Source organism: Orcinus orca, chromosome 10 (assembly GCF_937001465.1).
Source record: "Orcinus orca chromosome 10, mOrcOrc1.1, whole genome shotgun sequence".
NCBI lineage: Eukaryota > Metazoa > Chordata > Mammalia > Artiodactyla > Delphinidae > Orcinus > Orcinus orca.
The window spans coordinates 87,087,112-87,159,200 of NC_064568.1; the positions used below are offsets into that span (position 1 = coordinate 87,087,112).

The 72,089-nt window shown below is 38.0% G+C and overlaps 1 long non-coding RNA gene across 1 annotated transcript; it reads left to right on the forward strand.

Annotated features, from left to right (window-relative positions):
* The first annotated feature begins 9,018 nt into the window (after positions 1–9,018).
* LOC125965691 (uncharacterized) lies at positions 9,019–47,214 on the forward strand. The gene is made up of 3 exons (XR_007479923.1): positions 9,019–9,110; positions 40,390–40,578; positions 47,194–47,214. It is a non-coding gene; the product is annotated as an uncharacterized LOC125965691 (long non-coding RNA).
* The last annotated feature ends 24,875 nt before the right edge of the window (positions 47,215–72,089 follow it).

Consider the following 72,089-nt stretch of genomic DNA (forward strand, 5'->3'; position numbering starts at 1 on the left):
GTCTTCAAAAAAAGCTCTCCTGCTTACACTTTGAAAGGATGGATTGATCAGAGCAAGGGCATATAGTGAGAGAGGCCAGGAAGAGACTATCACAATGGTCTCAATTAGAAATTATGGTGGTTTGGCCTAGGCAGTGACAGTGTAAATGGAAAGAAGTGACAAGATTCTGGAGATGTTTAGATGGTAGACTTAAATCCCCAGAATTTACCTTCAAGACATTGAAGGTAGTCTAATGGGACAGGGAGACGTATGAACAATTAATTTAAAAGTAGAGTGACGTACAAGTGAGAACAATATAATCATAGATGTGTGTGTTGTTAATTTGCGTAATATCTCCTAATACCTCTTGGCTATGAATTGAAGAAAGCTCAAAGTGAATTGCAAATAGTAGGAAATCTAGGGTTTTGTCCCTGCTAAAGAAGGAAAAGGAGAATGAAAAGAAAACTTGCATTTATTGAACTCCTATTAAGTACAGTCACTGGTCAGTGTTCTCAAAACAATCTCAATTTAAGTTTCATACTCCTGCGAAGAAAGTCTTTTTATTCACACCTGACAGATGATAAAACCGACACAGAAAAGTCAAGAGTGTAAATTACAGCTACTTGGTGGCCCAGCTGGGATTAAAGCCCCACATCTGATTTTGAATATGAATTATTTCCCTATCCCTCATGGTCTCAAATTCTCATAAGGAGCGTTTGAAAGAGCAACAGAGTTGAGGTGGGATATACAACAGCATTTTCCGAAATTTGGTACACATTATACCAGTGCTAAATAAGCAAATTTTCAATGGTAAAAGAATTGATAAATGTTTTTAAACTTTTTAACTTGTTACTTTAAATATATTAGACAAAATATACCTAGTATCAAGCTCATGATTCTGAAAATATTATTGTTTAAGATGAAGTTGATGCATTTAAGGTAAACAAGTTGAATCAATCAAAAGAAAAATATTAATCATAATTATAGTGATATTGTTGACCTGGAACAATAGATTACCAGATAGTTCTCTGGCAAAGATGGTTTTTTTCCCAGAATCAGCAGAGAACTGCAATTTGGGTTCTGCAACCGTGGTGAGCCACTTACAAGTGCCCCATGGCAAGCAAAGCAGAATGTTTCATAGAGAGGAAAAGGATAGGAGGGCTGTAGCAAACCAGGAGTCTATGGCTGTTCATTGGCTGCGTCTTTATCAGGGAAGGAGAGAAGTCTCATCACAGGCATGAGAGCGCCCCTTCTGGTCTCTTGACTCTATTTGATGGAGTTTTCTGTTAAGTTTTTATATGTTGATAGGACAAAAATTCTGAGGGTGGTAGGTCATACAAAGGGCTACACTAATTAGGATTAATCCACTAAAATGTGCTTTCGTTGGAATCTACTTCCAAAATACTGTGAAGAACCCATTACATTTTTTTTTTTTTTTTTTTTGCGGTACGCGGGCCTGTCACTGTTGTGGCCTCTCCCGTTGTGGAGCACAGGCTCCGGACGTGCAGGCTCAGCGGCCATGGCTCACGGGCCCAGCCGCTCCGTGGCATGTGGGATCTTCCTGGACCAGGGCACGAACCTGTGTCCCCTGCATCGGCAGGCGGACTCTCAACCACTGCGCCACCAGGGAATCCCTACATATTTTTTTTTTTATTGTCTCCCAAAGATGTGACCCTTGGAGGGGAAGGGGAAATAATTTCTCTTTTCTTTGTGAGACAGAACTAGTAAGCTGCACTGCAACCTGGCATTTGGTTTCCATCTAGATCCCCTTCAATACTACAAATGCTTCAATGATTTTAATCTCCCTTGCCCTTGACCAGGAACTGTCACAGTTATGAAACTCAGAAACCTTTGGAAAGGAAGGCTCATGCTTCCTTTGGTTCGTCACAAAGGGCAGTCTTTATGTCTGAAGTCCCATAAGGAGGACACCAAGGCTGTTCTTAGACCAAGAGGCTCCAAGACAAACACAGCCTTGGCCACTTCCCTGGACCTTTGGCTTTTGCCAGATGCTTGGGTCATAAGTGATCAAGAGAGTTCACTTCCAAAGGGTGTTTGGAGAACACAATAATCAGTGACAGTTTCATATCTTAGCATTTCTACTTAATTTTTCCTTAAAACACTCAGGGATTCATGGTAGCATATCAAATTACTTGATACGTATCAAATTACCTGAGGCTTTTCTTCAGGGGAAGGGCTTGGGGAGCCAGAAGGGATGGGTTCCTGGGACAAATTCTGGACACCATACAGCTGCCAGGAGGAACAGCTGGCTCCTAGAATGTGCTGTGGAGCAGACCGTTAGGGTTGTTGAAGCCTGGACCTTGGCAGAAGTCGGATTGGGGCCCCAGGTCCAGTGGCTGCCCCTGGGGACTTTGGCCTCTAGCTTCGTGGAAGGCTGTAGATTTGCTGTCTGCACATGCGCAGTTCACCCCCGCATCTGGCCTGAGGACCCGATCGCCTGTGCACAGAATTTGGGCCAGAGACGGTTCCCTGTCATCTGGTCAAGTCCCTTGGGTGAAGTGCCACAACACTGGGACTCTGAGTGGTGTGAAGCAGGGCATGGAAGAGGACTGGGGTTTGGGTGATAGGTGGTGTGAACCAGACTCCTTACGCTGAGTTCGAGATAGGGCCTTGGGCACCCAGGGCACCCAGGTGTTTCTCACACCATGGAGCTCTTGAGATCCTCCTCCTGGGTCTGGCTTCCTCTGGGAGAAATGGTCAAAGAGGCAGGGCCTCCGACCGGATTCCTGTGTTCTCAGGGCCACCCCTGATGCTCAGTACATCTCAGCCCATCCTCTCCCTGCCCCTCCATCAGTGCTGCACGGGCACGGGCGTGTACACACGCACACACATATTTGGTATGTTATCTAGATCACGTGGGGATTGCACCCAGTGATGTTCTTCATAGGCTTGTAGAACACAGAGCCCTACCATACCCTCTGTAAGACAGTCGGAATCTATATTGGCATGAGATGTCAAATAATAGATGTGGCTAATAAAACAGTTGAAGGAGAATGCCAGAAATTAACCAATATTTGCAATAAGGTGGTGGAAAATCAAATCAAATGCCACCAAAGATATATGGAACCACACGCTCCTATTGTATTGTTTATAAGCAAAGAATAACTCTTTGGGAAAACACCCTTAGGCTTTCCAGAGATTTCAGAAAACCACTTGGTAAATTGCCACTTCATATATTAATTGGTTCCAAGGTTAGCTAAAAGAGTTAATTGAATATCTGTACTTGTTAATCTCAGGACTCATTCAGAAAGTACAGGAATACTACAAAACAGATTGGTTTTCTGTTGTTTTAGCAGTCAGCCTTCCTACTGCTCTTCCTTGTCAAATATCTATTTATTCAGTGTGGCCTATGTTGAGAATGGCTTTTAGAAATAGAGAAGTAAAATATGACCTAAGACAAATAGAATGTTAACTGCAAGAGTAATTTAGGTCAGAGTAACAGAAAGAATTTATTGCTAAGTCAAATATTAGGTAATATCCTGAAAGACATTTATCTCAAGTGCCCAATAGTCTACCTCATTTTAACAGTGACATAAAGCCCAATAAATCCAGGTGAAGTTGTTAGGTTATTCATTTCTTAGTACCTGTGCTCGTTACCTTTTCTCTCTAGTGGCTGTAAATCCTTGAAACAAGATTCATTGATCTATTCATTAATTCATTCCACAACATTATTGAACACCTATCTTTATTTATAATTTTTATGTAAGTTTTTAATGCAATAAAACTTACATATATAAAGGTACACAGATCATAAAATATGACTCAGTGAATTATCATAAAATAAATATACTCATGGACTCACCATGACCCAACTCAGGAAACAGAAAATTTTCAGCATCTCCAAATCCCCTTTGTGCATACTGCTAATCACTATCTCCTCCCAAAGGTAACTATTATCTTGACCTCTCACCTGTTTTAGACTATGTACACATGGAATCATCCTGCATATATTTTTTCTGTGTCTGGATTCTCATTCAATGTTATTTTTGGAGATTTATGTAAGTTGTATAAAACATTATGTCACTGGTTTTTATTACTGTGTTATTCCATTGTCAGGATAAACCACAGTGAATTCAGCCATTCTACAGGGAATATTCCCATTTTGGGGATATTAAGAATAATGTTACTTTGAACATTCTTACATATGTGTGCTTGGTGCACATATCTATGTGTTTCTTTTGAGTTTATTCACCTTTTAAGAGTCTATTGTCTGTTCTCTTAACTTTTCTGTAAATTCTTATATTCTCCTATGCCTGATTATTTTTGATTGAGAGCTAAGCATTGTATATGGAAATGCATAGAAATAATTTGAGGCTCTCTTCCTCCAGAGATGATTTACTTTTGCTTCAGACAGGCAGCTCTGCTGTTGACTCATCACAGTAACTCAATCAGAATGAGATGATTTGTAACTGGGCTTAAGACCTTATGAAAGCTATTTATTTTCAGTTCACTCATTCCTGGGATACAGTCTTGCTGCTTTTCAGCCCCAAACTGGGGAGGTTTACCTGGCCTTCTTGTTCTTGGGAAGCCATGATTTCAAATGTCTGTCACTAGTCTCCCCAGAAGTGGTGACAACTCTGATAGATTCCCAGACACTCAGCTACTTTGGAAATCAGTCATCACTCCTAACCCACCCCAACTCAGGCAAATGCTCTTTCAAATGCTGGGCTCACCTCCTTGGATTTCCTATTTTTCTGTATCCTAGACCCTGAAAATTATCATTGTCTAAGTCCTCCAGTGCATTCAAACATGAAAAAAAATTGTGTTTCTTTATCTACTTGTTCCCTGAGGGACATTAGGACCAAAGCAGATTAGCCTGCCTTTGCCAGAAGCCCACCTCCTTGAGTGCTTTTTTAAAATGCAGGCTCTGTGTAAGAGGTTGCAGACACAAAGTTTAATAAGAAACAATTCCTTCCCTCAAGCAACTCTCAATGTTCTAGGAGAGACAGAAATATAGAAAACAAACCAAAACCTTACACTACCATGTGATTAGGGCTATAATAGAAGTAAGGATTAGGGACAACAGTGACATGAAGAAGCAATAATTAACTCTGTGTTGTGTGTCAGAAAGGTCTTTGCAGACTAGGAAATTCTTGGGCTCAGAATTTTAAAAAGAAAAGGTGTTTTCTTATCAGGCAGTGTGGAATAAATGGAAGATATCCAGAAAGAGTGCTTTGTAAGTCAACCAGAAAGTAACCCTTGAGTTGAGATTTAGAGTAAGTAGGACTTTTCCTGTGGATCAGGAAAGGAATGAGGGTAGCGCATGTAGGGCCTAGGGAAAATAACACACCAAGTCTAGGCTGATATCCAGGTCTCTCCTTCATCCTCCCTCCTTCCTTTCCGGTGAGTATTTTCTACCTGTGAGAACATTGAGAGGGGGTTGCCACAAGACTCCCTCATCCATCTTAGGAGGTGTTCCCAAACATTTCATTTTCTCTGTAGTCTCTTACAATCTTTAAGTTCCTGGAACTAAAGCCAGGAGGAAATCCAAAGCATGCCTATTTCTACCAGACCTAGCATCTTTGTCTTCTCTGAAGGCTAGATTCATAAACACAACTGGTTTGGCTTTTAAAATGATTGTCAGTTCAGCAACAACAAGAACCCCCAAACAAACAAAATATAAAATGTGAAAGTCAGACCTAGGAATATAAGCAGAAAACCCAGAGCACACCAGGACAGGATTTTGGCCATCTGCTTCATATAAGCTTCGTATAAGCTTCTAAACTATGCTGTGTGATTGGACTAGATCTTTATAAACATCTGGTTCAACCTTTACAATAGTCAGTTTTTCTCTTTTGGCTTGACTTATTTTTACTGAACCTGGCCTTCTTAATGGGCTCATCAGTTTAGCTTGCAGACATAGCCTATGTATATTATTTTTTTTCAGACTACGTGGTAGAATTCAGGAGCTCGTTTATGGGAAACAGACTGATAACCCAGAGCTTGAGACAGGGCTTTTTTCTGCTTATATCTATGGATTTTTACTTCAGCTGTCCTGGAATCTTGCTTGAGACAATAGAGGGAGGGTTCCCAAGAAGTTGTTATGTCTTGTATTATTGTGGGAATAAGGACTTCATTAAAACAGATTAGTCAAAGAAAATATACAGACAGTGATGCCAGGCAAAACAATTTGTTATTTTAGCAGTCTGTTCATATCAGAAATCTTCTGTGTAAACTAGGATAGAAATCTGGTTCTTATGTGCTCTTTCCTTTCCTCTTACATTGGTTCTGTTCTGCTTTTTGGTTCCTTCTCCAGGGAAGAACCACTCTCAGTCATATTTACTAATGTCAGGGCTCTTAACAAGTCATAGAATTTAGTTATATCTTCAGAATACTCTTTAGTACAGTTGGTCTTATGTGGAATTCATTCAAAACATTGTTAATTATCACACGGGCCAAAATTGCCTTCTGTTCATCTGTAGCTGCAGACTTTTGGGAGGTTGTTGTTGTTGGGCCTTTTTGTTTGTTTGGTTTTTGGCAGTAGTAATATGACCTCTGGGAGAAGGCATGAGAGTGAACTTAGGGTTTCAGGCTAGGACAAAACAGGAGGAGTTGACAGGTTGCAGTAGATGGCTGTTTTGCTATCTTTGCAAGTTTATCCTCCCATAAGATTATATTCTCTTTTGATGCATTATTTTCTAAGTCTAAAGAACATTTGTTTTTCCATTTTTAGTTTGCTAACTCAGGGAATTATTATACTCCTACACCATTCTCGAGAAAATCATACCTAAACTTCTTTCATGGTTGAAAACTTTGCTCTCTCTTCCACAAGATAAGTCCAGTAATGTTTTTCCATGGCTTGTCAGCGAAAAAATGTATCACAAAGTAACATAGCATATACAACTATATAGCTAAGGGGCTATGTCTTATTTTCTTTTTATATGCAGCATCTAGGTAGAGCTTAAGGTAGATCAAGTGAAGAGGGAACCAGTGTTTATTGGGGGCCATCTCTGGCCTATGTACTTCACCTAAGGTATGCTAGTTAAAACTGACAGTTACCCTTGTGAAGAAAGTGTTCTCAACAGTTTAAAGCTGAGAACAGAGTCTGACATGTGACACGCAAGCAACAAAACTTTGCTGTTAAGTGTTGGTGGAAAAGAGTTTCATGACCTGAAGTTTTTGTTCAATTGTCTAAGATAAGTCATTAAGCATTTTTATATCTTGGAGACACTACTTTCCTGAGATTTGGCAGAATTTTCAAAGCTGGAAAAGCATAGGAAACTTGATTTTTTGACTATATTGATTATCTTAGTAAAGAAAAAAGAGAAAAGTTATTGCTTCTTTAATTTCAAAACTGAATATCCACTTTAGGAATGTGACTGAATGTGTCTTATCAAACTCATTGAACATTTTAGCTACTTTAGATCTTGAAGTTATTTTGGGCAAATAAGCATATGTGTTCTCCAATATCAGTGTAATGAATTAAAATTGAAATATTTTATATTTCTGTCTTTTATTATTTCATGATTTTACTGTATCAGAACATTTGCTTATATTTTACTTTGGGGAAGTTGGGGGTTTAAGATGGTGTATGCTTCAATCTGAACTTTAGGTCCCTACAATTTTGGAAGCAGAATCTATCACTATTCATCAGTGTAACTGGTTCTCTTGTTATTTTATGCCCATTCCCAAGCATGTAGGCCAAGGATTCTTTTGATTGTGCTGTCTTCAAATGCTCTGTAGAGGAGGAATTCACAGACCTATGTTTGAAGGGCCATTAAAGTAATGGGAAAGGAGCAATGTTCTTTAGGTATCTACTTGTGCCAGGAGTAGGGTTGCCAGATTTAGCAAATGAAAACACAGGAAATCTAGTTAAATTTGAACTTCAGATTAACAAATATTGTATGGGACAAACATATTTAAAAATATTCGTTGTTTATTTGGCAACCTTAGGCAGTGTGCTAGACACTTTAAAAATTTTACTTATTTTAATTCTAATATCACTCCTCTGGAAAAAAGTAGTGTATCACTCCGTTACAGATAAGAAAACTGAGTCTTGCATAGCATGTATGAAGGCTCCCACTAATAACATTGCAGCTGGGATTTTGAAGCCCAGATGTGTCTGATTCCAATGTCTACTCGCTTTTCCCTACCTCATGTTGATACCTCATGCTATTTCCATTCATTTCAAAAGGGCTAGCAAAACTCTTTAAAAAATACCCTAAAAATAGCAACAAGAACTCTGCTTCCCTGAAAAAGCCAATATTGTTTCATTCTTTCACTTAGATATTACCGTTCTGAATTCCTAAGAGAAAGAATGGATGCATTAAAAATTCAAGATATAATAAGTCATCACAACACCTACCTTAAATAGTGTTTAAGAACTTGACCCTTAACTCTTTATCCTTCATCTGAACAAAAGCAATCTTCATATAGAGCTTGATCAGATCCTCTCCTTTGTGTGAATGTTTTGATGATTTGATCCTCAGGGTTTTATACTAAGACTTGATCTTTAAATTTTCATAGAGGATCTATACTCTGCATGTTAAGGGAGAAATCAAAAAGCAGTGAATGGAAGATAGATAAATATTCAGAGAATAGAAAAGCTAATGCCCATTCTTAGCTCTATTAATCTTTAATTTGCTTCTTTAATAGTGAGAGGTGCTATCAATATTACAGGATCTGGAAGTGAATACAAAAGTGATTATTCAGGGCTTCCCTGGTGGCGCAGTGGTTGAGAGTCTGCTGATGCAGGGGACACGGGTTCGTGCCCCGGTCTGGGAAGATCCCACATGCCGTGGAGCGGCTGGGCCCGTGAGCCATGGCCGCTGAGCCTGCGCGTCCGGAGCCTGTGCTCCGCAATGGGAGAGGCCACAACAGTGAGAGGCCCACGTACCGGAAAAAAAAAAAAAAAAAAAAAAAAAAGTGATTATTCAAAATTAAGGTGCTTAGTTAACGTATAATATTCTGTTGTTCTCCACTGTGACATGGGTGTGTGTGTGGTAGAATACTTTAGGTAGTAATAAGTTCTTATTTTGCTTGAGATAAAGTTTGTGATAGATCAACCCTGGATTGTTTCAGCAAATACAAGAAGTTAACACCTGGATGGATGCAGAATGCCAATGAAGAAAATTCCATTATACCATCAGCTCTGGCTTCCTGGATGACCCAGGGTATGAAGCTTTTTTTTCTACCTACTTATTCCAAATAATAGCTATTCTTTCACTGAGAACACTATACTTTGACATCTGTTTTCAGTATGCTTCTGTTTGTTCCAGTGTCTCGTATATGCTCTGCAGATCTTCAGTCTGACCTGGGTTGGCACTATCTATCCTCTTGAAGTTCTTGCTGTAAAATTAAATTTGGGGGTCTCTTTCTTTCAACCTTATGAGCTTTCTCCACATCTTCTTTCATAATTCATTTGTTTTACATGAACCTCTTTTATTTGTCTTACGAGTAATTAAACTTATTATTTAAAACTTTGTGTTGGATGGGATAAACGTCCTGAACATACTCTTATAAGGAACAGCCACTAGTCCATATCTCTTAAAATATTTTCTTGCACTGAATCAGGATTGCTTTTACTGGAACAACATCTGACATTTTAATCTTTTGGTTCCCTTTCTTGTTTTATTTTTAGACATTTGAAACATCTGTTCACTTTGGGGAGGTATTTTTAATAATTATTTCCACAAATGTTTGTTAAGCATGTTTCCACAATTTCATTTATAACTAAAAGTCAATCCAAAAAACTTGTAATTGAAAGTAATTTCATGCTTTCAGAAAAGTTGCTAACATAATAATACAAGGAGCCCCTGAACGTCAGGTACTTACTTAGATTCATCAGTTCTTTTAGTTCTTCTCCCACTACTTATGTGTGTGTGTGTGTGTGTGTGTGTGTGTGCATATGCATGTGTGTTTCTATCTATCATCTATTTATTTAAAATTTCAGTGTACGTGTGTATGGAGGGGGATTTCCAAACAAGAAGCAATGCTCCAATACCAGCTGAGTGTCCTACAATTCAGTTCAATTCTGACACTATGTACCTCCAAATACTGCCAGATTCCAAAGGTTAAGGGCTTAGTTCTGTAAGACTGTCCCCCCCTCCCACCACTTCAGGTGCCAGATGAAAGTCCATTATCACCTGTGCTTCTGAGGATCTGCTTGCTATAGACCAGCAGTTCCAATGATTCCCTCCTTGGGTTCAGTTAATTTGCTAGGGTGACTTACAGAACTCAGAGAAAACATTTTACTTACCAGTTTATTATAGAAGGATATAACTCAGGAACAGCCAGATGGAACAGATACATAGGGCAAGGTATGGTCAAAGGGCACAGAGCTTCCATGCTCTCTGAGAGTGGCACTCTCCCCAAATCTCCAAGTGTTCATCCACCTGGAAGTTCTCTGAATTCTGTCCTTTGGGTTTTTATGGAGACTTCATTACAGAGGCATGATTGAATCACTGGCTATTGAAGGTTGAACTCAATCTCCATCCCCTCCCCCCTCCCAGGAGGTCTGGTTTTGGTGGGGGTGGGTGTGGGACTGAAAGTTTTAACTCTCTATAATCACATATTGGCTCCCCCAGTAACCAGCTCCCCTGTATAAGCTACCCAAAGTCACCTGTTGACATAATAAAATATACCTTACTCTCCTGTTCCCTTAGGAAATCCAGGTGTTTTAGGAGCTCTTGTGCCAGAAATGGAGATGAAGACCAAATATATATTTCTTACTATACATTGCAATATGACACTATTTTCATTGTCATCTACCTTTGCTTTTTCCATTTTACTGAGAATGGGAAAAAGTTTTGTTTTTTTTAAAGAAATAACCTGCAATGTTATGCTTTCTCCTATTTTTTCATAATTCCACTTTTGCTCTTCTTCAGTCTTTCACTGACCACATGTTGTTATTCTTTTTTACTCACCTTAAACATGCATGAGAAAATAGCTTTCTAGAATTAGTGTATGCCAATAAAGAGTATGTAGTCATGCTTTGTTCCACTCTGTGTTGGTCAAACTGTACAATAGACCAAGTTGTATAACTTCATCTAATCCTTAGCTTCCAGAAGGCTTCCATCAAGTGAGGTTCTCTAAATTTTAAGTTGGATTATTTCATTCCATTGTTGGGATTTCTGAACATTGATGCAATAAAGGACCTGTAATACTATAATTCTTAGTGCACTATGCTACTACAGCTCTTCCTGTTCTACTCCCATTAGAGCACTTTGTCTTGGGAGATGACACTTTTCAGAATGAAATATACCACTGTTGACCTCCCAAATTTCTTACCTAATTGTTTTTCTGAGCATTGATGTTTCCAAATCAAAAAAGAAAGGGATTGATGATGTAGGGACTCTGGCTGCCACAAAAAATAACAGTCATGCATTTTTTAGGGACAGAGTTTAATGTTTTGGTGGGTACCTTCCTAAGAATGTGATGAAGAGTTATTTCTATCTACTTCCAGATGAACTGGCTTTTTCTGTTTGTGGTGACATAGCATGGATGCTGCATTCATTGACCTTTCAATACATTTTCAGAACCTTTGAATTTAGTGACAATAAATCCAAAATTCACAGAGAGTTGACTCTTAGTTCTACTTAACAACATGAGAATGGAAATAGTGCTGCTATTTCTGGGTTGAACCATTCATGGCTCATAATATTTTAAGTGCTTTAAATTACTGACCAGGTAATATATATTATTTTAATAGTTATATTCAAGGCACAGTTTATTTGCTCTGGCTCTAATCTAAAATTCATTTAGATCGTGTTAAGGACAAGACATTCAGTAGACGTTACTATGTGATAGACTCTATGCATTCATTCTCTTATTCATTTATTTTGAAGGATTGAAGAGCATAGATTTTAAGAGAATCAACTTTGGATTTTAAACATAAGGTTAACTTTAAATCCTGGGTCTACTTTTTGTTTGTTTGTTTTTTTGCGGTACGTGGGCCTCTCACTGTTGGGGCCTCTCCCGTTGCGGAGCACACGCTCCGGACGCGCAGGCTCAGCGGCCATGGCTCACGGGCCCAGCCGCTCCGCGGCATGTGGGATCTTCCCGGACTGGGTACGAACCCGTATCGCCTGCATTGGCAGGCGGACTCTCAACCACTGCGCCACCAGGGAAGCCCCTGGATATACTTTTTTTTTTTTTTTTTCTGGGTCTACTTTTGATGGTTTTGTCACCATTGACAGGATTTTAACTTTCCTAGGTCCCATTTGCACGCTCTAAATGAGGAGTACTACCTCTTTCAAAAGTAGCTATGAGGATTGAAATGATATTGAAATATAAATTCTATGGCATTGTGTGTGGCTTTTCAAATCAGTGCTCCACATATGGAAGTTATTGTTGTTTTTATATAATATAGTTTTTGTTCCTGGGAAAAGCCCCACTATTTGTCTGTGCAGCAGAGCTAGATGGCAGTTTACTGATGGCAACTACCTCCGATAGCTGGTAATGTCTCTGTAGCATGCAAACCTCATTTATGAAGGGACATCAAAAAAGGATGATGAGCCATCTTGTTTTACAGTAAGTTACTTTTGCAGGTGATTGTACGGATCTGAATGAAAGATATTATATATTCCTGGCCTGGGTAACACATATTAATAAGTAATAGTGTAAAAAGTTTATAAACAGAAAACTCAATGAAATAGAGTTGGGAGAGCTCTCATATCCTCATGGTAGCAGAGCCCAGCAGAAACAAGACTCGTTTTTCCCATCAAGGACTCAGACAATGAAAAGCCATGGACTGTTTGTTTACTATACTCCTTTCAACTTCCTTTACTTCTCTATAAAAGCATTTTTCTTTCCTTGCAGTGTGGGGATTTGCATGTGGATCGCATGGCAGACCCCGAATTGCAGTTCTCTGTCAATCCTCAATAAACCCATCTTTGCTGGGGAAATATCTGGCAGTCTATTTATTTCAGGTCAGTAGTAGAACACTGGCTGTATTTATCCTGGTGCACTCTACTTCGTGACAGCAGGGCCACACCACCTTGAATTGTCCCAGTCTGTAGGGTTAATTCCCACGTTACATGGCAATATTTTTTTTTTTTTTTTTTTTTTTTTTGTGGTACGTGGGCCTCTCACTGTTGTGGCCTCTCTCGTTGCGGAGCACAGGTTCCGGACGCGCAGGCTCAGCAGCCATGGCTCACGGGCCTAGCCGCTCTGCGGCATGTGGGATCCTCCCGGACCGGGGCACGAACCTGTGTCCCCTGCATCGGCAGGCGGACTCTCAACCACTGCGCCACCAGGGAAGCCCACATGGCAATAATTTTAACAATTTTATTAACCTCCACTGTAGGGTGCAACATAAAGTTACCTTTTATAGCTGCTGCAGTTCCAACTTGGGCTCCAGGCTTACTTTGTGCCCAGGGTCACATAACTGGGTTTTTATCTTTACAACTCTGCCTCTGCGCTTCTCTTGGTGATGCTAGCAAATCCAGTTTCCAAAAGGAAGTCAGTGCTATTGGCATGTGTGCTCGCATTTTTTAATCTGCTCTTGTATTCCTGAACTTTGATGTCTCTACCTGTACACGCCTCCTGCATTGGTAGCTACATGGCTTTATGTGAGACTTCCTGATTCTCACTGCATTCCATAGCCTCTGGTTAACATAGTACTTCCTGCCAGAGTGGGCTTCCTCTCAGCATCTGTAGTGAGAATATCTGTTTATAATTTTTCTTCTCCAGTGGGCTGGGCCAGTCCCAGGTCCTGGCTTTTCTCAGACCTCCTCATGCTGTGACACTTAACTGGGCTATATTTAGCCAAGTTCCAAGCTGTGACTAATCCATTTTTAGTATTCAGACAATGGAAAATGGTTCTAAGGTTATTGTAGATTATACTGAGGACAAAGTATTTATTCCTATTCAGCTGGTATATTTGAGAGAAGCACAATGCTTATTTTGCTTAAATACTGTTCCATATGAAATTTTATTTTCTTGAGGGGAGTAAGAAAATCATTTCATTTATTTGTTTCTTCATGTTCACAATGGAAAGCCAGATTAAATCCTGTAATACAAATAAATAAAACCTGTTTAATGGCATGTCAGCTTGAACAATGACATGGCAAATGTGAAATTAAATTTTAATGCATTTTTGAAATATGAGGAAAAGATAACCATACAAAAAGTTATGAGGCCAGAAAGCATTAACCATTTTTATAAAAATATTAATAATTTACCATTAAGAAAAGGTGAAATGAAAAATCGTTGGAAATATTTTGAAGCAAACATCTTAAATATGCTAGTGATTTGTAAGTAGACTGTCAAACAGAGTCTTGCAGTTTTATTTGAAAATATATTCTATTTTTAGAGGCAGTTTGTACTGGATATTTTTTAAGAATGATATAATTTGGTAAGAGTAAATACTTTTATATTTCGGGCAATAAATGACATTCGTTTTAAAAGCCTAAAGGTCTGCACATTTATGTCCTCTCTCCAATCTTCACTGTAAGGAGACTGAAATATGATCACTGATGTGTTTATTTTCCTAGACAGAACATGTAGCAGGACAAGAAGGACACTCAAATGCTTCATAAACAAATAAATACGGTGTCCATTTTGTTACTTGAAATGCATCCATGCCATGTGTCTGTGATCACTCAGAGTCCCATTCTTGCTGGGAGTGGAGAGAGGGAGACTGCCATGCTGTGCAGGATTTTTGAAAACCTTGACTGTGTAAATGCTTTTAGACAGTTACCACACAAGCCCAATAATCACTTTGTAAGAGGAGTTCTAAATTACGTGCCTTCAGAGTGAAATAAATTTTGTCCCTGGAATTTGATAGTGCTTAACAAAGGCCCTCTTTTCAATGATACCAGATGGAATACCATATTTCAAGGGTAAACTCTTGAAAAAACTTCAAAATTGCTATATTATTTCTTTTAATCTGAATAGGCAAATAAATTAGGTTTATTTCCAGTTTTAGTTTTAGGAGGCTGACTCATTTGCTGTGGTTATGGAGTTACATGTCTTACTTTTAAAAAACTGTATCATGCTTTCTTGGACTCCTCAAACCCTTATATTTTTCTTGCACAAAAAATAACAATTTGTGGCAGCCACTTCCAGCCAGGTTAGAGTAACTGGTATCACTCAGGCTTGTCTTTCTGCCATAAACATCTAGAAAATTGAGCAAAATATCTGAACCAGCTATTGGCAGATACTGGACACCAGGCAGTTCTGTTTGAGGAGGTTGAGATGGGGCAGAGTATTGAAGAGGAGAGAGCTTTGCAGACAAGATGTTCCAGGATACCTCACTACACATCTGCAGACTGAAACTTTACAAAACCGTGCAAAAAAACAAGTACTAGGAAGGAATAAGTTGAAACATTCCTAAGACTTACACAGGGCTAGAAGAGCCTTGAGTTCCAACTAGCCAGAGTGGAGACATCTCACTGAACACTTCGGGCATTCACTAGAGACAACGGAGGGTTACACCCTGCACACAGGGCCAAAATATCCCTAGAGTAAAGGTTACTTTTACCTTATTCTAACTGATCTTAAAAACTGACTGCCAACACAATGGCCGTCATCAAAAAATCTACAGACAATAAATGCTGGAAAGGGTGTGGAGAAAAGGGAACCCTCTTGCACTGTTGGTGGGAATGTAAATTGATACAGCCACTATGGAGAACAGTATGGAGGTTTCTTAAAAGACTAAAAATAGAACTACCATACAGTAGTTTGGTATCAACTATCATACCATATGGTATCATTACCATACCCAGCAATCCCACTACTAGGCATATATCCCGAGAAAACCATAATTCAAAAAGAGTCATGTACCACAACGTTCATTGCAGCTCTATTCACAATAGCGAGGATATGGAAGCAACCTAAGTGTCCATCCACAGATGAATGGATAGAGAAGGTATGGCACATATATACAATGGAATATTACTCAGCCATAAAAAGAAACGAAATTGAGATATTTGTAGTGAGATGGATGGACTTAGAGTCTGTCATATAGAGTGAAGTAAGTCAGAAAGAGCAAAACAAATACCGTATGCTAACACATATATATGAAATCTAAAAAAAAAAAAAAAAGGTTATGAAGAACCTAGGGGTAAGACAGGAATAAAGACACAGACCAATAGAGAATGGACTTGAGGACATGGGGAGGGGGAATGGTAAGCTGGGACGAAGTGAGAGAGTGACATGGACTTACATGTACTACCAAATGTAAAATAGATAGCTAGTGGGAAGCAGCTGCATAGCACAGGAGATCAGCTCAGTGCTTTGTGACCACCTAGAGGGTTGGGATAAGGAGGGTGGGAGGGAGGGAGACGCAAGAGGGAAGAGATATGGGAACATATGTATATGTATAACTGATTCACTTTGTTATAAAGCAGAAACTAACACACCATTGTAAAGCAATTATACGGTATTTGTCTTTCTCTTTCTGACTTACTTCACTCTGTATGACAGGTCCATTCACCTCATTACAAATAGAGCAATTTCGTTTCTTTTTATGGCTGAGTAATATTCCATTGTATATATGTACCACATCTTCTTTATCCATTCATCTGTCAATGGACACTTAGGTTGTTTCCATCTCCTGGCTATTGTAAATAGAGCTGCAATGAACATTTTAGTATATGACTCTTTTTGAATTATGGTTTTCTCAGGGTATATACCGAGTAGTGGGATTGCTGGGTCATATGGTAGTTCTATTTGTAGTTTTTTAAGGAACCTCCATACTGTTCTCCATAGTGGCTGTACCAATTCACATTCCCACCAGCAGTGCAAGAGTGTTCCTTTTCTCCACACCCTCTCCAGCATTTATTGTTTCTAGATGTTTTGATGATGGCCATTCTGACTGGTGTGAGATGATATCTCATTGTAGTTTTGATTTGCATTTCTCTAATGATTAATGATGTTGAGCATTCTTTCATGTGTTTGTTGGCAGTCTGTATATCTTCTTTGGAGAAATGTGTATTTAGGTCTTCTGCCCATTTTTGGATTGGGTTGTTTGTTTTTTTGACATTGAGCTGCATGAGCTGCTTGTAAATTTTGGATTAATCCTTTCTCAGTTGCTACATTTGCAAATATTTTCTCCCATTCTGAGGGTTGTCTTTTGGTCTTGTTTATGGTTTCCTTTGCTGTGCAAAAGCTTTGAAGTTTCATTAGGTCCCATTTGTTTATTTTTGTTTTTATTTCCATTACTCTAGGAGGTGGGTCAAAAAGGATCTTGCTGTGATTTATGTCATAGAGTGTTCTGCCTATGTTTTCCTCTAAGCGTTTGATAGTTTCTGGCCTTACATTTAGGTCTTTAATGCATTTTGAGCTTATTTTTGTGTATAGTATTAGGGAGTGATCTAATCTCATACTTTTACATGTACCTGTCCAGTTTTCCCAGCACCATTTATTGAAGAGACTGTCCTTTCTCCACTGTACATTCCTGCCTCCTTTATCAAAGATAAGGTGACCATATGTGCGTGGGTTTACCTCTGGGCTTTCTGTCCTGTTCCATTGATCTATCTTTCTGTTTCTGTGCCACTACCATACTGTCTTGATTACTGTAGCTTTGTAGTATAGTCTGAAGTCAGGGAGCCTGATTCCTTCAGCTCCATTTTTCGTTCTCAAGGTTGCTTTGGCTATTCGGTGTCTTTTGTGTTTCCATACAAAATGTGAAATTATTTGTTCTAGTTCTGTGAAAAATGCCATTGGTAGTTTGATAGGGATTGCATTGAATCTGTAGATTGCTTTGGGTAGTAGAGTCATTTTCCCAATGTTGATTCTTCCAATCCAAGAACATGATATATCTATCTATTTGTATCATGTTTAATTTCTTTCATCAGTGTCTTATAATTTTCTGCATATAGTTCCTTTGTCTCCTTAGGTAGGTTTATTCCTAGATATTTTATTCGTTTTGTTGCAATGGTAAATGGGAGTATTTTCTTGATTTCACCTTCAGATTTTTCATCATTAGTGTATAGGAATGCCAGAGATTTCTGTGCATTAATTTTGTATCCTGCTACTTTACCAAATTCATTGATTAGCTCTAGTAGTTTTCTGGTAGCATCTTTAGGATTCTCTATGTATAGTATCATGTCATCTGCAAACAGTGACAGCTTTACTTCTTCTTTTCCGATTTGGCTTCCTTTTATTTCCTTTTCTTCTCTGATTGCTGTGGCTAAAACTTCCAAAACTATGTTGAATAAGAGTGGTGAGAGTGGGCAACCTTGTCTTGTTCCTGATCTTACTGGAAATGCTTTCAGTTTTTCACCATGGAGGACGATGTTGGCTGTGGGTTTGTCATATATGGCCTTTATTATGTTGAGGAAAGTTCCCTCTATGCCTACTTTCTGCAGGGTTTTATCATAAATGGGTGTTGAATTTTTTTGAAAGCTTTCTCTGCATCTATTGAGATGATCATATTGTTTTTCTCCTTCAGTTTGTTAATATGGTGTATCACGTTGATTGATTTGTGTATATTGAAGAATCCTTGCATTCCTGGAATAAACCCCATTTGATCATGGTGTATGATCCGTTTAATGTGCTGTTGGATTCTGTTTGCTAGTATTTTGTTGAGGATTTTTGCATCTATGTTCATCAGTGATATTGGCCTGTAGTTTTCTTTCTTTGGGACATCCTTGTCTGGTTTTGGTATCAGGGTGATGGTGGCCTCATAGAATCAGTTTGGTAGTGTTCCTCACTCTGCTATATTTTGGAAGAGTTTGAGAAGGATAGGTATTAGCTCTTCTCTAAAAGTTTGATCGAATTCGCCTGTGAAGCCATCTGGTCCTGGGCTTTTGTTTGCTGGAAGACTTTTAATCACAGTTTCAATTTCAGTGCTTGTGATTGGTCTGTTCATATTTTCTATTTCTTCCTGATTCAGTCTTGGCAGGTTGTGCATTTCTAAGAATTTGTCCATTTCATCCAGGTTGTCCATTTTATTGGCTTAGAGTTGCTTGTAGTAATCTCTCATGATCTTCTGTATTTCTGCAGTGTCAGTTGTTACTTCTCTTTTTTCATTTCTAATTCTATTGATTTGAGTTCTCCCTTTTTCTCTTAATGAGTCTGGCTAATGGTGTATCAATTTTGTTTATCTTCTCAAAGAACCAGCTTTTAGTTTTATTGATCTTTCCTATAGTTTTCTTCATTTCTTTTTCATTTATTTCTGATCTCACCTTTATGATTTCTTTCCTTCTGTTAATTTTGGGTTTTTTTTGTTCTTCTTTCTCTAATTGCTTTAGGTGCAAGGTTAGGTTGTTTATTAGAGATGTTTCCTGTTTCTTAAGGTTGGACTGTATTGCTATAAACTTCCCTCTTAGAACGGCTTTTGCTGCATCCCATAGGTGTTGGGTCGTCGTGTCTCCATTGTCATTTGTTTCTAGGTATTTTTTGATTTCCTCTTTGATTTCTTCAGTGATCACTTCGTTATTAAGTAGTGTATTGTTTAGCCTCCATGTGTTTGTATTTTTTACAGATCTTTTCCTGTAATTGGTATCTAGTCTCATAGCACTGTGGTTGGAAAGATACTTGATACAATTTCAATTTTCTTAAATTTACCATGGCTTGATTTGTGACCCAAGATATGATCTGTCCTGGAGAATGTTCCATGAGCACTTGAGAATAATGTGTATTCTGTTGTTTTTGGATGGAATGTCCTATAAATATCCATTAAGTCCATCTTGTTTAATGTATCATTTAAAGCTTGTGTTTCCTTACTTATTTTCATTTTGGATGATCTGTCCAATGGTGAAAGTGGGGTGTTAAAGTCCCCTACTATGAATGTGTTACTGTCGATTTCCCCTTTTATGGCTCTTAGTATTTGCCTTATGTATTGAGGTGCTCCTATGTTGGGTGCATAAATATTTACAATCGTTATATCTTCTTCTTGGTTCGATCCCTTGATCATTATGTAGTGTCCTTCTTTGTCTCTTCTAATAGTCTTTATTTTAAAGTCCATTTTGTCTGATATGAGAATTGCTACTCCAGGTTTCTTTTGATTTCCATTTGCATGGAATATCTTTTTCCATCCCCTCACTTGCAGTCTGTATGTGTCCCTAGGTCTGAAGTGGATCTCTTGTAGACAGCATATATATGGGTCTTGTTTTTGTATCCATTCAGCCAGTCTATGTCTTTTGGGTGGAGCATTTAATCCATTTACATTTAAGGTAATTATCGATATGTATGTTCCTATTCCCATTTTCTTAATTGTTTTGGGTTCGTTATTGTAGGTATTTTCCTTTTCTTGTGTTTCTTGCCCAGAGAAGTTCCTTTAGCATTTGTTGTAAAGCTGGTTTGGTGGTGCTGAACTCTCTCAGCTTTTGCTTGTCTGTAAAGGTTTTAATTTCTCCATCAAATCTGAATGAGATCCTTGCTGGGTAGAGTAATCTTGGTTACAGGTTTTTCTCTTTCATCACTTTAAATATGTCCTGCCAGTCCCTTCTGGCTTGCAGAGTTTCTGCTGAAAGATCAGCTGTTGACCTTATGGGGATTCCCTTTTGTGTTATTTGTTGTTTTTCCCTTGCTGCTTTTAATATTTTTTTTTGTATTTACTTTTTGACAGTTTGATTAATATGTGTCTTGGCGTATTTCTCCTTGGATTTATCCTGTATGGCACTCTCTGTGCTTCCTGGACTTGATTAACTATTTCCTTTCCCATATTAGGGAAGTTTTCAGCTATAATCACTTCAAATATTTTCTCAGTCCGTTCCTTTTTCTGTTCTTCTTCTGGAACCCCTATAATTCGAATGTTGGTGCGTTTAATGTTGTCCCAGAGGTCTCTGAGACTGTCCTCAGCTCTTTTCATTCTTTTTTCTTTATTCTGCTCTGCAGTAGTTATTTCCACTATTTTATCTTCCAGGTCACATATCCATTCTTTTGCCTCAATTATTCTGCTATTGATCCCATCTAGAGTATTTTTCATTTCATTTATTGTGTTGTTCATCGTTTCTTGTTTCATCTTTAGTTCTTCTAGGTCTTTGTTAAATGTTTCTTGCATTCTATTCTATTTCCAAGATTTTGGATCATCTTTACTATCATTTTTCTAAATTCTTTTTCAGGTAGACTGCCTATTTCCTCTTCATTTGTTAGGTCTGGTGGGTTTTTATCTTGCTCCTTCAACTGCTGTGTGTTTCTCTGTCTTCTCATTTTGCTTATCCTACCATGTTTGGGGTCTCCTTTTTGCAGGCTGCAGCTTCGTAGTTCCCGTTGTTTTTGGTGTCTGTCCCCAGTGGCTCAGGTTGGTTCAGTGGGTTGTGTAGGCTTCCTGGTGGAGGGGACTAGTGCCTGTGTTCTGGTGGATGAGGCTGGATCTTGTCTTTCTGGTGGGCAGGTCCACGTCTAGTGGTGTGTTTTGGGGTGTCTGTGGACTTACTATGATTTTAGGCAGCCTCTCTGCTAATGGGTGGGGTTGTGTTCCTGTCTTGCTAGTTGTTTGGCATAGGGTGTCCAGCACTGTAGCTTGCTGGTCGTTGAGTGAAGCTGGGTGCTGGTGTTGAGATGGAGATCTCTGGGAGATTTTCGCCATTTGATATTATGTGGAGCTGGGAGGTCTCTTGTGGACCAGTGTACTGAAGTTGGCTCTCCCACCTCAGAGGCACAGCACTGACTCCTGGCTGCTGCACCAAGAGCCTTTCATCCACACGTCTCAGAATAAAAGGGAGAAAAATTAGAAAGAATTAGTAGAAGTAGGAAGAGAGAAAGAAAGAAAGAAAGAAAGGAGGGAGGGAGGGAGGAAGGAAGGAGAGAAGGAAGGAAAAAAAGAAAGAAAGAAGATAAAATAAAATAAAATAAAGGTAAAATAAAATAAAGTTATTAAAATAAAAAATAATTATTAAGAAAAAAATTTTAAAAACAAAAAACAAACAAAAAAAACGGACGGCTAGAACCCTAGGAGAAATGGTGGAAGCAAAGCTATACAGACAAAATCTCACACAGAAGCATACACATACACACTCACAAAAAGAGTTAAAGGGGAAAAAATCATAAATCTTGCTTTCAAAGTCCACCTCCTCAATTTGGGATGATTCGTTGTCTATTCATGTATTCCACAGATGCAGGTACATCAAGTTGATTGTGGAGCTTTAATCCGCTGCTTCTGAGGCTGCTGGGAGAGATTTCCCTTTCTCTTCTTTGTTTTCACAGCTCCCCGGGCTCAGCTTTGGATTTGGCCCCACCTCTGCGTGTAGGTCGCTGGAGGGCGTCTGTTCTTCGCTCAGACAGGACGGGGTTAAAGGAGCAGCTGATTCGGGGGCTCTGGCTCACTGAGGCCGTGGGGAGGGGGGCGGGGGCGGGAGGGGCAGGGAGTGCGGGGCGGGCCTGCGGCGGCAGAGGCTGGCGTGACGTTGCACCAGCTTGGTGCGCGCCGTGCGTTCTTCCGGGGAAGTTGGCCCTGGATCCCGGGACCCTGGCAGTGGCGGGCTGCGCAGGCTCCCCGGAAGGGGGTTGTGGATAGTGACCTGTGGTCGCACACATGCTTCTTGGTGGCGGTAGCAACAGCCTTAGCGTCTTATGCCCGTCTCTGGGGTGCGCGCTTTTAGCCGCGGCTTGCGCCCATCTCTGGAGCTCCTTTAAGCAGCGCTCTGAATCCCGTGTCCTCGCGCACCAGGAAACAAAGAGGTAAGAAAAAGTCTCTTGCCTCTTCGGCAGGTCCAGACTTTTCCTTGGACTCCCTCCTGGCTAGCCGTGGCGCACTAACCCCCTGCAAGCTGTGTTCACGACGCCAACCCCAGTCCTCTCCCTGCGTTCCGACTGAAGCCCGAGCCTCAGCTCCCAGCCCCGCCCGCCCCACAAGGCTTGTCTGCTCTTTTGTGAGCAGACAAGCCTCTCGGGCTGGTGAGTGCCGGTCGGCCCTGATCCTCTGTGCGGGAATCTCTCTGCTTTGCCCTCCGCACCCCTGTTGCTGTGCTCTCTTCCACGGCTCCGAAGCTTTCCCCCTCCGCCACCCGCAGTCTCCGCCTGCGAAGGGGCTTCCTAGTGTGTGGGAAACCTTTCCTCATTCACAGCTCCCTCCCACTGGTGCAGGTCCTGTCCCTATTCTTTTGTCTCTGTTTATTCCTTTTTTTTTTTGGCCCTACCCAGGTACGTGGGGGGTTTCTTGCCTTTTGGGAGGTCTGAGGTCTTCTGCCAGCATTCAGTAGGTGTTCTGTAGGAGTTGTTACACGTGTAGATGTATTTCTGGTATCTGTGGGGAGGAAGGTGATCTCCGCGTCTTACTGTTCCGCCATCTTCCCGATCGCCCCCCTATACGCTTTAAATGAGTGGATTTTATTTTATGTAAAGTGCCTCAACTAATTAAGAAATATAGCTATTAATTATTGGGGTAAACGCTCATTCCGCTAATTTGAGGGCTCAAGAATACTTTCCTGAATATCATACTTTTGTTGACTATGTATAGTACTGTTTATTATGTGACTATATATAGGACTGTTCATTATGTATTAAGGAGTAATAATAGCATTTGTTGAGTGCCTAATATTTTGTAAACACACTGTCAGGTGTCAAGGATGCCAGTATGACTAACAGCAGTCTCTGCTGTTTTACTGCTTGACATCCCTTGCAGGGCTGGAGCTGTCCTTGGCCATACAGTGCCAGATGGTACCAAAGCCCACACTGTGTATTCCTCAAGAGCAATGTCATTCATAAACAAAATTGTGCACAAAGTTGTAGGCGAGTACTTATCATCACAACAATCAAAAAAGTCTGCAAATACATGTTCATCTGTGCTTTTCCAATTTTTATTCATTCTAAGCTGCTTTGGGGATCCTGAGAAGCAACTCATATCCCTCCTTTGGTTGTCCCATGTAGAAAATTTGAATCTTAGTGATTTTGAAATAATCCTTTGAGTCCGTAAGTCTTCTGCCTCAGTAAGTTGATTCTAAGTCTGGGCTTGTGTGGTATGACCATGATGATCAACTCTGCTAGAACCAACATCGGCCAAATGGGAGGGACAACCCAGATGACTATAAACATTTCTTTCCACTCTTAAACAATGATCAATTAAAAAACAAGAACCAGAAATGTAAGCTTATTCATGGTCAACACCAGCGACAAGTCAGAAAAATCCTCACCTGTGTCTCAATGCCAATATTGATTGAACTGAGTTTTTATAGTTAGTCAATTAAATCACTATTTTTATGTTCAAATACTTATCTAAAGGCACAGGGTTTTTTTTTTTTTTTCTTTTAGTGAGAGATTTTAAAGCATGTTAGTTAAATTTTATCAGATATACAGTGAGTAATAAATAAAATGAATATGAATTAGGATGAAAGTTGGAGATAAATATGTAAATTTAGTGAGGTGATTTTTTTATATAAAAAATAGAAAATGTTAACACCTACATAAGTGAGGTGAAAAACAGTTATTTTTAAATTAACATTCATGTTTTCAAAGAAACATTTGAGAGCTTATCTGAGGCTAAAATGTTATTCAGTAATAATTTGGTTTGGTAGGTAAAAAGTGAGAGGAAAAAAGGAAATGAGTTTAAAGGAAATGATGGAAATCATCTACGTGCCTATTTAAGACATTTCTAAGTTTAAGACATTTGGAAGAGAAAATATGGGGGATGAATGAAAGTAGCAGATACCTAACCCATCTTGTTTTCTTTCTTCTTTACTTCCTGTAATTCATGCTAATTTTTTTTTTTTTTTAGAAAATCTGTAACAACAAAAAGTATGTTCTATAAAAAACCAAATGTTAATCACACTAACATATCAGCATGATTATATCTTCGTATATCAATGCATGAACATCTGCTATTAAATTAGTATTACAAAGGTGCTGTGACCAGAATATGAACAATATTTCTATCATGTGAACAAACTCTATTTTACTTAAATATTTCCTTATTTTCACCATACAGATTATTGTAATACATCCCTAAATAAATAATACTGTAACCAACATTGTACATAAATTTGTGTATATCAGTCTGATCATTTCCTTGTAGTACCTCCTAGAAGTAGAGTTAGTTATTAAAAGGGAACCAATATTTTAAAGGCTTTTAAATGTATTTCCATTTTTTTTCCAGAAGGATTTTAACAATTTATAATCTCATCACTAATATGTAAGCATATTTATTTTACCATGTCCTTGCTAATAAAGTGCATTAACATTTTTTCGTATCTTGTTAGCTTAAAAGCTAAAGGTTGTGTAAGTTTTCATTAATTAGACTAGCTGTGAAGATATATTTTTGTTATGTTATGCTATTTGTAGTTTTTACTTTATAAATCAGCTATTCCAGTTCTGTCCTATAGAAATAAAAACAGAGCTACTATTTAATTTAAAAATTTTCCAGCAATCACATTAAAAAAAGTATAAAGAAATATGGAAGGGGCTTCCCTGGTGGCACAGTGGTTAAGAATATGCCTGCCAATGCAAGGGACACTAGTTCGAGCCCTGGTCTGGGAAGATCCCACATGCTGTGGAGCAACTAAGCCCATGCACCACAACTACTGAGCCTGTGCTCTAGAGCCCGTGAGCCACAACTACTGAGCCTGCGTGCCACAACTACTGAAGCCCACGTGCCTAGAGCCCATGCTGTGCAACAAGAGAAGCTACCACAATGAGAAGCCCGTGCACCGCAACTAAGAGTAGCCCCCACTCTCTGCAACTAAGACCCAACGCATCAATGAAGACCCAACGCAGGCAAAAATTAAAAAAAGGAAAAATCTTTTTTTTTTTTTTTTTTTTGCGGTACGCGGGCCTCTCACTGTTGTGGCCTCTCCCGTTGCGGAGCACACGCTCCGGACGCGCAGGCTCAGCGGCCATGGCTCACGGGCCCAGCCGCTCCGCGGCATGTGAGATCTTCCCGGACCGGGGCACGAACCTGTGTCCCCTGCATCGGCAGGCAGACTCTCAACCACTGCGCCACCAGGGAAGCCCAGAAAAATCTTTTTAAAAAAGACATATGGAAAATTAATCTAAGGTATTTAGTCTACTTAGCCCAGTTACCATTTCAACGTGTAATCAATATAAAAATTATTAATGAGAAATTAAAACATTTTTGATACTAACTCTTTTAAATCTTCTCTGTATTTGACACAATATATCTCAATTATGACTGATGACATTAGTCGTACTCTGTCTTATCTCAGGTGTAGTTCTGAGACAACAAAACTGATTTGGAAGTGTCAAAAGAGGAACAGGAGAATAGAGTCAGTTTTTACTGGATGTGAGCCTAGGATTTCCTTACCTGATCATGCCTTCATTTTGGAAATAAGAATAGATTCTCCTGTCAGTAGTCCAGTAACAGAAAGTGAGGACCAGCTCACCTAGAAAGATGAAGATGGAATTCGTGCCACAGGAAGTTGAGCTTGAGCTCAGCCATGGCACACTAAGCCCCCTCAGAAACAAATAGCCTTTCATCCTCTTTAATATACAGAGCAACTCAATTCTCCCAGGTCTCTAACCCACCCTGCACCTCCAAATCATCTGGAATTGGAAAGTGAGGAGAGCCCTTCTCTAACATAACCCATTCTCTAACCAAAGCATTTATAACTTTTGCATAGCAGTAGTTAGGGATTCTTGATTTTTCCCATCCAGTTTGTAACATTTCATTAAAATTCAGTTGGTCTCTCTATATTAAAAAAAACATAGTTAATGAAGTTATTTTTGTTGAATTCACACATACTATATTTGAATCTTTTGCTCTCTGCATATACACATATAGAATCTCTGTACATAACTATATTTATATATCGATTTATGCACATGATATAGAAAGAAAATTTAAATATTTTATATTGCTAATTAAATATACATGTTCATGTATCTGTAAATATGATACACACACATATCTACACACATGTACACTCATATGTAATATTCTCATAAGCCAGTCATGTAACAAACAACTCTGATGCATAAAAGCTTCATTATTAAAGTGATAAACTACTGAAATTGAGCGCTGTTTCATTTACTTATATGAGAGAGAATATGTGTCCTTAGCATGGACTAGATTTTTTCTTAGTTAAAAATGTTGCTTCCTGGAACGACTCTTTCCTAGAAATGTTTCCTGACTGAATAGAAGACACACCTCTCTGAAGGCAGCACCTTGAGCAGGATTGAGGCAGGCCGCAGGTACTTGGTGTGCTTGCCTTATCCTGGCAGAGACATGGGGCCTAAAAGGAGACAGCTTGGATATATCTGCTGATGCTTGAATCTTACGATTTTGTGAGGATTCTGTCCCTGTCTCTGCCCCTGCTTGTATATCTGTGGCCATCAGAGACAGTTTATTGTATACATGATAGGGCACTCACCACTCTCCTTTGCTCTGCATGGGAGAGATCCCTGTAGTCTCAAGAATGCCCCTCTAGAGGCTCTTCCTGGGCCTGGAGTTTCCCCTTTACTGATTTTCTCCCAGGTTATGAAGTCCAGGCTAAGCCCCAGTTTCTTCTCTTGGGATCTAGTCAGTGGTTGTCAAGGGCTCCTGAACTTCAGTCCCCCACTGTGCAAAAATACAGCTCTGCTTTCTTCTGGGCTTGGGTTTTGCTCAGAGAATGACCTTTAACTGGTTTCCTGAAGAGGACCCTCCTTTCATTTGCTTTTTACCTGGTATATAGCCAGAGAAAAAGCTCCCCCATCCACTTTCCAACGTGACTCTGTCAAGAAGCATTTATTTCTGTGGCAGGTCCTGAAGGAACTTGTTCACAGGGTGTCTGCTGAGCCCCTTGGGCCAGGTTGTTTTTCCCTTGAGTTTGAGGGATCCTCAAACCTGCATCACTTCCTCCACGTGTTCCTGCTTTAGGTCCTTTAGGGTCTTTTCCTTCTTGAATTAAGACTAAATTCTTGTCTTTTCTGGAGTTCAGAATCTAGAGCTCCAACTGCCACAGGCTGCTCCCTGTGGACCCTGTGTAGACTTTCGGCACCTGAGAAACTGACGTGTCCTCACTAGATGTGCTCTGAGGATGGACTGTAGGGCATTAGGAGTTAATCTACTTGAGGCAAAGTAGCTTAAATTCAATGAGACAGGTTCCCTTAGAACCTTCTATTCTTTCTTGAGAGTTCACATATCAGATGTTTCTCTATGTAAAAGTAATTGATTGAGAAATATAGGAAGAGGAACAAGAAATAGAGTTAGTCTCTGATGGGCATGTGTCTAGGATGGCCTTACCTGATTTATGACTTGATTTTCCTAAAGTAACATTGATTCCTCTGTAGGCAGTAGAGTAACATAAGGAGGAGTCCCATTCACAGAAAAAAGTAGAAAATGGATCAGTGCGCCAAGCAGTAGAGCTTGAACTCAGCCATAGGAGAACCTCATTTAAAAAGATAGCCTGAATATTATTATTCAGTCTTAGAAAGGAATGAAGTTCTGATATACCCTACAATATGGATGAACCTTGACAACATTAAGCTAAGTGAAATGAGCTAGCCACAAAAGGGCAAATGCTGTGTGATTCCACTTATATGAGGTACCTAGAAAATAGGCAAGTGCATAGAGACAGAAAGTACAATAGACGTTACCAGCGGGCTGAAAGGAGGAAGGAATGGAGAGTTATTATTTTACAGGTACAGGATTTCAGTATCGGATTATTAGAAATAAGTTCTGGTAATGAATAGGGGTAATAGGTGTGTAACAATCTGAATGTACTTAATGTCACTCAATCGTACACTTAAAAATAGTTAAAATGGTAAACGTATGTTATATATATTATATACCACAATACAAAAAAAGAAGATAGCCCTCTATCACCTGAGGCACACTGAAGCACCTCATGCACTCTACTCAGGAGTTCTAGACCCTCATCGCTGAGCTATAGGACATTCACAAGGGTTGGGAGAGATTAAGGGGGAGGTGAGTCTATAGTCTTTCCATCTGCCAGCAGCCAAGCAACTCCATCTACTCTTCTTGGGTCTAGATTATCTCTGGGCTTTCCTGTTTTCCAACTTCATCCTTTCATTGTATCATATATTTACCTTAATGCACTTTTCTGTTCATTCCATCTGTATCCCAGGTATGATCCTGGTTCCCCTTTACCACTTGAGAATCTCAACTTGAACCTCACTAATTCTACAGCTTTCAAAAGTCTTAATTCTCCCTGGAATTTCTGCTAATTCCAAGATACTTAGACTCCAGCATCTCCTTTGACCTCAGCTCCAGCTTCCCCACATTGTATGTATTTGCCTTAACCTGGACATAGTCCCCTTTTTATTTCCCCCAAAAGAATCCACATTGATGGAAAAGGATTAGTGAGAAATGTAACATTTACTAAAGCACTGCAAGACTGAAAACGATAGAGACAGGTGCATAGAAAACATCATGGTAAACTACTTAAAAATCCCCCTTTGTATTCCTTATGCAGCAAAGTCCTTTTGGGATACCCTGTCCTTGAGGGCTCTCAAATCCCACCCTTGCAACTGTGCAGGCCCTTGTCTCATCCATCTCTCTCACCTCTTTCTCCAAAGTCATCTTCATGATGACTCCTTCAGCTAACTTTTCTATTTCTTCTCCATTCACTGAACAGAGAAATTTAGCTCTCCCAAATATCTACTTCAACCTGCAGTCCCCAAACCATCCTCCCTTGAGAAGAGAGGCTTCTTTTCTCCTGCAGATTTATTTTTTATTTTTATATATTATCTTGTTGCAACTTTATTAAGGTATTACTTATATACCACAAAATTCACTCTTAAAATGTACAATTCAATGGTTTTTAGTATATTCATAGAGTTGTACAAATAACATAATCCAACCTCTTAATGATAGTAGTTAGAATCAGATATAGGAATATATACAATATATTTTGTTTGAAGTCACACCTAGTGTTACTCTATGAAACATATCCTGATTTTTTCATCTACTTTCTAGCTTTTTACAGAAATAACAATTGCCTTTTCTAGACTATTAAAAATGATTAATGATATTATTTTCTTTGATGGCTTTTATATGTCTGTTTTATCTCCCCATCTTAGCTGGTCATATAACAGAGTTGTGGTCCTTACAGCTTCATTATTAAGGTTATAAACTTTTGAAATTAAGCACTGTATCATTTCCTTACTACCAATCCTTCCTACCCATATGATGAGGCTTTATTAGATCTCACAGCTCCTTTCTTTGTCTGTCTTCTGTATCAACAGCTACTCCACAGTCTCCCATGACCTTGGAGTGTACACTTCAAATTGACACTCTGTCTGCTTTTCCTTGACTTTAGGAGTTCTCAGTATTCAGAGACATCCTTTTATTTATGCTTGTACCTCTTGTAACATCCATTATGGATTGGTTGCCCATTTGACGGGTATTAAATGTCTCAGGATTCACAGATGTAAACATTTCCTACAAATTTGGTTTGAAGATAAGTTCCAGAAAAGAGTTTTCAGGTCAGGATAAGGAGCTATAAAGATGGTCCACCAAATATATTCTCCAAAAATATGAATATCCTAAGGAGAAAAAGGCTGAGAAAGGCTGACATTAGAGGATATTAAAGATAAAATGGCAACTAAATACAGTATGTGATTCTAGACCTGCAGTATCCAATATGGCAGCAGCTGGTCACATGTGGCTATTAAAATTATTAATTGAAATTAAATAAAATTAAAATGCAATTTATCAACAGTGGCCACATTTCAAGCACTCAATATGTATTTGTGGCTAGTAGTTACTGTATTTCACAAGGCAGGTCTATTCATATACTTTGCACATTTAGAATATATAATTCTTTTGGAAGAATTCCTGGGCTTCAATGCCAGATACTTAGTAAACATTTTGGTAACATATCTTGTAGCTAAAATTTGTAGTCCTCAATAATTTATTCCTGTATCTGCTAAATTCACAAAATCTACCCTTGTAAAATTTAAATAAGAATGACATACTTTTTTCAATTTTCTGAGTTGACTGTAAAATGCAATTTACAGACAACTTTTTAGAAAGGCACTCTTGCTTTAAACCATAAAAATACTGGCTAATAAAGAGATACATGTAACCATAAATTCAAGTGTTATTGGGAATTTGTAGTTGTGGTTACCAACAAAAGGGAATTTTAAAATTGGCACCTTCAGTTTTCTAATTTTAAACCCCCTTAAAATTCTTAAAGTAACTGTGTCTCAGAATGTCAGTTTTTATGGAATGATCTTGATTTAGCAAAAAAACGAAGGAGTGCACTTAGAAAAATGTGTACAGATTCTTTCCTAGGACAATGGTCTTTTCTGTCAGCTCTGGTTCTCATTAATAAAGAACACTGTGCTCAATAGTCATTGTGCATGCAAGACCATGATAATGTTGCACTAGCAAAGAGCACAAATGCCTAATTTTAAAGAGTAATCCTTTTGCATTTATGATCTGTACATCAGAATCAAACCTCAATGCATTTCTAGCTTTTGGTAGTGGTAAAGTCATTTATCTAAAAAATATTTATTTTTAAATGTTTGGATGCACTGGAGAAAAACTCAGTTAAAAAGAAACCAAACCCAGTGTTGGTTTGGGTTTCAGTGTCAGTTAATACAGTTTTGAAAGTCGTTGTTCTGATGGGTTCTCTGGAAGTTTCCTGGGTAATGACCAAATATATTCTGAGAGAGAAGTGGATGAGGGCCCATAATTAGTGTAATAAGTCATCTTGGTAGACCAATCAACTAGTCTTGCCCTAGCTCTGATTAAACAAACTTTTTAGGAAGTTCAAACTGCCACAAACCATCGATTTTAATGAAAAGAATCTGATTGGTAATTTGAATAGGATTGTATTAATCAATATCATGGGGTCAACCAGCTTTATTTTTGACACTGTATAGATTTCAACACGGATGTAAATAGATTAAAGTATTGATTTTGAATTTTTTTTGGTTGAGCATCTAGTATTATGCCTACTGTATAATGTCTGCTCAATAAATGTTGAATGAGTAAATAAATAATTTAAAAAATTTTGCTTTTGGATATGAAAATACGTTAAACCTAATATGCCTCTAGAAGCAATTTCAGCAAAATACCACATGATGGGGTTGCTATTCTATGAACAAGGACTTCTGAAAAGAAAATACCCTTGCTGCATTTCTGGTTAGGGTGAAATAATTTAGGGATAGGTAGAAAACATTAATTCAGATTTGTCAAAAAAGTTCACCTTCCTTTTTTCGGTTAAATATTGTATAATTGTTTTAAAGCAGATGCCTTTAAAATTAATAGAGCAGTAACGCTCAAATGTGGATCAGATCTGAATTGCACAAAAGTTCGAAAAAAAACCCAACAGATCATTTTGCCTTACCTTGGACCTTCTGAATCGGAAATACTTAAGGAGTGAGAAGCGGGATCCATATTGCAAAACAAAAAACAACCTAAACCACCTCACCTGGTTCTCTGTCTCAGCTAGAATTGGGACTCTAAACTAGTAGAATGTTTTATTAAATTTATTAAATTTTTGCCTATTATAAATGGTATGTTAGAAGGAAGTAGGAGAATTGTTTGGTAGCAAAAGAAAGGTACTTCGAACTGGGTGAGAGACAAGAAAGAGATAGGAAAAGCAGATGTGATAATTTATAAGTTATACAATTGGGGGGCCATTTAGTGTATGGGCAATTATTTCTGTAACTGCCTGTGGTCCTTAAGAATTATTTTAATGCACATTACAGTCGTTGACATTCATAATGATTCCACTGAGTCATTTGTTTCCAGAATACTTTATAATACATTTCCAAAGATCCTTATGAGAACAAAAGCCACCAGCATGAATAAAAAAATAAAATAAATAAAATAAAATAAAATAAACTTTCAAATTACTCCCCAGAGTTGTAATTTACTATGCAACCTCTTTACCTCCTATTGTATAGTTGAACTTCAAGGCGAAACTTTGTCTGCTTTTTACTTTGAATATTTGTTTATATATCTCTGATGGCTGAGGGCAGGGTCTATATATTACTTATCTTTTATATATTTACTTTTACTTTTTTTACTTTTACTTATCTTTTATATATTACTATATATTACTTATCTTTTGTGTGTGTGTGTTTAACACAGTGTTTTACCAAAAAGAGACATTTGATTTATTTGACTTCAAAACAAGCTCAGATAGCTGGAAAATTCATTCATAGCTAATTCTCCTGAAATTTCCAAGAATTGAGGCTTATTTTATTACCTTATTTATTTTTTATTAGGTGAAGCAGGAAGGGATTTGTGTGGAATGACTTCTCTAAAAATGAACTAGTTAGAATTCTTTCCTTTGTCTCAGTGGTATGATTCTATACCTTGATATTCCTTATCAATCAAAAACAATAGAATGTCTTAAGAATATATCAAGTAAGTGCTTTAATTTATTACACTACACAACAGTAACATGACATATAGATTACATAACTATAGATAAATATTTCCCAAAAATGCCAGAATAAATTGAATTTTTTTAAAAAGGGTGACTTTCTAAATATATTACAAGCTATGAAAAATACTTATGAGATCTAAAAAACTATATTATACTATTCCTCAGGATTGAATGGTGTATTAACCCTCCTGTGTTTTGAGTAAAGCATTTTGGATGAAGGCTCTGCACCTAGAGAAGAGAATCTAAAATACTTATTTTCATGATGTTTTCCTCCTAGTTTTTGTTCTGATATTAAAATTGCATGGAGATTGATAATCCAGTCAGATTTAACTTCTGTTAAAAACTAGTCAGTGTAGGATTTATGCATGATTCATATTTTGCCAAAATATAATTAGTAGTTGGAAAAGATAACTCACATGTGGCAGAAGGAAGTCATCCCGTAGGTTATGATATTTTTTCCAGATATGATGGGTAGTACATACATTTTAGGTAAAAAGAAATTTCAATTTACAAATTTAATTCCACCAATCTCTTATGTTTGATTGAACAAAATGTGATTTGTTCAAATATTTTGTCTCATTATCTTTAATTAAATTCTACTTTATGAGACTGAATTTGTAATGACCTTAATAAGCATAAGGCAAAAATGATAGTGGTGTTTTAATTTAGTGCTTATAAAATCAATGGAGCTGAGAAGGGGCCTTATAGCCCCTTCTATCATTTATTGCACTGACAGTTTAATTAGAATTTGAAGAAACACTTTTGAGCAAACTTTAATGCATGTATTCGCTAAGATTACATAACACTGAAAGGATCTGCAAATGTCTTCAAAGATGACCATTTCTTTTTTTATTGTAATCTAAATATTAATTAAATGTTAATAGGGCATCTCCTGTCAAACCGTGGTCCTTCTTTTTCAGTATTCTAAACGTACTGTTTGGCCTCCTGTTATTTGTGACTCGAAAGTGGTCTTTTAAACATTGTGTTGCTTTCCTGTTTTTTTTTGTTTTTTTTTTTTTGCAATTTGCATATGATGTGTCAATTAACACATGAAGCTTTTTTGTGATGCACATGTTATGAACTCAATTATTTTAGTAAAGGGAGAATTCAGAATTACAGGTAAGGTAATCAACTAGTGTATCAGCCTGCTGGGAGTTCATAGAAAACTTGGAAAAGAGATTGTAATCGCAAAGTGTATAGAACGTGATCTTTTTTAGACATGGTTCAAAAAAGTTAAGGTATTTGTTCAACATCACACAGCTACTAGTAAAACCCAAATTCAATCCCAGGTCTATCTGATGTCTAAGCTATTCTTTCTTCTACACCACATATATGGATTTATTTAGAGATAAAATAAATATGTGTGTTTTAATTTGTAAATTATGCACAGCAGTAGATAATAAAAGAAACAATAAAATGTGTAGTATAAGGTTAAGTAGGAAAGAGAAACCTCATAGATGCCCTGATATGGAAGGAGTCTTAGCAATGGAGGGGCTTGCCTGACACCTAGAGAAAAGGGAACCACAAGAGGTCATGGACCATGTGCAAGGATACCAGGAGCGATGGGGATGAGAGCTTAAGGAGAACAGCAGAAACTGAAAAGTCAAAGGGAAAGACACATTCAACTTCGTAATTTGGCCTAGGATCCAACCCTGCCTCAGTCTTGCACTTTATGGTTTAATTCCTCCTCTGGTCAAAGGATTGACAAACTGTGTGATCTTCTCTTCTCAGGAGACCCTCAGTTGAATTCATAGTAGGGGATGTGGACCATAAAGCATAGAGACTTTTTAAAAATCTTACTTTTCCCCCAAACTGAAAGAGGTCTCAGATAGGAAGTCAGCCTTTATTGTAGCAGTAAAAATGCTCCTCTTTATTTTCAGCTAGTTGGCTGAGAGACTGCGAGTGATGATGAATGATTGCCCTTGAGGAAAAGGAGTCCATTTAGATGGACGTGCCTTGGAGGTGATGCCTACGGGCCAGGGTCAAGACTCCTCACAGACTCCTTAAAATCCTTCAAATGAGTGTTGGTTTCAAAGGACAACGAGAGAGAAATGCACTTTGCAACTTTTCAGCCCAAAGTCTATTTCTGGGGTTCTATCTTAGAAGAAGAAGGATAATATATAGAAAGAGGAGGCGGCACATAAAATAATTGAAAAATTGTTCAAAATTAATTTGAAAGGCTAATTAAATATAATTGGATGTGTTTCTGGACATGAATCAAAATCAGAAGCTTTTCTTTCTCCTTCTTTTCTCTAAAGCTCCTTGGAGGTTCTCCTCCAGTTTGGATACATCTTGACCATTGCAGCTCATGGAGCTGAAGATAATTTAATATTGCACTCCCTGAGGCAGGCTGTCTCTGGGTTGAGCAACAATATAGCCATAGAATTACAAAATCATAATGAAGACAATAGGGAGATCATCCATTCATTCTTACCTAACCATCCCCAAACTGATTATAGGTTGCTTTTAAATTCAATCAAACCTTATCAGATGCTGATTTTCCTCTGCAGTAAAGTAAGTAGCTTAAGTCTTCTGTCACTTAGGAATATATCCAGTGTGTTCATATCCTTAGCTTCATACCTGCTACTCATTTGTCCACGCACTTGTTGTATGTCTCCATGACTTAAGGTCCTATGAAGCATGGTTTATGGCTGTTAATTTTCTCTGCACAACACATAACGAAGAAAGTTTTGTACAAGCACTTCTCTATAGAGTGATAATGTGGGAAAACTATTACTTTGGCAATTTGGTTAATTCTTACCACAATAACATCATGTAACAAACTATCCAAAAATTTGGAGACTTAATAATCATTCTCACTCTTCCACTTGAAGTGCAGATGAAGTTTGGCTAGTTTAGTCCTGGCTTGGCTAGCTTGTCCTCCAAGCCGCAGGTTGGGGTCAGGTCTGCTCCACATGACTATTCTATTATTAATATTTTGCGATGTTTGTTTTACCACATATATGTCCAGCCCTATATCTCTCCATCCATTACTCCATCTTATTTTTATGTATGTCAAAGTAAGTTACAGACAGCAGACTATTTCACATCTAAACATGTATGAATGAATATCATTATCAAGAGTTTAATATTTGTTTATATTTTAAGTACAATTTATATACAGTGAAATATTGAATATTAAGCATTCCTTTCTATGCGTGTAGATAAATGTAGACACTAGTGTAAGACACTTGACTATAACTGTCAAGTTAAAGAGCATCATAATGACCACAGAAAATTCCCTCACTGCCACTTCACAGTATGTCCTCATATTCCAATCTTCAAAAGCAACCACTGTTCTGAATTTGTTTACATAGTATAGTTTAGCCTGTTCTAGAACTTCATATGCATGGATTCATACACAGGAAATCAAATGTATAAGGCTTGTTTTATTTAGCATAATATTTTGAGCATTCTTATGTGTTTGCATAATCAATAGTTTCTTTTTAGTGCTGAGTGGTATTACATTGCATGAAGCTAACTGTGTTTATTCATTCTCCTGTTGATGGATGTGTGAACTCTTTACAGTTTTTCACTATTTTGAATAAAACGGCCATGATCATTTTCATAGATCTCTTTTTGTGAACATATGTTTTCTTTCATTTTAGTAAACATATGAGAGGAATTGCTAGTAAGTTTATGTGATGATTTAAAATATTTCTACAAATTCTTTGACACTCTTTTCTTCAAAATTGAGAGCCTAATTCCACTCCCCTTAAGTGTGGGCAGGACTTGGATTCTTCTAATAAATATTGTAGAATACGGAAGGACTGATAGTGCATGGCTTGAGAGTCTAAGTCGTAAAAGGTATTTTGACTTTCTCCTACTTTCTCTCTGGGCTCACTCACTCTAAGGAAAGCCAGCTGACGTATTGTAAAGACACTCAGGAAGCCCTATGAAGAGAATCTTGTGGTGAGAAAATAAGTTCTCTTTTCCAACAGCTTGAAAGCAACTGAATCATATGAGTGAGCCATCTTGGAAGTGGGTACTACAGCCCCCTCAAGGCCCTCAGATGACAGAAGCCCCAGTTCACATCTGACCAAAACTTCACAAGAGACCCAGCTAAGCTGTCCCTGAATTTCTGACCCATAGAAACTGTGTGAGATAAGAAATAATTATCCACTTTGCTTTAAGCCATTAAGTGTTGAGCAGTTTTATATGAAGTGATAAATAACTAATACAGATTTTGTTACTTATGGTTTCCAGCTTGACCTTGTTCTCCTTCATTTTACATTCATCTTCCTTCTTAATTATCTGCCTTATAGACTTAAGCTTGAAGACAAAAACGTTACAGAGATTGTTTAACCAGCTCCCACAGTTGCAGAGGATCAAATTGTTTTAGTGGTTTGCTTCTCTAATTGTACTCTGACTGATACAGAATTTGTTAACAAGAGTGGTTCCAAAGGGACAGATCTGAAGCATAAGTTCTATGAATTGTTTCTGGGTTATTTGGGATTGTTTCTTTTTTAAATTTTATTGAAGTATGGTTGATTTACAATGTTGTATTAATATCTGCTGCACAGCAAAGTGATTCAGTTATACATATATGTGTGTGTGTATGTGTGTTCTTTTTCATACTCTTTTCCATTATGGTTTATCACAGGATATTGAAAATAGTTCCCTATGTTACAGAGTAGGACCTTGTTGTTTATCCATCCTATATATATACTAGTTTGCATCTGCTAATTCCAAACTCTCAATCCTTCCTCCCCAACTCTCTTACCCCTTGGCAACCACAAGTCTGTTCTCTATGCCTGTGAGTCTGTTTGTGTTTCATAGATATGTTAATCTGTGTTGTGTTTTAGATTCCACATATAAGTGATATCATATGGTATGTGTCTTTCTCTTTCTGACTTACTTCACTTAGTATGGTAATCTCTAGGTCCATCCATGTTGCTGCAAATGGCAATATTCCATTCTCTTTTATGGCTGAGTAATATTTCATTGTACATATATACCGCATCTTCTTTATCCATTCATCTGTCAATGGGCTTTTAGGTTGTTTCCATGTGGAATAGGTTCTTTAATCAGATTAAACTTAAACATTCATGACTCTATTTTTAAATAGATGAAGGAGGCATTGCTAGCCCATGACATTCAGTGGCAATGCAGTTATGCAAATTATTATTATCTCTAGAAACTGTAATCACGTGCCTATTGAAGGAAAATCTTTGGTTGGCTAGGTACTTGATGTTATAGAATATTTGTGTGTGTGTGTGTGTGTGTGTGAAAACAAGAAGTATGATAGGGTAAGTTGATTGGTTCTAAGTGTGCTGGGAAACCTAGGGGAAAATGATGAGCTCAGTGCTTTTAATTCCCAGTTCAAGATTCCCATAAGAGACTTGAAAGCTTCTGTGATTGCCCTTCAAGAAACCTTTTTCCTCTACAATCACAAGGTTGAGATTTCTGAAAACCAACTCAAAGTCTATTCCTAGAGATGGCTGTATACCACACAAATTGAATGAATCAATTTATCAATTAATTAGTCAATCCTTGCCTAAAGAACTTATAGTGACCTCCCCTATGGTAGTTGCCTTGCAAGGAACCGCTGGTTGTCTTCAGTACCGACCTTCATTTTCTCCCCTTGCTTGTAGACCGATAAGTAGACTGAAGTACAACAAAGCCCAGAGGGCAAGATTTAAAAAAGAAAAAAAGTGTTATATACACCATAAGAATTGCATGGCCTTGCCAATTTATATCAAGAAAATCTGGGAGATAAGTGTGTGAATAGATCTGAAGGATATAAGAATCATTTTTAAATGTTTTGTTGCTAATATATTTTAATACAATTGATTTCTGTGTACCATTCTTATACCTTGCAACCTTGACAAACTCACTTATTAGTTCTAATAATAGCTTGAGCCAGTTGGTGCCTCAGAGCTTTTTAAATGAAGGGGACGCCAGATCTCATTGAGGAAGAACCTCACTACACTGCCAGAATTTTACTGTTTATCTTACTCCTAGCCTTCCACAAAGGGACCTGTAGTTACTTACTAGGGTGAAGGGAAAATAATCTAACTTTTCAATAATTGCTAGAAATCACTGTGTTATACTAGTCACAATAGTGATTTATGGAGGTCAAGTTATCATTGGAATTTTGGCTCATGGCCATCTCAGAGTGGGTCCAATGGGTCCCCTGTTCTACTCTGTGGTTAATTCTTCAGTTCCATAATGTATAATTGGAATAGTCATGCGCAGAAACTAGCAGAATCCCCATGTTGGTTCCCTGAAACATGGAATGTGGGCTATTTTGATAGGAATGACCAAACAGAAGCAACTAGAACTGCCTCTACCCTTAAAGTACTAAACCCAACACAAAACCACATTTCTGCAGAAGTGGTAGAGATTGTGCCACCGTCAGGAAATAGTAGTGATGATCCCTATCATATCCCCATTCAACCCACCTATTTGGCCTGTGGAGAAGACAGATCAACCTTAGAAAATAATGGTGGATTGTTGTAAACTTACTTTTAGTTGGTTACTCCAATTACAGCTGCTGCTTCCGTTGTGGTTTTGTTGTTGGATCAAATCAATATAACCCCTTGTATATGGTTATGACCAGCTGTTGCAGCTATTGATTTAGTGAATGATTTTTCTCTTTATATCTGTTAGTAAAGATCTTAGGGAGGGGATTGCTTCCAGCTGATAGGACCAACAATACCTATCCTACAAGGCTATATCAGCTTTCCAACCCTGTGTCATAATCTGGTCCTGGGACCATGGTCACTTTTCTATTCCACAGGACATCGTGTTGGTTCACTGTATTATGTTGTTGATAATACAACATAATACCCAATAAGGAGCAAGTGGCAACTGCTCTAGATATTTGTACACTAGGGGTTGGGAAATAAATACTACAAAGAAATTCTGGGGTCTGTCATCCTCGTGAAATTTTTAAAAGATCCAGTGGTCTTGAGTATGTCATATTTTTTTTCCAACATGAAGAACAATTTGTTTTAGGTAACCTCTCCTATCACTTAGAAAGGGACACAATTCTAGTAGACCTATTTGGGTATAGCCCTAGGTTTTGGAAGTAAGGATAATATTACATATAAATTAGCAGATATCCCGGAACACAAGTGACCTTTACTCTCAGGGTGAAGGCCAAGAAGAATGTAATTTTCAAAGAAAAGTTATGTCCATTCTGTGGCAATATGGGTAGAGTAAAATGGCTACATGGTATTATTGGATAGATATGTGAGACATCCTCCTCCTACGCACACACTATAATAACAGTGGCTGTATTTACTGTATTATTCAGAAACAGGAAGCAGAGAGACTTCTCCAAATGGTTAGCCATAGAGACCAGGAGGAAGCTCAGAATAGTCTGCACGACCATGTGGAACTGGTACAGAGGGAATAGTAGTTGCTGAAGAAACAGTCAACAAGATGAATTTCTTCACCAAAAAGATGAAGCGGACATCCTCTGCCATCAATACCTGAATATAAGGTAAGGCCCTGGGAGTTTGATCATAGGCACAGGTGAAGAAGAATGGGGTTTATAAGCCTAGGGATTTACTTAAAGAGATGGAAAAATAACTTCGGTTAATCTGTATATTATTAGATTAAGTTTTCTGCAGTGAATCAAAATGGAGCTCAGGAGCTAAACTCAGTTCAATTGTTTAAACACTGAAAAAGCTCCAAATTTGATTCACAGTTTTTTAACGTATTATGAAGACATGCTCAGTGAGTGTGAAACAGTATGCATGATGGTGAGAGAAGCCTGCTCTTTAGCAGACATTGGTAAGAAACCTCAAATAACAAGTAGAGGTTGACTGGGGCAACAGGGTGGGGAGGCACGGTCCGGGCAGAGGGAAAAGTGTATGCAAAGGCACTGATTCGGGAAGTGGCTTTCTTCCTGGCTCATCCCAAAGAAGCTCAGCAAGGCTTTGGATTTGTGGTAGAGGGGTATACTACATCAAGGAATTCAGTGTTTGTATTAGTTTTTTTGAAACTGTATAGTCGCTATCTTAGTCTGTTTGGACTGCTGTAACAGAATACCATAGGCTAGGTGGTTTATAAACAACAGGAATTTATTTGTCACAATTCTGGAGGCTGGAAAGTTCAAGATGAAGGCACCTGAAGATTTGGTGTCTGGTGATGGTTCACTTTGTCCTCACATGAAGGAAGGGGTGAGAGAACTCTCTGGATTCTCTTTTATAAGGGCACTAATCCCATTCATGAGGGCTCCACCCTTATGATCTAATCACCTCCCCAAAGCCCCACCTCCAAGTACCATCATATGGGGGATTAGGCTTCAACATATGCATTTTGGGGGAACACAAATGTCAGTCTACAGCAGTCTCTGATTGTCTTCAAGTGGATCAGATGTATGATTGGATTTTAATTTTAAGGAAATAATGCTGGCTGTTCTATGAAGAATGGACTAAAGGTTGTGGTGGATAAGAGAGCTGGTGGCTGTATGAAAAATGAACTGAACAGAGGAAATAAAAATTGTAGAGACTAACCAGTAGGTTATTTCTATAGTCTAAATAGCAGGTGATGGTGTCTGGATATTTCCGGGTTAAAGATTAGAAAATTCCAAGGTCATAATGATTTTTAAAAATAAAGATTAAATCTCTTTGCTCTTGGTGAAGAGAACTTTAGTAACTTTCAGGTATTTAACCAGGTATTTACTAATAAAGTTCCCATTCTCTTCCATTCACCCTTTTGAACTTTCTGCAAATTTGTGTGAAGTCATTCATGCATCTTCAATTCATGAGAACAACATAGCAGAACGTGCGATGTTCTTACTTCCATTATACTAGGAGTTAGCTCTTTTTGTAATGATGTATATGAAATTAGTATAGTAATAAAGTAATAAAGAAAATGTATCTGCTATAAAGTAGGGGTGTTTAGCTGAAATGTTATAATAAAGGAGTTATTATTTTTTAACTAGGAAAGACTTTTCTTTGCATAATTTGGCATCAGAGTTTTGAACTGAATTTGAACTTAGTGGTGTATGAATTAGTATCCCCTTGCTTAGATGTGACTACATTTTTTTTCCAAGAAAAACAATTTGAAAGCCTTGGAAAAAAGCTCAAAAAATCCTCTTAATATATCAAATAACTCTTACAAAACAATTCTTTGATGTTAAGTGTGAAAGTATCAGAAACATGGAGATTAAATTTCCTCTGGGACATTTCTACATGAACAGAAAAAGTGCTTAGTAAAACACCTTTTGGGTTTTGCCTATTCCCAAAAGTATTTTAAAAGGAAAACAGGCATTTAATAAATCCAAGAGCAGCTGAATTTTTACATCCTTTACAGAGACATATTGTGTTACTTAACTTCTTTTCCAGTTCCTTTAGTTTGATTCTTTTAATATATTTGGATTTCCTAAATTTTGCCAAGTTGGTTTTAGTTTTGGATATATATTTTCAGATAGGACCAACAAAATGACCAGAAGTCATTGGCAACAAAGATGCTCCTCCGAGGAATTTCTGAATTTAAAGTATAATATCCTTTCCCTGTTTACAACCACACCTTCCTCATTAAATGTAACTCTCATGCAGTGAGATCAAAGCTAACCCTGAGAAAACTGGTATAGAGTCAAAATTTGTGGGCTGTGAGTAAAGTTGGTCCTCCATAAAATGCACCATGGAAACAACATGCATTTCTTAGAGAATCAATGTTGTTTCCCTGAATTCTGTTATTCAGTGACTTAAAAATTTTTATTGGTTTGTATTGGTCTCCATGATTCACTTTTATTTTCAAGAAAATAAGTGTTCATGAGGAAGGAAACTAACAAATTAACTGAGCTAAGCACTTTACATATGTTATATTAACGTTATATTTGAGCTGGTGAAATAAGAATTATTTTCCTTATTTTCAGATGAGCAAACAGAGTCAAAGGGTCAATGTTCACACTCAGGAAATAGTGGAACTGAGTTTTAAATTTTGACTGTTCTTTCCACTCTCAAAGTCACGGCTCTTTTTACTTGTCTGGTTTTATTTTTTCTCCTGTCATTTAAAGATGAATTTTGCTAAGGATCTGTGCTTGGCTTTCTTTTAGCTATGGTTCCTCCCGATATGATGACATCCAATCCTAGATTTTCACTTAATACCTCTGAATAGATGATTCCTATGCATCTGTGCACTTTCCGTCATCACCAATATGTCAGGTCCTAATTGAATTCAAATTTAATTTTACAAAAGAATTTCTTAAGTGTGTAGATCACTTTGAAGAATTTTACATCTTTAAATCAATATCCCCAGTGGGTAAGGTAAGTTATCCAATAGTAATACTCATATTTAAAATGGGCTTATATTCAGACTTGTATGAAAGTTTGGATATTTGTGTGGCATACAATTAATAGTAGATATAAATCTTGTTAGAGCAGATGTACTAAAGTCTTGATTTCACATTTTTATATGGGAGCATTTTATTTTTAGAGTGTAATATAGAAAAATATCCTGAGATGAAAGAGTTCTGAGTTTATGCTTTCATTTTAACATTTCCCTCCTTATACTGCATATATATACACATGCTTATAATGAAAGCATATTTTGACCTCTGCCATTGAAACAGAGTCCTACAGAGCTTCTTTTCTCTGACATATGAGATTCTTTGGCAAGAGTACAACTGAATTTTCTCAGCTTGCTGTATCTCCTATGAGACCAGCAGGAGAGAAAACCAATTGGCAATTCATTTCCCAGTTAGCATGCTTCCCTTTCTGTGTTTCAAACGTGCAGTCCCTTGTAAAATCTTATGCTGAACTTTCACTGGCTTCTTGAAATATTCAGTTCCTCTGCTGTATGATATTCTCACTCAGACAAAAAGGTTCAATTATAAAAAATATGTTTCCATTAAGGACGGTAATAAAATATCACATTATGGTTATATGAGTACCCACACCTCAACCAGTGATAATAGAAACCATTACACACTGTGTGGTAAGCTACATAACCATTCATGAAGCTAATCCTAAACCTTTGAGCAGTTTGGCCAAATTTCTCTAATTATCTTCAAGGTTATATCACTGCTATCATTGTTAATTGTATTTATTAATGTAATAGTTTCCTAAATAGAATTTAATGAAACAGTACATAACTACTTATTATGAAAACTTCATAAACATTTTTGAGTTTTTAATAGGAGTCATAGATATATAGAAAACTCAAAATTATTTCACTTTTTAGTGGTATAAATATTTAAATTACTTTTAAGTAGTAGTTTATTTAAGGTTGTTTGTTAGTTATCTTTTTAGAAAATAAACTTTTAATTTAAAAATTATTTTAAATTTACATAAAAATTGCAAAGATAGTACAAAGGGTTCTTGTACACTCTATGCTCAGTTTCCCTTATTATTAATATCTTACCCATATGGCACATTTGGCACAATTAATGAAACTATATTGATACTTTATTATTAACTAGATTCCATACTCTATTCAGATTTCTTTAGTTTTCACCTAATGTACCTTTTCTGTTTTAGGAACCCATTCAGGATACAACAATACATTTAGTCCTCATGTATCCTTAGTAAACTCTTTGCTGTGATTTTTCTCAGTTTTTCCTTATTTTTGATGACCTAGACAGTTTTGAGGAGTACTGGTCAGGTATTTTGCAGAATGTCTCTCAACTGGAATTTGTCTGTTGTTTTTCTCATGATTAGAGTGGATGATGTTTATGGGTTTTTAGGAGAAAGAGCACAGAGATAGAGTGTCCTTCTTGTCTCATCACACCAAGTGTATATACTATCAACATCCTTAACAATGTTGATATTAACCTTGATTATTTGGGTGAGGTCATGTTTGTTGGATTCCTCCATTGTAAAATTACTCTTTTTTCGCCTCTTTCCATACTGTACTCTTTGGAAGAGAGTCACTGTGCACAGCCCCATTTAAAGAGTGGGGGATTAATCCCAACCTCCTTGAGGGCAGAGTATCTACATAAATAGTTTAGAATTCTTGTGCATGGGCGATTTGTCTGTCTTCTCCCATTTATTTAATTATTCATTCATTTGTTTATATAAATATGTGCATATAATTATATATGTATTATAGTTATATAATAATATGTAAACATATTATATATCATATTTTTTTAATATTATATGAAACAGAGGCTTGGATAGGAGATTGCAACTTGTGTGTGACTTTTAGGTCATAATTCTAACTCCAAGAGGCTTATGTGGCAACTTTGAAGGATAACTTTGGATTTATTGAAACAGCCAGCCAATCATGATAAGAAAATATTTTCCAATACAATGAGTTCTCTGGTGATGTTGATAGCCTGGAACTGGGGCACATAGTTGAGTATAGCTTGTCCAAAGGCAAAGGCAACAAAATTAGCATGGAAAAAGTGAACAAAACACACTCAGTGAATGGCATTACTGAGAAAGCTGGACCTGCCATCTACTCCAGTATAGTCAATCACCCCTTGGGTGTGTTGACCCAACACAGACTGAGTACCAAGGAATGATTGAGATCGTGGAGGAAGGGGCAATGAAAGGTGAGGTCTATCCATTTGTCATAACGGGGACGGCCAACAAAGGAGACTGATCTCTTTACTATCTCTATGGTTTTTATCTTTTCCAGAATGTCATATAAATAAGCTCATAAAGTATGTAGCTTTTTTGGACTGGCTTCTTTCACATAGAAACATGCATTTAAGATTCATCGTGTCTTTGCATTAGTTTTACAGCTCAATCCTTGCATCATTGAGTAGTATTTCATTGTATGGACGTACCATACTTTGTTTATTCATTCACTTGTTGAAGAACATTTACTTGCTTCCTATTTTTGGTGATTATGAATAAAATGGCTATAAACTTTTACATGAATATTTCTGCATTATATAAATTTTCAATCAGTCCAGAAGTGTGATTGAGGGGTCATATTGTAGGACTGTATAGCTTTTCAAGAGTTTGCCAAGCTGTCTTCAAAAATGGCTATATCATTTTTCATTCCTGCTAGCAATAAATGAGAGTTTATGTTGCTCTGTGTCCTTGCCAGCAATCAGTATTGCTATATTTTTGGATTTTGACCACTCTAATAGATGTGTAGTGGTATCTCATTGTTTTAATTTGCATTTCCCCAGTGACAAATAATTGAGCGTATATTAATATGCTTATTTTCCATCTGCATATCTTCTTTGGTAAGGTGTCTGTTCAATCTTTTACCCCTTTCTAAATTGGGTTGTTTATTTTCTTATAGTTGAACTTTAATATTTAAAATTTTAAACTAAAAAAGGGAATATTCCATTGCAGATTGTATTCTGAGATATTTTATTACATTTATATGACCTCCAAATATATTTTAAATACCCTTCAAATCACATTTGTCTTGACTGTACCTTTGTGATAGAAACCCTAATATTAACTGATACTTGTAAATCTCTCTTGGAGCTCAATGGGGTCATGTTACTGCCCAATGCAAGTGTTACATTAATTCTAAAAACCACCCTCTATTTCCTTTATCCTTCCCATTGGCTGGAATGTGCACATGATTGCTATCACCTGAGCAGCCACCTTGGTCCTTGAGATAGGACACTAAGAATGGTAGTAGCGGGCTTCCCTGGTGGCACAGTGACTGAGAGTCCACCTGCCGATACAGGGGACGCGGGTTCGTGCCCTGGTCCAGGAAGATCCCACATGCCGTGGAGCAGCTGGGCCCGTGACCATGGCTGCTGAGCCTGCGCGTCCGGAGCCTGTGCTCCGCAACGGGAGAGGCCACAGCAGTGGGAGGCCCACGTACCGCAAAAAAACAAACAAAAAAAAGAATGGTAGTAGCAAGACAAGGTAGCCTGACTCCACGACAGATTCATAGAGCATTGCTGCACAGCTGCCTACCTTCAGATGCTTACATGAGAGAGAAATACATTTCTTTCTGGTTTACATCACTATTCTTTTAGACCTCTGTTGCATGCAGCAAATCTAATCCTAATCTTTTAGGTCTCTGTTGCATGCAGCAAATCTAATCCTGACTGAACCAAGATCTGCCCTTAGGTTTGCTTAGTTGTGCCTTCTGTGTGTCCTCTTAGCATACTGTATTTTCCCCATTGTGGCACTTTTCACATTTTATGGGAAGTTCTCATTTCATTGTTTTCCTCCCTCACTAGGATATAAATTCTATGAAAACAGGAGTCCTGCTTGTTGTTCTTTATTCTCAGATCTCACAGTGCCTAGCCAATGGTTAGTATTTTCTAAATTTTTATTGGATAAATCAGTGACTTACTAAATGACCATCATATAATTAGAACTTTTATATGAAGATCCAAAGTTGTTTTTCTGCGTACGTTCTGTCTTCTCAATTATTTTAAAAGCCTCAAGGGAAGAGACCATGATTTATAGCACAAAGATCAATATAGTCAGTAAATCCTTGATGATAGCACCACACAGCTAAAGAACTCAATTAAAATTTATAAAAAGTAGTGTGAAATGTAGCCCTAAGGAGGAAAACTCTAAGTACAAATACATAATTTTTTAAATCTTTATAGTAGTTGAGGATGCAAAGTAAATAAGACAAGGTCCTTGACCTCAGAGAGATCAACATTTGGTAGAAGAATTCAGCAAAATCAGTATGGCCCCAGACTACATGCTTCAAGTAGAGGAGAGGAACGTGAGCATGATATAACTGGAAAATGCTGGACTAATTATAAGCAGTTTTCAGCATACTAAGGCCAGGTGGAGAACAGGCCTTTTGGTGAAATGGAGAAAGGTCAGAAATGCAAGTCCTGAAGATACTTGGTTGTTTATAGTTTGCTCATTACCTGTACTCCAGCTGTTGTCCTATCTCAAAATTGTTTCAGATATCTCACTTACAACTTATTACAACACTTTTTTTTACTGTGAAAGCTCATTAATTCATGATACTGCTATTCTTCTGGCTTCAAACTTTGAAAATGACTCACAGCATTTAAGACTATATTTATATATTTTTGCTGTGTTTAACAGCCTTTGGATACATTAAAAACATGTTCCTGTTAGGCAAAATGCTTGCTTCTCTTGTTTCACACTTATCTATGAGGAGGTAATCAATAATGATGAGCATCAATAACCTGTCACAATATAGTCTCAAGGGTCTTAAGGTAATTAAATGTCAGTGTATTTAACTTCATTTCCTTTTGACCCTGGACCCACAGGTATACTCTGCTTTCCAAATTGCTGGGTTTTCAATGTACTTTTCTACATGAAGAATAATAATACTGCAACCACCACCACTATCTCTCCCCAAAATGTTGACTGAATGCTTACTCTTGATCAGATGATATTCTAAATGCCTTGACTAGGTATTAACACATTGAATCATAACAATCCCAGGAGTTAGATATTATTACTACTTCCATTTTGGAGAGGAAGAAACTGAGACGTAGAAAAATTAGGTTACTTGTTGGCTATGTTATATAGTGATTATGATAATGACAATTTTAATCCAGACAGTCACGAGTTTAAGACAGTCTGAATCTTAACCACTCTACTGTATTGCCTCTCTAGTATCTTCAGAAATGTATGTGCTAATCTATGTATCTAAAGTTTCTAGTTTTTGAAATTATTCTTAGGGATTGATATATGTTCATAGATTATTGGAAAGTATTTCTGGGGAGAAATTCATACTTAGATCACCCTATTTTACATAGTTGTCCAAAATCCCAGGGGATGGAACTTCTGGTAGAACTCTACAGTTTGTATATGAAGGTGTTATAAGAATTAAAGCAATTTCACTATGAGATTGAAGTTCCAAATTTTGACTCAAGAGGCTAGATGGGACTGCTATTCATATTTACAATGGTAGTGAATTTTAGTAATAACAATGAACACAAGCACTCATTTAGGCATTCAATGATCAAATATTCATGGAGCACTGACTGTTTGCTTGGTACTCAATTATATGCTGGGAATACAAAGAAACTGTTCCCTTAAGGAATTCACAATGGAGGAGATTCACAAGGAGGTAATTTCAATTGTTGTGGTTCCATGCTTTCATGGATATATATGTATATGCAGGCACAGATATGAGAGAGTAACATCTGTAGCCTGCAATGCAGTGGGGAAGGTCAGAGGATGTCAGGGCTAAGATGAATTCCAAAGGATGAATTGACCAATAGGAGTTAGAAGGTAAAAAAAAAAAAGAGATTAAAAAGGAGTGTCTTTTATCTTAGGAAAGATGAATTATTCAATAGGAACTAGAGACATGAAGTCGATGGGGAAGGAAATTCCAGGCAGATGGGTGAGGAGGATAGAAAGTATGGAGGAGAAGGAGTCTAGAAGAGTATATAGTGAATTACAAATGGTTTGGTGGTGTTGTATTAAAAGTTTAAGGGAGGAAGTGGCAAGAGTTTAGATTCACCACTTGATTTGGCAGATAAACGGTAAATTGGAAACACATTTCTAAGAGTTTTTGTTAAATATCTTACATTTAAAGGTAGTGTACAAAAAAATCAAGGTTCTTGCAGGGGGTCTTCTAGCAATGGGAGATGGAAGGATGTATAGCCAAAAGGTGCTGAGAATCCATTTAGTCCAAGTTCTGCATCTAGTGTTTCAAAGAATCTGGCTATCTAACTGTCCCAGGCGACAGATTTGTCTTGGATTCTGCAGAACTGAGATGTTTGTGACATTCTAGTCCCAAAGGCATGCATGCACCCAAGGGTTGTCTGTTGAAGACTTGAGCAACTCATAAATTTAACTTATTTCACTCTAGAAATATGGAAAATAGGGTATCCTAGAAGTACCTATGAAGTTGCTAGATATCTCAAGTGCGACATCCACATAGCGACATTGCATACCAGTTGTATGAAATAGATAAGGATGTATAGTAATTCATTTCATTCTGCTTTATTGTCCCCTTATCTAATTTTAAACTCTACTCTGGGTCCAAGTTATATCATACCTAAATTAACTCCCAAAATTTAAGTTTTAATAAATTCAGGTTTTATTTTTCATAAACATTTATGTCATGTCACTCCCTGAAATCAAACACTCAGGATATTTTTTTTTTCCTGAGCCAAGTCAAAACTGTTGCTGGCAGTTAAAATCTTCCCCTTCATAGCCTCATATATTTTATTAAATCTATACTTTATTTGATCTCAATATGTATTACGTGCTTTAATTAGATGTCCTTTTCTACCTGAACACCTGCTGTTCTACTTAGCTGGAATGTTGTCACACCTCCGTTCCCCAGTTGGGCCCTCTGAAGTCTTACCTATTTTTTAAGTCTTAGTTCAAGGTCTGTATCTTTCATGGAGACTTTCTTGACTAGTCCAGGTACTGGAAGGTAAAATGATGAGCAATAATATATATTATTGATAAAAGATATGATTATATTCAAGTTCAAATAGTATTCTAGAAATAGGTAGACCCACTTTAAAAATCCAAGGAGAAAATATGTGTGTACATACATGTGTGCATATATGCATGCGTGTGCACACACACACACACACACACACCATAAAAGTAAAAGAACATTAGAAAGGCCAGTTTAAACCAAACAATAGATGAAAAGTAATTATTGGACTTCTCTTTTTGCATAACTTTGACAGTATTACAGTTTGCTCACCCTTGGAAGGAAAATAATTAGTATTTGCATTGTCGTCAAAGAGAGACTGTAGGGATGCTAAACAGGGTAGACTATCAAACCTCTTTTTTTTACTAGAAGATGATCTGAAATATGAAGCATTGAATGTGCCCCAAGATCAGTTCTGGGTGGAAACCTGGATGGAAGCAGAAAGGGAGCAAAATAATGAAGAGTCTTAATGTGTGTGTGTGTGTGTGTGTGTGTGTGTGTGTGTGTGTGTGTGTGTGTGTGTGTGCGCGCGCGCGCGCGCGCGCGCGCGCAGAACTGGAGCCCTGTAGCTTCTTCCGCCGCCTTCTGGGAGGTCTGTGTGGTCAATGAATTGTGTACATCTGCATTGCCTCATCTTTTCCCCAGACATTGCTGCAAGCAGGAAACCACACACTGGGGAAAGATGGAAGCTCAGAGTCCTTGTGCTCTGTGAGTTCGGCTGGAATAAAGAAATCAAGGTAGCCAGAGGCTTAGCATAGTCTCCTTGCCCTCGTCAGGTCTGCCCATAGTGGGATGTAGAACAGGGAGTCAACACCAGACCTCATTGATCTCACTTGCCTCTGATAATCATCCTAATTAGCAGCTAATTATTTTCTCTATTTTTCTCACTCTTTCAACTGTATTGGAGATCCTGGAGGGTGGAGACTGTTCTGCAGAACTGTTTTTGCCCTCTTAGTGTTTAACATAATGCTGAACACAAAGAAAGTGCACCATATGTTAACAGATCCCATTTTGTACATAAAGACATGAGGAGAAGTCCAGTGCGTTTAAGAGACATGATTTTAATAGTTCCATCATAAGTAATTTAGTTTTTATTTGAGGCAGTTAACTTTCCACTAGATAAAAATAGCATTAATTGTGCATTTATTATGTGGAGAATGTTTTTACATATGTTATTTAACTTAATTATCACAGCCAGAGCCAGATTAAGAAGGAGACCATCTGTGCCATTGCCCAGAGCCCCATTCTGATAGGCACTAAAAATCTATGGCACTTAAATATCGCCGGAAGACAAAGGAATTTTTATTTATTAGAAGTCTTCTAAGGTCTTCTTACTCAAGCTGTGTTTCAAGAACCAGCAGGACAGGCGTAACCTGGGAGTTTGTCAGAAATGTCAAATGTCAGGCTCCACCCAGACCTGCTGAACCAGAATTTATTTGCATTTTAACAGGACACCAAGTACCACACTGGAGTTTGAAAAATAGGCTCAGGGATAGTATTTATGTGGTTAGAGGTATTACTTTTACAAACTGCTTAGGGGGAGTTATACTCCAAGAGACATCCTCCAGTAAAAATAGTTGCTCACTAAGCTGACTTTCTGGACCCATGAGTACAGCAAATTTCAGGGCTTTTGCTTTGCTAAGTGAAGTATACAAGTTTAGGGCCAGAGATAAGCTGCTCATAATACAGCAGAGCCTGAGTATTGCTAGTAATACTAGCAAGCTTGACTTTCAAGTCAGAATGAATACAGATAACATTCTATGTACAATTCAAAACAAATATTTAAAAAACGTGGATATTAAAGGGCACTTCTGCTCATTATGTGTTAGGCATCCTGGACTTCTCAGAGTTCTTCACACTCACCTAGCACAGCAGGGACACTTTGCACCCGCTGCTCCTTCTTCTTGGGATGCATACCCTCCAGGTCTTTGCTTGGCTGGCTCCATCTTGTCATTTAGGTTGCCCCATTGGAGAGTTTTTCCTTAGGCATCCTCATTAAAATAGGCTTGTAGTCTCTAATCCTTCAATCTGCTAATAGCATTTATCACTTTCTAAACTCATTTATTTACTTACTTACTTATTTGTCTCCTCCCCCCAATTGTTAGCTCAATGAGAGCAGAAATTTTGTCTCTGTTGTTTGCCATCATATTCCCTGTTCTAGTGCATGGCAGATGCACAATAAATAGTTGCAGGATGAATGAGTCAACAGATTATGAAACCAAAATGGTTACTGAGCTCAATATTCTAGCATATACTGCATTTAATATATATAAGTATATATGTATATATAAAATAATGAACTATATAATAATCATCCTCAACTTCATCCCAATTTTGCATTAGATTTTTAAGGGTTCCCTTTGAGAAGCAAGACACTTTGTTATAAATGCATGGCATAGATGAGACTTCGAAACCTTTTCAAGTTTTCGACAGCTATTGGCTGAGTGCTTTCAATACACTCATTGACAAGCACTGCCCTAAGGACCTAGCTCTGCTGCATGTTAATGCATGACTTTGCTCAAATTACTAAGCCTGTTTAAACTTCAATTTCCTCACATGTTAAATGGCACTGATAATAGTACCTGTACCTACTTCATGGGGTTTTTGAGACTATAAATTGGGGTAATGCATTGAAAATGCTTATCATAGAGTCTGATGTATTCTAAGCACTCAATAGATCAATATTAGTCTCAGAAAATTTACACAGTCAGTGCTTGGGAGGGTGAAGAATTATCTTTCTAATAGAAATAACATTTGCATTGTGATAACAGTGATAATAGATGGTATTCACAAATAATTTGAAATATTTTCCAAAGTACTCTCACCACATTCTCTTCTATTATTGTGATATATTTCCTTCATTTTATCTTCATAGAGAAAATAAATGTGTTTTTGACAAGTTCCTTTTACTCCTTTTAACCTTTCCCTGCTACATTCCTGTGTTGGATTACGATACATTAAAATTGGATATTTTACACTTTTTGTTGCCATTTTTATTAAAACAAAACACACGTGTTGGGAATAGATCATAATGTACAGCTTGATGAATTTTCATGTGTCTACACCCACAAAATAAACATCCAGAGAAGAATATAGAACAAGACCAGATCCCCAGAAGTCATCCTTATTCCAGTACTCAATCAATACTCCTCCCTGCCATAATCACCACTAATCTGACTTACATTATTGTGCATTGGTTTTGCCTGATTTTTAAGTTTATATATGGAATCACTAACAGTCTTTTTTGTTTGACTTCTTTTACTCAACATTATGCCTGTGAGAATTATCCAGATTGTTGTATATTGCCATATATTGCTCATTTTAGTTGCTGCATAGTAGTTTGTTGCACAAGTATGCCAAAATTTATTTAGCCATTCAAGGATTCTGCTGAGTGTGTGTAGTGGTATCACACTGTGATTTTAATTTGCATTTTCTCAATGTTTAATGGGAGGATAATATTTTCTTATATTTATTGGATAATCCTGTGTTCTCTTCAGTGAAGTGCCTATTTAGATCCTTGCCCATTTAAAAAATTGATTCTTGTGCCTTTTTATTGTTGTTTTTGAGATTGGATATAAAATTTGGGTATAAATGTTAGTTGAGTAAATGTGTTGGAAATACCTTCTCCCATTCCATGTCTTGCATTTTTACTCATTAATGGTATCTTGTGATGAACAGAAGTCTTCATTTTAATGTAGTCCAATTCATAGTCCTTTTATTTATGGTTAGTGCTTTGTAGCCCTGTTTAAAAAATCCTTGCTTACCCCAAGAATATGATGATTTTCTTGTATCATACAAACTTTGTTTTACCTTTCATATTTCCTTATCTTTTAAAGGATATATATATATATATATATATATATATATATTAGCTGGTATAGAATTTTCATTTGGTAAGATTTTATTACAACACTTTTTTTTTTTTTTTTTTTTTTTTTTGCGTTACGCGGGCCTCTCACTGTTGCGGCCTCTCCCGTTGCGGAGCACAGGCTCCGGACGCGCAGGCTCAGCGGCCATGGCTCACGGGCTTACTTGCTCCGCGGCATGTGGGATCTTCCCGGACCGGGGCACGAACCCGTGTCCCCTGCATCAGCAGGTGGACTCTCAACCACTGCGCCACCAGGGAAGCCCTATTACAACACTGTGTGTGTGTGTGTGTGTGTGTGTGTGTGTGTGTGTGTGTGGTACGCGGGCCTCTCCGGACGAGCAGGCTCAGTGGCCATGGCTCACGGGCCTAGCCGCTCCGCGGCATGTGGGATGATTCCCGGACCGGGGCACGAACCCGTGTCCCCTGTATCGGCAGGCGGACTCTCAACCACTGCGCCACTAGGGGAGCCCTACAACACTTTTAACAATACCATTCTACTGCTTTTGGTTTGCACAGTTTCAGGTGGAAAATCCACTCTGTGCCTTAAGTACTCCTCTGAAGGAATTGTTTCCTTTATCTCTGGTTGTGCTTTTCTTTTCTCTTTTTCACTAGTCTATGATGTGCTTTCATGTGGTTCCCCTTGTATTTTTCCTGCTTGAGATTTATAAAGGTTTTTGAAATTGTTACTTAAGGTCTTCAGATGGTTTTGAAAAATTGTCAGCTAGTATTTCTTCATATATTGCTCCCTTTTACCTCTTCAATTAAATATAGATATTTTCCTCTATTCCTCATGTTGTTTATACTCAGTTGTATGCTTTATAATCTATATCTATATCTAAATCTATATATTATCTAGATCTTTATTTTAAAATTGCTGCATTTAAAAAGGATATTTCATTTTTCCTTGGTTTTATTGAGATATAATTGTATTAACATTGTATTCATTTAAGGTGTACAGCATAATTTCATAATCAATGTCTTGCAAAATGAGTACCACAACAGTTTAGTTATCGTCCATTACCTCACATAGCTACAAATTTTTTTTTCTTGTGATAACTTTTAATATCTATTCTCTTAGCAATTTAAAAATATACAATACAGTGTTGTAAACTATAGTCACCATGCTGCACATTTTTCTTCAGAAAAGAAGCTCTGTGAATAGCCAATTGGTCCCTGAAAAAATGCTCACTAGGTAAATGCAAAGTAAGATCAAAATGAGATATCAGTGTACACTCACTGGAATGACTGAAATAAAATACAAAAACAGATTGATATACCAAGTTTAGGCATGAGTATAGAGCAGCTGTTGCTAGTTGGGGATAGAAGCTACTCTGGAAAATATTTTACTACTTTCTTATATAGTAAACATATTCTTACCGGGTGACAGCAGTTCCACTCCCAGGTATTTACCAAAGAGAAATTAAAAAAAAAAAAACTCATAAAAAGACTTGTATATGAATGTTCACAGTAGCTTTACTTATTACAGCTCCAAACTTGAAATAACCGAAATGTTCAAAAATAACTAAATGGAAAACAAATTGTGCAACACTCAGATGATAAATGCTACTCAGTGATAAAAAGGAACATGACAGCAAAGATAAGAAACAAAACAGTGCACACCATATTATTCTGTATATGAAATTATAGAACAGGTCAAAGTAAACTGTAATGGAAGGAATTATTTCAGTGGTTCCCTGGAAGTGGGGATGGGTGGAATTTTCTACAAAGCATCACGAAGGAATTTTATGAAGAAACAGAAATGTTCTCTTTCATGGTCACCATGATGTTTATATAGGAATATGCATTTATAAACTCGTCAAATGGTATAATTTAAATTGTGTATTTTATTGTTATATAAATTAGACTTAGATTATTTAACTTTAATTCAATATAACTAGTTAATTATCAATGATTGGATTTAAGAAAAAAGCATTGGTTTCTGGGAATAATGTTCTCCTTCTTAAGAAGTATTATAATACTTTTTTTTCACTCTCTCTCTCAGCATTCTAGTTCTAATGCAAAATCACCTTAATCCAACCAAGGCTGAGTTTCAGGATTTGTCATGGCTGTTTTTTCTCTAGTCTGCCCTTACTTCTAAAGCATAGCCCTTAATGGTACTTTGTTGCCCTTTTGGGATGTTTCAATTCAGAGCCCTAGGTGTTTACCCTTTACCTTGGCTGGCTCAGAATTCCAACCTGATCTGCCCAGCACTGCCCAGATTGCCGCTCACTTCTTAATTCTCCCAGTGGTGCTTTCTGCTTGATTTTTTCTGCTTCCCTCATGTATGCGTAGTTTGAGGATCTCAGAATGCCAAGAGGGGAGATTGTAGGCAGAATGTTAGCCTCCCTTTTCTGGAGTTCCTTCTTCTCCAGCATCGAGTTCATTTAAATTTTGAGTCCTTTGGTTTCTTTCAATCACTTTTAACAAATGTTATTTGAGTACCTACTATGTTTCTGGTACTACGGCACATCCTGTAGGACTAGCAAAATTTTATCGTCTGCTTCGATCTTTGGGGTAGAGGGAGTAGATATGGACAAGGAAGAGGAGCAAGAAAATCAGTAAACAATTTAAGAATGATTTAAAGTAGTTCACAAGAAAGTGCTGAGTTTATTGATAACATTATCAAATGCTGAGGGTGGGATGGAAGGGGAAAAAAAATCACTGCTGCCTGGAATTATAGAGGATAGACTTCTTGAAGATGGTGCTAGCAGAGCTGAATCTTGACTGAAGAACTGGGGCTTCATAATTGGGATTAAGCCTGGATTAAGATATGGTATTAGAGAAATCTTAAAATGGGGATATAGTCAAATTAGGATAGTCGTGGAGTAGACAGGAAGTCTTTTTTAATCACTTTTTTTCATGAGATACAAACTAATTATATATCTTGCCATAAGTCACATACTTAGTGGCAGATATGGGACTAAAGCAAAGTTTCCTAATTCTGCACCAGTGTTTCTTCCTCACAGACACACTTTTTTTTTTTTTTTTTTTTTTTGGTGTAAAGGAAGAGCCATAAAAGAATTATGACATATCTTACCTGAAATTTTGAAAAGATGTACTGCCTGGGCTCCAAATCAATAGATTCATCTGGGAAATACACAAGGAAGAGCTGATGAATCTGTTTTTTAAGTTTGATGTGGAACATAAACGAATGATTATGGCTTATTCATGAGAGTGTTGACAACTGAGTCAGAATGACATACTCAAGATGGAATCACACAAAGCTGTAAGATACATAATCATTCAAATCCTATTAAAATAATTTGTTCACCAAATACATATGTGTTCTGGTTGGACATAATTCCTGCCTCCTGTGTCTCTGGAATTATTTGTGGCAAATTATCCAAAACTCCTTGAGAGTAGGCTTTGTGCCTTTATTACTCACCTTTGCATTACCAAGGTCTAGCAAAATATTTGGTTAATAGTTGGTTTTGCATAAATGTTTGATGGATTGAATTAAGTTAATTTTTATCCATTGGGTTATGGAAGAAAGACACACACAGAATGAACAATACACTTGGAATTATCATTCCTGTTCATGATGTAAATTGGTTCAGTACTTTCGGAAAGGTATTTAGCAATAGATATAAGAGCTATAAAAATTACATGTGCTGTTTTAAGTTATTAAAATCCAACTTCTAGGCAAATTCCTAAGGAGATAATAAAAAAAAAAAGAAAGTACTATTTGTGAAACTATTCACAGAAGCTTTTGAAAATGAAAAAATAAAAAAAGCTGTAATGAATAGAAGTAGCCATAATGTCTAACAATAGAGAATATGCAAGAAAATATGCCAGCTTCAATATGATGGAGGCATTAGAAAGAACACTGTGAATACTGTGTAGAACACAGAAAATGCATACAATATATTACATAAAAAATGAGAATCCATAGATATATACTGTAAAATTACAACTACAGAAAATAATTAAATATGCTAGAAGGCCATGCAAAAGATAATAGTTTTGTAGGCTGGAGGTTTTATAAATTCAGATGGATGCTGAGAAGGTAAGTATCCAAGATGAGCTTTATGAATAGTCACAGTGAGTGGTGTGGTTTAGAAGGTGAGAGGGGATCAATGAGGGCTCCTAGAATTAACCTCTGGTTTTGCAATTCAGAATTCATTACACAGAGGCAAACCTCAATTATCTTTTTAGGCAAGATACATAATATACCTTATCTAACTCACAATGTTTTTGTGACACTCACATTAAAAAATGGAAGTGAGGGCTTCCCTGGTGGCGCAGTGGTTGAGAGTCCGCCTGCCGATGCAGGGGACGCGGGTTCGTGCCCCGGTCCGGGAGGATCCCGCATGCCGCGGAGCGGCTGGGCCCGTGAGCCATGGCCGCTGAGCCTGCGCGTCCGGAGCCTGTGCTCTGCAGCGGGAGAGGCCACAACAGTGAGAGGCCCGCATACCGCAGAAAAAAAAAGAAAAAAAAAAAAAAAAAAAGGAAGTGAGAAAATCTTGAAACTGTAAAGCATGATGCAAATACTATAGATTATCATCATTCTCTCTGGTATTCATACCAGTACTGATAGTTCCATTGAATCTTGAAGTTTCTTAATATTGAGTCCTCGGCCAATAAGTATATAACCATGAGAGGGCACAAACCTTGAATACTCTTGGGCTGGCCATCAATATTAGTACCTGGAAGTGGCTAGAACCAGACCTAGACTGAATATTCCAAAGCTGGGGGAGAGGAGAGAGAGAAAAGGACTACTGATTCTGTGCTGCTACAATCATCTCTTTATATGCAAGAGGGTTTGCCTTAAACATGTGAGTACCATCGTCTGGACACAACACAAGTCTTCAGTTAGTATTTGCTAATCATTTACTTTCTCTCCTGAGAAATTGTCTTTCAAGTGCTCAGTCTAAATATAATTACGTTTATACTATTTGCTACTACATAGCTATTTCATTTTTCTTCCCCTGCATCATTTGTGCCTTTAGGTGATGTGCTCCTTGGAACAGAACTATTTTTTTGGGGGGGCACAATTTGTCCTACTTTTGTGCACTGGTTATAGAATTCTAGCAAAACTGAATGCTAAAAACAGGAATGCAGGATAGAAATAACCCAAAACCTCCTGGGAGAATATGAATTTGGTAATGCATATAGAAGGATATAAAATTAGATTGTAGTTAAGGAGGGTTAAATTACATTTCTTGTTTTATCTTTGACTTTCTGTACAACCTTGGAAAAAATTACCTGCGTGCTCTGCTGTAGTGCCACTGGTTCAGACCTCTGGCTCTTCAACCCAGGATTCTATTGCTTGAAAAGCTGTGAGAGGACATGGCTCTCTTCTTATTCACTAACCATAAAGATACACTGGGATCAGCTACTCATGGCAGACGCTTTATGATTCCGTCATTAGTAATTTCTTATCACCTTTCTTAATGCAGTAGTATGGACTGTCTATTCCACTTCTTGATGTAATATGTACCCAGGTTTAGTTTTTATGATGTTTTCTCTTACTCAAACTAAATATGTCATTCGAGTTTGAAGAGTATCCTCTCATGTCATTCAGGCAGATAACTATTCAATAGAAGCTCAGGTACAAATGGTTTAATAAATGATTGCTTGTACAAACTTTGGGAAAGTCTTTTATATTCATACCTCATTGATATAAAGTAGGGAAAATTGCCTGTCAAAGAGTCTGAAATATCAATTAAATAAATGCTAGTTTCTATCCTCTTCTTCTTTACCTGTTTTTGTAGAATGCACTTGAACAGTATGTAAGGCATTCACTATCTTTATTTCACAAATTTAAGAAGTTAAAGGTTCAGAGAGCCTGAAAGTCTAATAACCTATAAGTAGAAATGGGTGGACTCAATCCTGTTTATTTACTAGTTCATGAACTCAAATAATATTTAAGAATCAACTATATCACAACTACTGTTTTAGGCCCTGACAACTTACATTCTAGTGGTTGTAAAACTCATTGCACTACATTCCCCACAGTGGATCACAGTCTTCCCAATGAGGATCTTCTAATCTATGATGTCTGAATGAATATTAATTCTTTTTCATATTATCCAGTTGTTCATTCACCATAAAGAAAAAAAAAAACAAATAAATTGCTTTCTATGTATAAAATATAGTGGTAAGGGGCTTCCCTGGTGGCGCAGTGGTTGAGAGTCCGCCTGCCGATGCAGGGGACGCGGGTTCGTGCCCTGGTCCGGGGGGATCCCGCGTGCCGCGGAGCGGCTGGGCCCGTGAGCCGTGACCACTGAGTCTGCGCGTCTGGAGTCTGTGCTCCGCAGTGGGAGAGGCCACAGCAGTGAGAGGCCCGCATACGCAAAAAAAATAAAAAAATAAAAATAAAATATAGTGGTAAATACTAGATCAAAGCAAGAAAGACATTTCATGTGACTTTTTTTCCTCCATGAATTTGCAACATTTTTCATGTTTAGCAAGGTCATTGTTAATGGAGGTTATGTGATGTCGGAGGGACAGAGGGCATAATGAATGTTCAAGCAATACCATGGACTTTGGTATTATAGTTGAAATTGAATATCAGCTCTTCTGTTTATTGACTGAGTGAATCAAGATAAGATATTTAAATTTTCTAAGTCTCAGATGTCTCATTTGGTAAATTGGAGATAATCCCCCCTTCATAGAGTTGTTAGAATCAGAGGGAAAAAAATGACAAAGACCATGACCTGGAGGACAGAAGTGTTCAAAAACATTAGTTCTTTCTCCTTCCTTAGTGGAAGCTGCCGTATCATTGAGCAAAGGACTTAAGACTTCAGCACCTTAACACAGTGCACCTCATGAACTCTTGGACCTGTGTTCACCATAATCACCACCACAAGTGCCAGGTTTCCCAGACTATTGACTGTCTCCTGCACCCTCTCCCTCTATAGTGCTTCATGACAGAACCTGACCCAATTCTCTGCTCTTCCCCTCCACTCCTCAACCATCCTCTCCATAGCCCTCTCTGGATCATCAGTGAACAGCAAAGTCCTTTTTACCGTCATTTACTTCTTGAAATATTCTCTTTCCCTTTCCTGTCCTCTGAATCCTTTCAAGGAGTGGTTTATTTATTTTTTTTCACATCCTGTATCTGTCAGGACCAGAAAGTGGGGTTGGATTCTCTTTCAAAATCTTTTGCTACTTGGAAATCATCCCTTTGCTTCTATTGGAGTTGCTGAAGAAGAAAAAAAACAGTCACATGGAGAGTCTTCCTTTGAAAAAGTACAAACAACTATCCCCAAAAAGCTATGTAGAAGTCATGTTTCATTTCAATCATCTGTCCATTTCTCAACTTCTCTTTATAGCAAATTAGCAAAATTGTTGCCTATACTTAATTACCCCCATTCATGCTTTTGAAAGAAAGAAAGCGCATAGTAATATTGTAGTTCCTTTATTTCTCTATAATGATCTAATTTTATTCATGCCCCCAACACCCACTCCCCTCTGAGTGGAGTAATGAGATTACATTTGGACCAAAAGTGTAAATGGTCTAATAAATTCTACTACAGTCACTTTGGACCCCTTTACACAATTACTCAAACTTCTGATTTCTCCCCTTCTCCTGCTCCTCTCTAAGATAGAAAATGGTTGTATGAAAAACCTTTTAAGGCTGAATGACTTGTAGGACAGATAACTCTATGATCTCACCAAAAAAACAAACTCATAGAAGCGAAGAGTAGAAAGGTGGTTGCTAGGGATGGGGCACAGTAAGGGGGAAACGGGTGAAGGTTGGCAAAGGTTGGCAAACTTCGAGTTATAAAGTGAATAAGTTCTGGAGATGTAATGTACAGCATGGCGGCTATAGTTTACAATGCTGCATTGTATATTTGAAAGTTACTAAGAGAGTAGGTCTTAAAATTTCTGACTGCACACACACAAATTTTAGTTAGATGAGGTGATGGATGTACTAACTAAACTTACTGTGGTCTAATCATTTTGCAGTGTATACATATATCAAATTGTCATGTTGTACACCTTAAAATTTACTCAATGTTATATATCAATTATATCTCAAAAAAGCAATGTTATATGTCAATTATATCTGTTTTATTCTATATGCAAGGATCATTCTAGAAAAATTGAAAAACATAGAAATAAATCTTATCCCCCCAAAACAAACAAAAAACAAACCAAAGAAGTCTACATGGCCTTGTGGGGAAAAGGCCCCAGACTCTACTGCTGGTCCTGGAATGTGCCCACTTGACAACTGCTAATGCATGGGAAGGCCATTCCCGTCTCTAATTGTTTTGTTGACATGTGCTACTGTCTGTAGCTGAGGAATTCATGGTATAGTCAGTTCTACTATAATGCTTGTTTTAAAAGCACGATTGATGTATTAGGGAATAATTAGCATAAATCCTGCTTCCATTTGCTTGTGCTCAATTTCTTGAGCAGGAAGGAGTAGGGGAATCCTGAAAACTGCACCAAGCAGAACTGAGCCCTTAGAGGAGTATACAAAACACATATATGCACACACCTCAAGCAGCTCCCAGCTGCCTCAGTTAACCCCATGTGTTATGAGCCACTCCCATACTCATCGGGTGTTGCAATGTTTTGTTTCTCCACTACTTTCCAATAACTCACAGCTGTAACTCTTCCAATGCCCAAATTTTCCAAAGGCAAATTTCAGGTCTTTTTCAGGGGAAACTGCCATATTTATTGTAGTATTTATGTATTTCTCAACTATTTAACATGTGTAAACTATACCTTCAGTTTAACTAGGTCCCGGTATTTATTTTTATGTGCCACTGATAAATTTTTTTTTTTTTTTTTTTTTGCGGTACGCGGGCCTCTCACTGTTGTGGCCTCTCCCGTTGCGGAGCACAGGCTCCGGATGCGCAGGCTCAGCGGCCATGGCTCACGGGCCCAGCCGCTCCGCGGCATGTGGGATCTTCCCGGACCAGGGCACGAACCCGTGTCCCCTGCATCGGCAGGCGGACTCTCAACCACTGAGCCACCAGGGAAGCCCTCTGATAAAATTTTTTGAGTGTCATTCCCAAACCTCATTTTCCCAGTAAGCCCTGAGGTTTTTATTGCATGGTTATTATTAGGAACATGTATGTCTCCTATAGCAAAGCTGACTATATAAACTATTTAGGCCGGGCCAGAGTCCAGCTTACCTTTCCTTCTAACTTGCCTTTTTTCAGCTCTCATTGAGATTACAGATCTCTTAAAGTTTCTGCCTTATTTTTTATCCAAATCCTGGTCTAGATGTTTTACCCTACAGGAACCTTTCATGCTTTTCTGTTCTTTCAACCTCACTGACCCCATGGCAGGTTTGCAAGCCCTAAATTCATTTTGTCCAACACAGTGGGGCTAAAAAAGGCCCAGGAGGCCAACTAGACCCTCTCTTTATCACAACGCCATTAACCATGCCCATGTAGGTGGCACATGGTCACCTGTCACAGGAGCCTTCTCCAGAAACCCAGACAGCGGAGAGAATGCGTCCTTTTAACGTGAGCCTTCCTCTAAACTTATTCTATGCACATCCTCCCTTCTGGACTTTGAAGGTTCGGGATGAGGAGATAAAGGCTCAAGCCTTCAATGAATCCTTCCTTCAGTGTTTCACTTTCTTCCCTATCCCCTGATCAATACACGTCACTCTGCTTTCTCCCCCAAGGTTTACCTGAAACTGCTCTTTGCCAGTGTCTCCAAGACCTTCCCTTGGCCATAGGCAGTGAACACTTTTCAAACTTTATTTGATGGGATCTGCTAAAAGAATATGCAGTGGTTATCTTTCCTAATTTTCAAGTGGCCTTCTTGACCTCTCACCTCCCTGGTGGTTTTTCCAAAGTTTGCTTCTCAGACTCTCCTCCCAGACTGACTTCTAAATTTGGGGTTCCTCAAGGTTCAGGCTTGATATCTGCCTCTTCTCTGTCCTCAACACACTTGTTTAATGATATCCTCTATTACCTTAGCTTTAGATATCATCCATCTGCTGGCTTTCTCATCTCTAGCCCACACCTTTCCTCTCAGCTCTAGACATATATCCAACTTGCCTACTGGTAATCTCTACTTGGAAGTGACAAAGACTTCTTAAATTTAACATATCCAAAATCAGAGTTGAGTTTCACTGAATTTTATTCCCATTGCTCTCACTCCAAATTAGCCAGAATTCTTTCCACCCTTGCCAGCAAGCAGTCTTTACATTATCCAGTCTTTATGTCACTAGGTTCTCATTGAAAGCCTGGCTTTGGGGTATTTGGTGTATAGAGGCTGCTATATGAAGTGTTTCCACATATGAAGACAGTGTAGATGGCTGAGAGAATAACAAATAATAGTGATGATTGGTGGATTTGTGGAGAGAAGTTTATTCTCATATATTGCTAATAGAAATGGGAATTTTAACAGTTTTTTGGAAAGCAATATGGAACTATTTGCCCATCAATTCTACTCTTTAGGCTCTCTAACATAGAAATAAAAACACCAATATATAATAAAGATATTTCAAACAGCATTGTTTATAGTGGCAAAAAACTATCAATAGGACTTCCCTGGTGGTGCAGTGGTTAAGAATCCACCTGCCAATGCAGGGGACACGAGACCGAGCCCTGGTGGGGGAAGATCCCACATGCCTCAGAGAAACTAAGCCTGTGCGCCACAACTACTGAGCCTGCGCTCTAGAGCCCGCAAGCCACAACTACTGAAGCCCGCACGCCTAGAGCCTGTGCTCTGCAATAAAGAGAAGCCAGCACAATGAGAAGCCCACGCACCGCAACGAAGAGTAGCCCCTGCTCTCTGCAGCTAGAGAAAGCCCGTGTGCAGGAACGAAGACCCAACGCAGCCAAAAATAAATAAATTTATTAAAAAAAACTATCAATAAAGTTAAAAGCCATCTATGGGGAAGGAATGAATCAATTGCAATACAACCATATCATACAATTATCATATATCCAATTAAAAATGAGTAAAATATATACAAGGTAATTTGGAGGGATTTTCACAATGAACAAAGCAAAGTGGGAAAAGGTGTATCTAACATTAACTTGTGTGTCTTTATGAGTATTTGCAAATGTTTCTGTGTAATGGTTTGAGTATGGAGAAACGTATCTGACTCAGGGTGGTAGAATCTGGGTTATGTTTTTACTCCCTTGTTCTTTTATCTGATACACACACACAGAAGGATGAATTATTCACATAAATTTTCACAGGAGTTATTTTACTTATAAAAAAAAAAAGAAAAGCCTTTCTTCTCCTCTTCTCTCCCTTCCTCTCTCCATCCCTCCTGCCATTTTTCTCTGTCTCTTATCACTTCCACCTTATCCAAGGCCACACTGTTTTTGTCAGGGCTACTGCAATAACCTGGTATCTTTTGCCATCCATTCTCCACCCAGAAGCTAGAGTAAACATAAAAACATAAATCATACCTTCTCACTTTCCTGATTAGCCTTCCCTTATACTTATACTCAAGGCCCTGGATGATCTGGCTCCTGCCCAACTCCACTCATGCTGCCTTCTCCATTTGCTCACTATTCCAGCCCTAGTGACTAATGGGACTTCTGAAAATGCTGAGGTCTTTTCTGTCTCTCCTGGAATGCTCCTCTTTGCGCCCTTCGCTAGTTCGTTTCAGTGTACTTCTCTGCCAGAACGTTGTGTTCTTGATATATTAGGGAACAATTTGCAGAACAAATATATGAGGGAACAAGTAGTGTAAAATGAGCAGCCTAGCTGAGCCACCCTTCCTTCCTGCAGTGTCCTCTACCACTTTGTTTCCTTCACAGGACATGTCAACTATTTGTAAACCCTGTTTCACTTGTTTGTTTATACATTGCCTATTCTGCCACTAGAGTACAAACTCTAGAGTTCAGGGACAGTATCTCTCCTCTTACCCAGTACCTAATACAGTTCTTGGCACATAGTATGTGATGTATTTGTATTTATTTGAATATATTCAAATAAATATTGATTGGAAAAAATGAACAAATTGGTGAGTGAAGAAAGAAATATTTTCTTATTAATGTGATCCCTGAAGTTATATGAGTGTATGTATACACACAGACACATACAAATATTCTGTTGTGTTTTGTGTGTATGGAGGTAATTCTGCTAGGTTTAACCTAAAAATGTGTTACATGCAGATGCATTTTTCACAAAATGGGGATTTTTTCATATTTGGAAGATGAATGCTATATGGCCTGGTTTGTCTATGACGTAAGACAGTAGGTTAGAGAAATTTCAGATCAAATTTTAATACATGTCATTGCAGCTCTCAAAGGTCAGAGGGAAGAAACATTCCCTAACTTTTTTTTTTTTGCCATACGCGGGCCTCTCACTGCCGTGGCCTCTCCCGTTGCGGAGCACAGGCTCCGGACGGGCAGGCTCAGCGGCCCTGGCTCACGGGCCCAGCCGCTCCGCGGCACGTGGGATCCTCCCGGACCGGGGCACGAACCCGCGTCCCCCGCATCAGCAGGCGGACTCTCAACCACTGCGCCACCAGGGAAGCCCCTCCCTAACATTTTTGATGACTTCTTTCTGTCCACAGTATTACATTTTCTAAATGACAGTAAGTAAAGAAAAGATCGAGTTAAAATTAAACTGCACCTGAAATACCACATATTTGCCAAAACCTTGAAGGAAATAGTTGAAATATTCCTGTCTGAAGGCTGAGACCAAACAGGATCTGATCTATACCAGCAGAATTACTAAGAAAACACCAAGGTGCTTCCTGACCTCCAGGAGAGGTGAATGATGCTCAATCAATAAGCGTCTAGCTGAAGTGCATTTTGGCTTGGAACATATATAGGAGATAACGTAAGATGTGATGTATCCTAGCTGTTGTTCGTACTCTATCAACAACACTGGTGCTTTAAATATGCATTTACATTCACATATCCTTCTCCACATAGAAACGCAAACAAATTTATACACTAATTAATATTTTATTATTCCTATAACTAGAATGGATACTGTAAGAACCACAAAGTATAGTCAAGGCACTGAGTGAAACGTTTCTTCAGCCAAATAATTCAACTCATGATGGAGTATGTAAGTTGAAAGAACCAGAGTTGAGAAACCAAATAAATCTGTCTTTGAAATTCTAGGCTGCACTCTAGATGTATGAGCTTAGAAAAGTTATATGACTTGTCCAAACCTGACTTTGTTATCTGTAAAACTGAGAAAATAATATCTGTTCATAGTATTGTGTGGCAACCAAATTAGTATATGTAGAATACCCCATACAACATCAGCATATTAATAAGCACATGGCAGAATACTGTAGGTACATGGATGGTTCTTTAAGAGTTTATCTAGTTAAATGTAGTCTAGTGTAATTGGAAGGTTATTAAGGGTGTAAAATTTTTTTTCCTCCTGTATACTTTATTTTTTTAACATCTTTATTGGAGTATAATTGCTTTACAATGGTGTGTTAGTTTCTGCTTCATAACAAAGTGAATCAGTTATACATATACATATATCCCCATATCTCTTCCCTCTTGCGTCTCCCTCCCTCCCACCTTCCCTATTCCACCCCTCTAGGGGGTCACAAAGCACCGAGCTGATCTCCCTGTGCTATGCGGCTGCTTCTAAGGGTGTAAATTTAAGCTAGAGTTTTTGCTTGTTAGTTTTGCAAGCAAAAAGTCTGGTTAAGTTAAACAAAAGGGATTTACTCAGAGGGATAATAAGTATCTTATAGAATGGTTATGAATGCTGGAGAACAGCCTTGGAAATAAGTCAGACACAATAGGAGCCAATTTGGCCCAAGATTCTGGCCTCAAGAACTTGAGATTCAGGAGACTTATTTGGATTCATCACCCAGATGAATGCATTTTACCGTTACTTTTTTATCTGTCTCATGCAACTCAGCTCAAAATTTTGAGATTTAAGAGAAAAAGTCTGATTGGCTGAGCTTGAGTTACCTGAACATCTTTTATCTGTAGGAGTCGGGCACCTCTAATTTTGGACCTGTCAATATTTCTTGCAAAGGAGAAAAAGTAATTCCTCAGATCAAAGCTCAAGCTGTAAGAAGGGCAGATTTTAAATGAATTAATTGACAAGTAAATACTTAAAATAAATTCATTAAAATTAAAATGTCACTACAGATTTCCAAGTGACCCACACTGCCTCTCGAACAAAATGGAAAAGCATTGAATAAAATTAGGGACAAGATGAAGCTTCGGTGTCAAAGTAGACAGGTGGGTGGTGTGCTGTCATCACCAGTATGCACCAAGGGAGTCATTCAGTGCTGACTAGCGGAGCCCTGGGATTCCTCAGAGGTGCCCCAGGGTGGCTTGGGCAGGAGGGTCAGCTTGAGCCACTGGGCCTCCCCTCCTATTTTAACTGGTTCAGCCTGTTTTGTTCTTATTCTTTTATGTAATGATATTCCACACGAGCTTCACTTTTTAAAAAAAGAGTTCTGCTGCTAAAACAAACATATTGGAACAAGAAGCACAGAAAGTTTTCAAAACTACAGAACAAGGGGATAACATTCTAGACACAGTCTGCAGAGTCTACAATGTCTTTGATATTGTGAAGGAAAATGAGCTAAGGGTTAGCTTGCAGCTTCGCTGTGGAATAGTTTTTGTTAAAGAGGTGACATATAGTCAGTTTAATGCTGCAAATATTGCATTTATGTTGGTATAGTATCTTCCAGTTTTTCAAAGACCTTTAATAAGCATTGGCTCATTTGATCTTCATAGAAAGCAAGGAACCTAATGTTACCTCCACCTATAAATGGGAAATGCAGGTGCTGAAAGATGAAGACTCAATGGCGAGACTAGCACCTGTCCTGACTCAGTACGTTATGTGTTATATCAATATTTTCAATTAAAAAATGGGTGAATTCTATCTTTAGATAATAATTAAATGGAATCACAATGTTTAAAAACAGAAAAAGTGGAGCCTCTATGGTTGGGTTGGGGTGAAGGGTCTGGGGCTCCACACAGCCCTCCCTGAACACGAGTAGGACTCCCGAGGTCTCTGGGAAAAGTAATGCTCTGCGTTTCACAGTACAAAGACTATTGCCAGCTTTATTTCCCAGGGATTTAGTTGGCTCTCCTTCCCTCCATTTGCTCCACATCATGTAATACATTTTTCTGTGTGGCCTGGATCGCAGAGGTCAGCTGTAGTTAAGGAAGCAATGCAGGTGGCACTGTTAAGAAAACAGTCTGGGGACAGGAAGGCAAGATGCTTCTTTGGTTTTGTTTTCCTGAAGTTGACATTGATTTATGGTGGTGCCTAGAGCAAGGCATGGGATTCATATGCCACCATTTCTGTGTTATGAAAAGATACCAGGGGGCCTTCTGTAGAGTTTTTCTGTGTTAACCTGAGAAAGGCTCTCAAGATCTAAAATGCTCTCCTTCCAGAAACAATTACAACAACATTTGAAAGAACATCCATGATCCTGACCAAAGCTGTTCTCACTTTTGCATGAATTCTTCATGGGTTCTTCTTCTGTATGAATAGCCCCTAACAGAATTATATAAATGTTTTCATATTTGCTTTATCTGAACAAGCCATGTTATAATACTCTTCTTCACCCACTTGTGATATGAGATTCAAGTTCACCATGCATATAGCACATAAACAAATACATATTTACATTCATATTCATACTCCTATGTACACACTACTCAATTAAAGCAAAACCAGGCCATAAAGGGTCTTCAGTTTTATCAAAACTAGTGTCATCTCTAGTGGTGGACTCAGAGCCTGGGATTAAATGTTGCTGGATTTCCAGTGCTATACAAAGAAGGGACAAACAGGAGTGGGAGGGAATCAGTGGGATTTGATGACTTTTTGGATGTACAGAGTGGGGAGGAAAAGGTGACTCAGGGTTATGGAGTAGGAAGGCACGATAAGAAGTTCTTATTATAGAGGAGAACTGGCTGAAGTTTCACAGTTAGGGGCTGGCAGGAACTTAAAGGCAGGGACAGCAGTGGTTAGTGAGGTAGGTTGAAGGAGAAAAATGGAAGAAAGCTGAAAAAAACTTTATTTTGCATTCTGACTAGGAATGACTAGGAGTCTGACTAGGAATGACTTTGCCTCTAATATGTAATATCAGTAATCTGATTGCAAATTAAGTTGATCAGATATTTGGATATTTTGTCACGTATAAATGTGTATGTGTGTTCATGACAACTTTTTAACACATTTACTATTCTGATGATGTAGGTATATCTTGCTAACTATGTCATAAACAAAAGAAAAGGGATGTTTTAGGAAGAAAAATGAATTTGGGGTGGTATATTAGTCTTCTCTAGAGAAACAGAACAAATAGGATGTATCTATATATGGAAAGAGATTTATTATAAGGAATTGGCTCATACAACTATGGAGGCTGGCAGTTCCAAAATATGCAAAGTGGGCCAGCAGGCTCAGAGCCAATGGTAAAGTTCCAGTTGGAAGACCAGCAGCAGCCTGGAGATCCAATGGTACAGATGAAGTCTGAAGACAGTCTTCTGGAGAATTGCCTCTTGCTCAAGGAGGCCAGTCTTTTTGTTCAATTAGGCTTTCAACTGATTGGGTGAAGCCCAACCACATTATGGAGGGCAATCTGCTTTACTCAAAGTTTACCAATTTAGTTGTTAATCTCATCTGAAAACTCCCGCGAAGTTGACACATAAAATTAACCATCACAGTTAGAAGCCGTAAAGATATAGAAATGGAGATTATTTTAGGTTCCAGGAAGAGTGAGGAATATCTTAGGAATAGAAACATGTCCTATGGGTAGGCTTTGAGGAAGGCATCTTGGTTTGATGAAGTACAGTCCTGATGGTGGAAAATGTTAACAAGCATATCAGTACCTGTGGAGATTCTCCATGTGATGCAAGTAGTCTTTAAGATCTATGAAGTGCTATACTTTACTTTGAATTCCAGTGTCTTTACTTTTATATTTTTAATGCTAGTCATAATGTCTTGCTTATGTTGCTTTCCACAGGGCCTAGATTAAATACATGTTGGTTACATTTTGAGTATACTATAATTTACAATGTTTGACAGTTTAATGACAATTTCTTTCTTGAAAGAGAGACTCATTCACTTCATTATAAACTTTATAAAGTATGTGTGGGAAAGAAGAGAGCTAGTTCGTACAAAGCAGTGCTCTTGACTTATGTTTTCTGATTGTAACCTCCCCACCCACAAACACTTTCTATTACAGGGAATATCAGGGGCTGTAGGGAAAAAAAAGGAGAGAGTCAAACTAGCCTCACATTTTTGCACCCCCTTTACTCCATTATCTTCAACGCAAATGCCATCTTGAATTCTCTTATGATTTGGAATTTAGATGATGAGAAATTTAATATTTAAATTTGTATATTTGGATATATATATATCTCATAATACTGCCATGTGATATGTAAGATATTGTGTACTATTTCAGTTAGTGCTAGTCAATAGTTGAACCACATGCTCCTGGAAACTACTTAATGAATTTTCTCTTAGGTTTGTCCAAATCAAAAAGCTTTGCCCTAATACCCAAATGTTTCCTGTGTTCCTGCATCCTTTCATATTCCTACCCTCCTCTCCATCTCCAGTGGCACTGCCAGCATCCTCCCACCTGAACCATTGCAACAGTCTTCCCGCCTCCATTTTGCTCCCCTCCAATCAACATTCTCCTGTGCTTCCAGCTTAACCCTGACAACCTTGAATCTGCCTTTGCTATATCCTGCTCCAAATTCTTTGGTGAGTCTCCATCATCTAGAGGAGAAAATCCAAATCCTAGCCCCTGTCTCTGCTGTTAGCCTCATGTTTTAACCCTCAAGTTTTATCTTGCTGCTACTACTCATCTACTCATTTCCATAATCTTTGTTGGCCTATAATACCTTCCCCCGTGCTGTCTGGCAAACTCCTATTCTGTTTCAAATCTTAATTCAAGTGCTCAATATATTTAACTTTTATATTTGAATCCCTTCATGCCTGTGGCTAGATTTACATTCTCTTCTGCTTTAGTGTGG